Source organism: Magnolia sinica, chromosome 17, assembly GCF_029962835.1.
Source record: "Magnolia sinica isolate HGM2019 chromosome 17, MsV1, whole genome shotgun sequence".
Lineage (NCBI taxonomy): Eukaryota > Viridiplantae > Streptophyta > Magnoliopsida > Magnoliales > Magnoliaceae > Magnolia > Magnolia sinica.
Genome location: NC_080589.1, coordinates 10,391,801 through 10,456,630, shown reverse-complemented (window position 1 = coordinate 10,456,630; position 64,830 = coordinate 10,391,801). Strand labels below are relative to the sequence as shown.

The following is a 64,830-nucleotide window of genomic DNA, read 5'->3' as shown; positions in this document are numbered from 1 at the left end:
TTGTCCTGCTCAATTTCTAAGTTGTCCCGTTGAATTTCATGTTTGCCTTTTAAATTTTTAGTTTGCCCCAGTCAATTTCTAATTTGCCCCGCTCAATTTGTAGTTTACCCCGCTCAATTTCTAGTTTGCCCCACTCAATTTCATGTTTGCCCCGCTAGAATTTGAGTGGAACAAATTAGAATTTGAGCGGGGCAAACTGAAAATTGAGTGGGGTAAGCGGAAAATTGAGCGGGGCAAATGAAAAATTAACGAAAAATTAAGCGGGGCAAACTAGAAATTGAGTAGGGCAAACATGAAATTGAGCGGAGCAAACTGAAAATTCAGTGGGGCAAACTTGAAATTTAGCGGGGCAATCTACAAATTGAGCGGGACAAACATGAAATTCAGCGGGGTAAGGTATTTGGCTTTTAGGGCCTGTTTAGATATCCCGAAATAAGTTACTTTGTATACCTACAACAGTAGATAAGTAGCTTATTCGAGATAAGTAAGCTCGGTTTAAAATCAATTATAAGTAACTTTTTTACTTAAAGTTACTTAATCACTTCAGCTTAAGAAGCAGAAACCAAGATAAGCTACTTAATGCATAGGTAGTTTATATCAAGTTACTTACAATTCAAACTCCTCCGTATCAACACTATTTTTTCAAATTTTATTTCATACAAGTAAGAAGTTGGTAACATCGAAACATGAAATTGAGGAAACCCACTTGTCTTAAGGTTTGACAATGAAATAGGCTGCAATGTTCATCTGTCATGGCTCAGGTATACTGCAGCAACTAGCCACTCATGTGCATAAACATGGTATGCATTCATGCCAATCAGCCCACTCAAATTAGGACCCCTACTGTGGTATGGAGGACGGCCTTAAAAATAGCCTAAATTGTTTTTAATTAAAAAAAAAAACTAAAAACACCCTAAATTTGAAAAAAAGTGCTCCTCATATATTATCTAGAACTCTTCGATATTATCGACATGTAAACCTCGATATATCGACTCATTGTCGATAATATCGAGCCAATACAATCCCTTATACGAAACATTTTGTCGTCGATATTATCAATATATGGTCGATTATATCAATGATAAGTCATCGGTAATATCGAGTCTGGATCGATAGTATCGATAACTAATGATTTATGTCCATTGAGGTAGATGGAAAAACTCGTATCGACTTATATTGATGACACTTCGATAATATCGAACTCAACATATCTCGATATATCGACCAATGACCAATAATATCAACTTTGTCTGTAAACTGCCTAGCAAGCAATGCTGAAAATTGCATAATTTATTGATATATCGAGAGTGTCTTGATCATATCGAGATTCAATCTTCGATATATCGAGCGTTGCTCGATAATATCGACTTTGCCTTTGAAATGTCCAGTAGTCAACAATTTCATGTTTCCCCCGCTGAATTTCTAGTTTGCCTCGCTCAAATTCATTAATGCCCTGCTCAATTTCTAGTTTGCCCCGCTCAATTTCATGTTTGCCTTGCTCAAATTAGAAATTGAGCGGGGCAAACTAGAATTTGAGCGGGGCAAACTGAAAATTGAGCGAGGCAAACTAGAAATTGAGTGTGTAGGATTCAATTGTAATGTCGCAGCTTTCAAGGTAACTTGAAAGAAGCATAACTGTGGTTTGAATGCTAGTTCCTCATCATTACTTCTAGCTCCTCTCATTGAAGAACCAAATTACTTACAGCAATTATTTATGCTTAGTGTGGACACAATGCACAATAAAATGCTGCTAAGATGCTTGAGGAGGTTGGGAGGTACGGATAAATATCAACCACATTTTGATATTTGTCTTTTTTGATACATTATATATTGAACAATTTCAATCAAAATGTCGGGATTCTCAGGGACAAAGGAATCTATGTTCTGGTATGTGTCTTATTCTTTAATCGTTGGAGCTTAAGAACTATTCTTCCTAGAAATAGTTCAAGTTAACACATGAGCTATGTTTGGATGTAAAATGGAAATAGATTGAATTGCAAGCATTAGTTTAATTAAGAAGAAATGGTGAAACTAATGATGTTTTCCTTGTGTTCATAATGAAGCAGTCCTCCAATTTTCAGTTTGCCCCATTCAATTTCTAGTTTGCCCCGCTCAATTTCAAGTTTGCCCCGCTTAATTTTCAGTTTGCCCCACTGAATTTCTAGTTTGTCCCGCTTAATTTCCAGTTTGCCCTTCTCAATTTCATGTTTGCCCCACTTAATTTTCAGTTTGCCCCGCTCAATTTCTAGTTTGCCCCGCTTAATTTCTGTTATGGTGGGCCCTACACAATTTTTAACGATGAAAATCAAATTTCCCGCTGCTCTTTGTAGTGTGGTCCAGTTAATCTTTAGATATGATTCTTTTTTTTTTTTTTGATATAATGCAATTTCTAGTTTATCCCGCTCAAATTCTGATTTGTCCCGTTCAATTTCCAGTTTGACAGCGAACTGATTGAAATTGACTACGAAGAGAATGAAATGAATTTTCGACTATCGACCTGATGGAATCTTGGAAAATAACTACATTGGTTGGCTAAATTAGCTTCTCCTATCCCAAAATCATATATGGTACGTTAAGTAAGTCATTCTAATTTAAGAGATATGCTTGTTAAATAAAAGACAAATAAATGAATTAAAAGATAGAAAAATATTTTTATATACTTATAGATACATATTTACACAATTATTTATTAGAGAAAAATGTAAGGGAGAAAAAGTTCTCCCTAAAAAAAAAAAAAATCTGCCAGACTGCCACGGTATTGCCACCGTGCTTTGTTTTCTTCTATTTTTTTGCTGTGTTGCTTTTGTGAGTCCCATTATGAGGTCTGTTATATCCAAACCGTCCATTTATTTGGCGAGCTTATATTAAGGCTTGAGACGAAAAATAAGACAGATCTAACTATCAAGTGGACCACATTGTAAAAGGCAGTGGGGAATTGAACGTCTACCATTGAAACCCTTTTAGGGGTTACAGAAGTTTTGGATCATTATGAAATTTGTTTTCCTCTTCATTCAGGTCTTTGTGACCCTATGAATGAACTTAGATGGGGAAGATTTCTGACAAACATCACAGTGGGCCCCTTAAAGGTTCCTAATGGTTGACGCTCATTCAACAATGTTTCCTGTAATGTGGTATACTTGAGATTTGGATATACCTCATTTTTGGTCTCATACCATAAAATGATCTGAAAAGATATATGAATGGCATGGATAAAAATCATACATCATGGTGGGCCCATAGACTACCGATCATCCGCTATTGACTGGTGGCAGGGGAGTACCCAATCCGTTTCCGTGAAAGAAGGGGTATTTTCGTCCCGAATTTTGCTGTCCGAACGCGGAGGTCAAAGTTCGCAAGGTAAGTTTATATTACTTTAAAAAAATCCTTCGGATAAAAGGTAAGGTCCACAGTCGCAAATTTCTATAATCTGCGTTGATTTTTGTTACGGAGGAGCATTAAATGCTATTAAGTGAACCCAAGCGGACGCAGATCAGACACTGATAAGTTGAGTAGCTACACTCGCTGATGAAGTGATCTCACCAAGTTATGTTTACCCGTTACGTTGTATGTGTTGTATCCACAGCGTCCATTCATTTGGAGATATTAATTTAAAGTACCAGCTAAAGAATGAGGCAGATCCAAAGCTCTAGTGGACCCACCGTAGAAAACAGTGGGAAAATTGATGCGCACCATTGAAACTTTCCTAAGGCCCACCATAATAATTTTTTCCGAAATCCAACCTTTTCAAAAGTTCAAAAAAGATATGAAACAAGGAAAAACACGGGTATCAGCTTGATCTAAAAGTACTGTGACCTTTAGAAGTTTTCAATCGATGGGCATCACTGTCCCCACTGTTTTTTGTGCAGGGTCCACCGGAGCTTTGGATTTAACTCATTCTTTGAATCTTGCCCTAAAATGATCTCTCCAGATGGATCGAAGGCGTGGATACAAAACACGTATCATGGTGGGGCCCACATAACTTAGTGACATCACTTCAGTGGCATCCTTTCTACTCAACCTGTCAGTAGCCAATCGGCATCCGGCTAATCCGCGTCCACCAACCCCGTATTCAGGACGCGGGTTGCGTCCTACCCCCGCCCGTCTCTGGCCCCCAATGGGCAGTTTTGTGGAAGGGCCCACTGTGATCTATCAGTTTATCTACTCCTTCCATCCCTCCCATCAGATCATTTTAATATCTGTGCACAAAAATGAGGCAGATCCAATACTTAAGTGGACCACAACAAATAATAAGCTTGGTTACATTAAATGCACAAAGCATTAGGTGCCAATTATATAAAATGCAAATATTGTGGTTCATTTGAGCGTTGGATCTGCCTAATTTTTGTACATATACCTTAAAATGTTCCGATAGGAGGGATATACGGCGTGGATAAAACGATAGATCACAGTGGGTCTGCCCACAGAACTGCCCGTTCGTGGCTTAAGACGGGCGGGCGCAGGACGCGATCCGCTTCCCTATATTCATATGACAATAATAAAGAGAGAAATCATCGCCCGTCGCGTATCTTGAACACGTAATCGCTGACGTTTGCAGAGTTTTACTGGTAATGCGGACCATCAAAGCTCCATGTGGGCCTTGGATCCACCATTGGATGGAATGCGTATTGGAAATCCCAACCGTTCACTAGGTAGGGACCATAGGTTACACTGAAGGTTTCCTAGACCAAAAAGGATAAGAAAAAGAGACTATTAGGAAAGAATTCCAACGGTCCAAAACCCGACATACCCGTGTGGCTAATTGTATAAGCTTATTCCCTTGATATTTCGTATATAGCGTTTTCATAGTCTTCATTGCCTAATGAACGGCTCGGATCAGTCACAGGCATGCCATGTGATGGTGAAAGCCATGCCCCATCAATCAAAGGTTAATAATAGTATTCAATCAATCTGATACCGTAACCATGTCCGATCTACTGCGGATTCTATGAATAGAAAGGCTTGGATTGAGTTGTATGTATTCCATGTGTATAGTGTCATGATGCATGCATATGGATGGTTATGGTTGGTATCCTTCGAACGCAACATAAATAAGTTTTGTTTTACATCTAATGCATTGACCGGCGCAGGTGGGGCCCACCTTGATGTGTGTGAAAATTTCACTCCCTGCGTCAGATGCGTCGGCCCCACATTAGGCCTGCGGCCCAAAAATCAGCTTTATCGATAATTCAAGTGGGCCACCAGTAAAAGCAATGTGAAGGGGACGTCCACTGTCCAAACTGTTTCACTCGGTGTGGCACACGTGAATCATGGATAGTGCTGATTTTCTTCCATTGGGCACAAAATTTTAGGGTTGTATGTATTGTTGGATTGGATTTTATATAATCATCATCAGATAACCCTCTAAAAAATTAAAGCTGGATGTCTCTCTTTCAACAGTTTCCTTTAGTGTGTCCCAACTGAATTACATTTCAGCCTAGTGTTTTTATCTCGTACTTTATTTGGAGTGTCCCATCTAATAGTCGGAATGGATTTCCAGTCAACAAATCAGTGGCCACCTAAAAATAATGGTGAGTGTCTCTCTCCCAACTCTTTCCCAAACCATGGCCCACTTGAATCACATACCAAGCTGATTATCAGATCCTATGGTTAAAATGGGGTGATGCACTCAGTGACCGGAGTAGATTTCATTTAAACATCAAGACAGAGCCTACTTCAACCGTCCATACCTTGAGACATTTTATAACGTCTCTCGAGCACTGATAGGCAGACTTATAGACAAGTTTCTTCATATAGAGTGTGGAAGTGGGGAAGTCATATTTTTCTACGAGGTTAGGCTGGTTAGCCATCCTGTTAGACTTTTAGCCCCAAAGTCAGGTCATGTTTCGTCTCAGGTGGGCCAGCGAGGTGTGTAATGGCCTATTTTCTAAGGTTTTCAAGAAGATGAAAATTTCAAATCTAGGCCGCATGTTCCAAATTTCATGTCTGACTGGAGACATCGGTATTTTGTCTTTTGATAGTTGTCAGCATAGATAGAGATATAGATATGGAAGCAAGCAGAAGGTGGGGGTGGGGTAGGCTGTTCAAAGTGAGCCCATTTGGGATTGGATTTTCATTGGGGACAAAGGCCTTTGGGCTGCTTCTGGGCTTGATTGATGAGTCCCAATGACTAGTACTCTTTGGATAGTCTTTTTCTTCCTTTCAGGGCTCCAATGAGGCCACGTAGATAATATAGAATAAATAAAGTTCTTTGTCGAATTTAGACCGTTGACTATTTTGCATCGACCATCCACAGAATGTCCTCCAATCAGCTAGTTAGGAAAACAAATTAGGATAAAAAATTTAATTATTTATCTAAAATGTGGCCCCTAACTGGATGATTAAATTTGAGTTATTTGTATGACATATGTACAAATATCTTTACATAGGGGTATAGGGGTGAGACCCATGATATTCTGCTGGGGTATTAATATGGGTTTATTAACAAAATACACCTCTAGTCTTCCTTAATTAACTAAATCGGCAGTTTTTTCAAAACTTTTTATTTTACATCTCTAACAGCAGCAGGTCTTTCTGATGGATAAAAATGCTCCTATTCCTTGTTTTTCTTCTTTTCTTTCTTCTTTTCTGAAAAAAAGAAAAGTGCTAAAATTATGACACCAAAATTACTTTGGGTTCATTCACTTTCTTAAGCCCATACAACCCACGTTTCACATGCTAATGAGGCTCAATTGATAAGGAACCCTTGGAAGGGATATTTTTCACATTTCGCTCATGAAAGTAGGGCTTTTAAGGTAAGTTATGTGAGGGCTAAGGGATAGTTACGAATTTTGAAGAAGGGTTTCTTCTTACACGAGGGTTTGAAGAAGGGGATTTTCTTTGTGAAAGCTTGCTTCAAGACTCCAAGGTTTTTCAAGAGGTGCTCCGAGGTTTTCTTCTCAAGGTATCTAATTGGAGAAATTTTAACACTAGCATTGCAATGGTGTAGGGTATTTTTTTAAGCTTGTAGTCAATAGAGTTTTATTGTATTCTTGAAGAAAGTATTATGTTCCTTGCTTTTTTGTAATCTCTCCTCGTTATAGTGAATTTTCTTTTATCAGATTGCCTATGAATGTAGTCCAAGCGATGAACCACATATATCGTGTGTTCTATTATAGTTGTGGTTTTGAATTTATTTTTTTCCATTATTTTCATTTTATTCATTGCTTACACGATCCTCGCATATTTCATGTGCCATTGGAATCAAACGGACGTTTAATTTTTGTAGCGTATTTCTTGGATAGTGGTTTAGTTGCATCAAATGGTTGACAATGGTTTTAATCACTTCAAGTGGAATCAGAACATTTGGGTTTGTGTAGTAAATTGGAAGAGATTGCTAAGAGTAGATTTAAGGTGGAGAAATTTGATGGGCAAAATAATTTTGAGTTTTAAAAACTTAAATTTTAAGATTTATTGGTTTAACAAGGGCAACAAAAGGCATTGCTCAGTGAGGCAAAGAAGCCAAAATATATGACCGATGATGATTATAATAAGATAGATCTCAAGGCATTGACTACTACCCGCTTGTGTTTGGTAGATCATGTTTTATTCAACATAATTGGTAAGAAGACAATGCAGGGTTTATAAGAGAAGCTAGAAAGCTTGTATCAAATAAAGGCTCTCACAAACCAAAATTTTTTAAAGATGACAAACCAAATTTTCTTAAAAAGAAATTAGTTATATTGCATACGGATGAAGGATGGTACAAAAATTTTGGATCATCTAAATATATTCAACAATATTATTTATCTTTTAGAAAGCATAAGCATGAGAAGTAAAAAGGAGACAAGAAGATGACATTATTACGCACGTTACTAAAGTCTTAAGAAAGTTTGGTTATATCATTGAGTTGTACCAAAGAAGATTCACTCGGTTGGGATATAGTTTGTAGTTCATTGCTTGTCGATGAATTTCGGAAAAATGCATCTTTGGAAAGTTCAAGTTGTTTGGAAGCAGAAGCTCTAATAACAAGAGGAAGGCCGAATGATCGTGGTACCAAACTAAAGAATTCTTCAAGAAGCAAGTCTTGGGGCCAAGATGAAAAAAGTGCTTGTTGGGTATGTGGCAAGACCAGTCCTTGAAGAAAGATTGTTGGAAAAGGAAAATTAAAAAATTCCATTTCAAATAATGGAAAACTACCTTCTAAATCAAAAAATGAAGCCAATAAGTAGAGGCGTCAACAACGGGCCATCGATTGAAGACATGATATTGCTGGCAAGTTCTAACTATTTTTCTTTTCTTTTCTTTTTTAAAAAATCAAAATTGGATACTTGATAGTGGTGCCACTCATCATATGTGTCATCATCATTGGTGGTTTTGCACATATGAATCATATAATGATGGTATTGTGCCGATGAGAAATGACTTAACTAGGAAAATAGTTAGGGTTGGTTCGGTTACAATGAAGATATTTGATGGAATGATCATGGCCTCAAACAAGCATGAAGGCAATAGTATAAAAAGTTTGACTCTTTTATGCTAAGTCTTGAATATAAAAAAAGTGATTATGATCATTGCTTGCATTTCAAGTTTTTAGGTAATGAAAATTTTCTTATCTTTGATTTTGTATATGTTGATTATATGCATTTAGTAAATATGTTTTTACATTTGAGTTAATTCAGGAATGATTAGAAGTATATTCAGTTTTATTTTGTTACATTTTTCTATTTTCAATATAAATAAATAAATATATATATATATATATATATATATATATATATATATATATATTTATATATATATATATAAGCTCGATGCAAGCAAAGAAAAATCACAAAAGAATAACAAAAGACAAGAAACACAGAGATTAACGTGGTTTGGCAATTTACATATGCCCATGCAAATTTAAACGCAGCTTTCTTCTTGACCATAAAAAAAAAATTTTTATATATATATATATATATATATATATATATATATATATATATATATAAAACATTTACCCCTCCCACTCTTTCACTGTGCATGAGGTCTATCATAAAAGAATTCACACATGCTTTACATGTGTTTTCCCTTTTTTAGATAGCACAACTCAACAGAGGCCTTGCCCCGTATGTTTTCCCTTTTTTAGATAGCACAACTCAAGAGAGGCCTTGGCCCACACTTACGTGACTGGGCTTTGCATTTTAGAATGTGCTCAGAGAGAGAGAGAGAGAGAGAGAGAGAGAGAGATTTTCAATTAAGAAACGCTATATGCGTAGGTCGGGTCCTATGGTTCCCAAACTGGTCAAAGTGGGTTCAAGTCTCACCCAATCAAGGTCCTTGCACATGTCGGAGGAGGGACAATGGCACATGCACGACACTTCGTTATTCCTATCTTTTTTGTCAATTCTTAAGAATTATGTTACATAGTTAAGGAAATTATGAAACACCATTTTATAAGAAATGGGAGGAAAATGGTAATGAACATTTCCATAAAAGAATTAGAAATAACGTTTTCAAAAACAAACAACAAAAATGCACGGGTAGGATGAGAGAGAATTTTTCTATGCTGGGATGGTTTCTCTTTCATCTTCATGATCTCATTATTAATTGTAAATCTTGTGCTCTCCTTGTGTCTGATCATTTCTATTAAACAGTTGATAATTAGGAGGATGCATGGTGTGTAAAAAAAAAATTAAAAAAGTTGAAAAAGAAGAAGAGAAAATTTTGTAGAATGGACCACTAACTGAAAGCTTGCCTTCCGTACGTTTCATTTCATGCACATGTATTGGACCTCAATCCTCAATACACCAAAAAGGGCATGACGCTTGAAATGAAGGCACTTAGAAATTGTACACATCGCACATTCACTCAAATTAAAGAAACTGGGAATACACTGTGGCTAGGTCACAGACCCAAAATCAGACAAGCTGAACAATCCTAACCGCTTATTGTTAAAATAGGATCATTGGATTTTTTATTTTTTTTCTAACCATCCAAGAGACGTCCACCAATTCGATAGTAACATAATGAAATAAGCTTAATATTTAGTTCATGATACATCTAAACTGGAAACCATAAAGTTTGATAATTCAACTGGACTTGCCCATCTAAACTGCACTGTAAGTACTCGTGTATCATCCATCACACCCTACCAGAGTATCAATCAATCCTTGAAAAAACAAAAACTACTGGGTAGGATGGGTCATTCCTTGTTGGGTGGCCATCTCTATCTTCATTTCCTTTCTTTTCTTGAGCAAATTCGCATACCAATGGGCTGAAAATTTGGGCTTTCTTGAACGGGCCTTGTCGTCAAAATCCACATGACAAAGCCCATACCTCTGCATATATCCGGCGAAGAGTTCGAAAACATCTAAGAATGACCACACAATGTATCCTTTGGTATTTGATCCGTTCCTGTATGGGACCCACATTATCATAAGATACAATTTTCTTATTAATCTGGCCATGCCATGACCCTTAACGGCTAATCTGATACATAAGTTAGACGGGCCATACCTGATCGCGCTTAGCGTCGCGTTAAGGAATCCACTTATGTACTCCACCCTGGCCGTGTCATTGAATGACTCATTGAATGGCCCACCAAGACCTTATGATGTGGATAGCTTAATAAGAACTTTGGAGAAGCAAGCCCATTTACTTATGGTGATGGAAAACCAGCCCACGCCCAGCCATTCATCAGGCATGAAATTTAGCTCAACACCCAGCTTGTGAGATCAAAAAACCCTCATGGACTGATGAATCTAAGCTCGAGGTGGGCCTTTAATGTAATCCAATCTGTGACTGGGCCCATCAAGTTCATTTTGCTAGGCCCAACCCGTGTTAAAAAACAGTTTCCTCTGATTGGTTTGAGAATCATAAAGAAAATAGATTACCATTTTCTTGGATATAGATTGGTGGATTGCCATAGTCATTTTTGTAGTATTCTAGCAAGCTTTGCAGACCGGATGGAAAGGCAGGCGCGTTGATTGGTATGATCTGATTCTCAATCCCTGTTAGCAATATCCAGTGGTCGAGTCAAAACTGAAATGATTAACGGTTTAGATCTTACCCGACGGCTTGGTATATCATCTTTTGAAACTGAAACACAAAATGAGCCATTGATGAGAGCTGGGAACATAAATCACTCATTGATGAGCCATTCATGACACGTGTGCACGATCTGGCCTGTTCATCAGGTGGGCCACGTGATGAGTGCTCCTTTGCACAAAAATTCAATCACTTCATTTATTAGTGGGCCATGCTAGTAAAAAGATGCTCAGTTTGAAAATATACATCCAACGTTCCAAATTCAACCTACACGTCCGGCCCACCTGATGAACGTAGCCTATGATAATGAATGTGAAATATCACTGTTATGAGGACCATACATCGAAATGTGGCAAATATATCTTCATTGAAGTCTCGAACGTTGCTTTTCGGGCCATTAGAGTCGTCCTGTACGTAGGCAGTCAAGTAATGGTTCACACCAAGGAAGTCGATGGAGCCTTTTACCCGTTCTGATTCAGATCTTGTGAAAGATGGTATCCTTGACCCTGCAATCTTCTTCATGATCTCAGGATAGTCTCCGAACACCACCGGGTGGACGATCCTACGGTTAGATGAGTTTATCATAGGGCAGAAGTGGGCCGGCGTGCATGCATGTAAACACATTTTATGTGGGCATTTATGTATATGTGTAATTATGCATGTACACATGTATGTTTGTATGTATGTATGATGTAGAGCGGGCCGCAGACCCATTCTTGGCACAGTTGGACCGAAAAAAGCCCGAATGGACGCACGTCAGATTCAACTTAGTCTTATGTAGTGCATGGCATAACTAGGCTCTAAGTGCGTCTGGTTTAAAGGGGGAGAAATTGTCCTTCAAAGTGTATACCTTAAATAGGCCATAACTTTTGATTAGAGTATTGTCACGGGACGCATGACCTATCAATGTTTATGTAGCAGGCCATTCAGGGTCAACCAGCCTTCGTAGTCGGTTGCAATGATTTATCATGCGAGGAAAAGCTTCTTTTCTGCTTAAAATTGCAATCTTAGTTAAAACTTATTATTTTTAGTAATTTTTAATTTTGACATATATTCTTCAATTTTAGAGTTTTAGTATATGCAATCTTTGTACGAATTGTTTATAATCATGCTAAGAATCATTTGGCACAATTAATATAAGACTTTCTATATTTGGTAAAATTTATTATTTCGGGTAAATTTTATTTTAGTCCAACCAAGACTCCTAATTAAGATTTTGCTTTTCTTTATAAGTTATGTAATCGATAAGTCTAACAATTATTGAGTAATAAATTTTGAACTTTCCTTTTTATCGTAATTACAGTAAGGATTTTTCTCGATTTGATGGCATCTAACGATATGATGAGGGCAACAATCCTATAGATGGTGCTCAAAGGAATAATCTTATGACAACGGCAGTATTTGAAGCTTTCCAGCAGGAGAATTTGCAAGCCATACAGGGATTGCAAGCGATGATCAATCGTCTGATGGAGGCCATAAGATAAACCCGTAATTATGATGATAAATAACTTTAAGATGGCGTTGAGGCTCGCGGTCTCATGTTTGTGGTGCGATACCGATGGCAAATCATATATCACCACCCAAAGATGGTGGATATAACGATGAGGAGATTGATAATATGATTCTCCAGCTAAAAGTATGAAAAGGGGCTAGGCTGGATTGAGACAAAGATTTCAGAATGAAAGTTGATCTCTATAGTTTCAATAGCTAATTCCACATTGAGGACTTCCTCGATTGGCTTTTCGAAATCAAACGATTCTTTAACTATATGGAGATTCCTAAAGAGAAAAAAGTCAAGGTCATAACCTACAAGTCGAAGGATGGAGCCTCGACTTGATGAAAATAATTTCAACTTTCACGAACACGAACACGACTCATACCAAGCGACTATGACCAGGTATTATTCCAATAATACCAAAATTGTCAACAGGGTGATTGATCTATAAGGGACTACGTAGATGAATTTTATCGTCTGTCCGTGAAAAATGATCTGGTCGAGATCGAATTGTAGCAAGACACTAAATTCACCAATGGTTTACGTATGACAATCCAAGATTGGATCCAAATGAAGGTTGTTTGGACGATGAATGAAGTAGTCAAATTTTTCACTTGAGCAGAGATGCAACTGGAGTATCCCAATACACGAAACTATAATTCAAAGAAGGTAACTACTTTTAAACCTTCACAGGATGCAGCATAATCCTGGGGGAAGGAACCTGTAGGCCGGGGGAGTCATCAACCTCCAACCGTGAACCAAGATTTAGGGAGTGGCCAAGTTATACCTCAGGGGGCAATAATCACTACTGCTAGTCCAAGTATAACCCTTAACTCCTACCATCTGCCTCTATCGAACAAGTGATACCAATGGGGCCAACTTGGTCACCAATTTAATGTGTCCTCAAAGACAGATGATTAATTTGACTATTAATGATAGGGGAGCAGAAGATGGAGAGGACAATCTGAAAGTTGCTGAGGTGAACACACTGAGGATGATGAAGGAGGCGAATGGACTCACGAATATCACGGCAAGTCTTTAATCGTGAGGAAGTTGTTGTACATGCTGAAAAAGGAAGTATATTCGTAGAGATATAACATCTTTTAAATGAGGTACACCATGAACAAAAGGATCTGTGATCCTATCATAGATGGTGGGTGCAATGAGAATATTGTTTCAAATATTATGGTTGAAAAACTGCAACTGAAGACAGAAAAACATCTATCTCCATACACAATTGGATGGATTAAAAAGTTTAATGAGATAAAGGTAATTGAACGATGTCAAATTTAGTTCTCCATTGGTAAATATGATAAAGACGAAGCAATGTGTGACGTAATTGACATGGAAACTTATCATATGTTACTTAGAGGCCATAGCAGTATAATGTTAATGTTATGCATAGATGTCAATATATTATATTTACTTTTAATAAATATGGTAAAAATATTATCCTTGCTCCCATGAGAACGGAGAACCAACCTGAGATGATGGTAAACATATCATGAGTTTCTCTAAATCATACGGAATTTTGTAAAAAAAAAATTTAGGAGATGGGAGGGATATATGCACTAGTCATAAATGGGAAGAAGTAAAGCCTACGAATATTTAAGAAAAGTTAAAACCAATATTGCAGGAATTCCGAGCAATCATGCCCGATGAAGTTTCTGATGGATTGTCCGTTATGCAAGATATACAACATCATATTGACATTGTACTAAGGGCAAGTCTACCCGATCGCCTTCAATATTATATAAGTCTAAAAGAGTACAAGATCTTGCAAGAGCAAGTGGAGGAATTGATTCGTAAAGGTCTAGTAAGAGAAAGCATGAGCCCATGTGTTGTGTCACCCTTGTTGGCACCCAAGAAGAATGAGAGTTAGTGCATGTGTATCGACAACCAAGCCATAATAAAATAATTGTGAAGTATAGATTTTCTATACCACGCCTGGATAACATGTTGACATGGTGGAAAGGCTCTAAACTTAACCTAAGGAGTGGTTATCATCATATCTGTATTTGGTCGGGTGATGAGTGAAAAACAACATTTAAGACCAAGGTGGATCTATACGAGTAGTTGATCATACCATTGAACTCTCGAATGTGCCTAGTACATTTAGGAGATTGATAAATTATATTTTGAGACCATTTATTATACAAGTTGTAGTAGTTTACTTTGATGATATTCTTATTTATAGCTAGGATGAGATAGATCGTATAGAAGCATCTCAAGCAGGTGCTTTAGGTGCTTATAGTAAACAAATTGTACCTCAATCTGAAGAAGTGCGGTTTTCTAACAAATGACCTCTTTTTTGGCTTTATGGCGACATCCACGGGGATCCGTGTGGACAAAAGAAATGTGAGGGACATCAAGGAATGACCGATTCTAAAAAATATCAATGAAGTGAGAAGGTTTCATGGGTTAGTGATTTTCTATTGTCAGTTTATGAGGAACTTTAGTACCATTGTGGCCTCTATTATTGATTGTATGAAGAAAGGGCAATTTCAGTGGAAGGAGGCAAACCGAAGCTTTGCAGAGATTAAAGAGTGAAGGTCTACCACCCTGGTCATGGTGTTCCCTAACTTTAACAAACTATTCGAGGTAGAGTGTGATGCTTCTTATGTGGGTATTAGAGACGTGTTGTATCAAGATGGCAAACCTATAACATTTTACAGTGAGATGCTAAGTGAGAAGTTGAGTAAGAAGTGGTCAACATATAAGGTGGAGTTATACGCAGTTGTTTAGGCCTTACGCAATCAGATATACTATCCGATCTAGAGAGAGTTTATCCTCTATATAGTCCATCAAGTCCTCAAATATATTAGCTATCATTTTAATATCAATCATGTGTACACTAGATGAATTTTTTTCTTATAGGAATTCATGTTCGTGTTGAATCATAAAGTAAGGTAATAGAACAAGGTTACTGATGCGCATAATAGACAAGCGACTTTAGTAGTTGCTATGAGTAACAAGGTCATGGGATTCGTTTACCTCAAAGAATTATATGTAAATGACGATGGCTTCAAAGACATGTGGGCCAAATGCCAAGCGGGTCAACCAAGTGACCTGCATATCCAGGATAGTTTTCTCTTATAGGAAAATCAATTATGCATTTCACGAAGTTCACTATGTGAGCACATCATTCAGGAGTTATATGGCGGTGGTCTCACAGTCAGTTAGGGCGAGACAAGATAGCCCCTTTGGAGGAATGATACTTCTGGCCAAAATTAAAGAAGGATGTCAGGAAAGTAGTGCAGAGATGTCATATATGTCAAACATCTAAGGGGGCAGTCACAAAACACAGGCCTTTATAACCCTTTACCTATACTTGACGACCCTTGGGAGGACTTGTACATGAACATTGCGCTAGGTCTTCCGTGGACCCAGCGAGGTATGGATTCGGTATTTGTGATGGTTGATATGTTCTCCAAGATGGCCTATTTCATCTCATGCAAAAAGACTCTCGATGTGACCCATGTTGTCAATCTGTTCTTTAGAGATGTCGTGTGACTACATGGCATCTCCAAGACTATTACCTCATATCATGACACTAAGAATAGTCACTTCTAGAGGACTTTGTAGCAGTTATTTGATACCATATTGTAGTTTAGCAGTGCTTACCACCTCTAGACGAATGGACAAATAAAAGTAGTGAGTCATACACTCGGGAATATCATACATTGTATCTTTGGTGATAAGTATAAACAGTGGGATCTTGTTCTTACTTAGGCAAAATTCACCTTCAACAACATAAAAAATCAGTCCACTGGTAAGTCCCTATTCGAAATTGTGTATGGTAGAGTTCTTAAGCATAAACTTGACCTGATCTCATTATCTAAGTTACTAGAAATGAGTGTTGCTATGAAAAATATAGTGGACTAAATATCGACTATGCATGCTTATATTGATGGGGAAAAAAATTACAATGGTCGAACGCCAAATACAAGGAAGAGGCATCGACGCCAAAAGGTGTTTGAAGTGGGTGATAACGTATTGGTTCACCTATACAAGGAACGATTTCCGACTAGGACATATAACAAGTTGAGAAATAAGAAAATATGTCAATGTGTTAGGCTTATATGAATATCATGAGTTGTGTCAGGCCTATATGAGTATCATGAGCTGACTGGATAACTCAGGAACTAGTTCTTTTCAAGTGGAGGGGACTGATGTAGAGTAGGTCGCAGACCTATTCTTGGCACAATTGGACTAAAAGAAGATCAAAAGGAAGCAGTCCATTAAATTCAAACCTAATCCTATGTAGAGCATGACGTAACTGAGTTTCAGGTGTGTCCAATTCGAAGAAATTCATTCTGGATAGGGAGAAATTATTGTTCGAAGTGTGAACCGCAAATCAACTATAACTTTTGATTCGGGTATCTTTATGGGATGTACGACCATCGATCTTTATGTAATGGACCATCCAAGGTCAACGAACCTACAAAGTGGGTCATGACAGTTCGTTTCACGAGAAAACACTTCCTTCCAATTCAAATTTGCAATTTTAGAAAAAACTTACTGTTTTTAATAATTTTTTATTTTGACTTATCTTCTTCATTTTAGACTTTTAGTATATGTAATCTTCTTAGGAATTTCTTGTAATCATGTTAGGAATCATCTAACATGATTGATTTGGGACTTTCTATTTTTGATAAAATTTATTGTTTTAGGTAAATTCTATTTTGGGCAAATTAGGACTCCCAAATAGGGTTTTGTTTTTTTTCTTTATAAGTGATGTAATTAGGAAGTATGAGGATTATTGCATAATAAAAATTTAAATTTTCCTTTTATCTCGTGGATTCAAGGTTTTGCCTACTTTAGAAAGATAATGATCTTTCTCTTCAGGCCCTCCCTTGCGTTAATGTCAATGTCTGTATGCATGCATGTATCCATACATTATCTAAGTGCATGTACTTACCACCCATTGTAAAAATCAAAGGCTCTTTGGGTTGCTTTAACGTCTGCTGTGGAGTTTGTAAAAGGGATAAACCATAAACTGTATACATTCAAGCCTATGAAACCCTTTTGCTTGCCCTGCATAGTAATGTGGATTAGTCTAACCCTTTTTTGGTGAATTTAAGTTAGATGCTAACTCATTTGAGTTGACTCGGACATGGTTGAGTCTGATCCGGCTCAAGCCATGAATCACTATTGAGAATAGAGGGTGACTTGGCCATGTCACCCCATGACTCAACCAAGTCGGAACTCAGCACTAAATGAATCTTAATTTCTGCATTAGAACCCATTTGGGGCACCGTATGTTGAGGTACATGGTTGGCCTGCCACGTTGGAACCTCACTAACTTACAATTCGATGACTGTGAGACGCCTAGTCATACATACCGTATCAAGGCCCTTTCCTTTGCGGGCCGAATTGACCCTACCAATGATTTACAAAGAACTTTGCAAATGTGTTGTAAATAATCATGATTGGATAATCACATGCCATAATATTTAAGAATATTGGACCAGACTTGTATTCGTGCCAGGTGTGTTGGACCAGACCTTGGTACCTGTTATCATTGTGACATGATTTATTTTTATTTTCTATCAAAACATGTAGAGCTACTAGAAGAGTAATGATTGAACTCCTAGCTGCTCCTAGCCGCTCCTAGCTGCCAGAAGAGCAATAGTTGAATTCCTAGCCGCCATAAGTGTGTATTCACAAAAAGTAAATAGATGAAATCGTGGTCACTGAAATTTCTACAAAATCATTTATCAACCATTTGAAGTGTTGTTGATTCACATCGTTAAAGTCATCAAAGGTGCCTCCTTGGCTAAACCTATTTATCGTCTCATCGCTATTCACATTTTGTCGCCCTATGCTCGCCCCATGCTATAGTTGTAGTATTTTGTTGTGTTTAAATAAATATTTATCATACATTTCAAACTCAATATACTCTAAAAAAGATATAAGGAACATCTGTTTAAATACAAAAGAAACTACAACTTTAATATGGGACGATGAAACGACGAATGATAATAAAACAACAAATAGCTTCAGGCAAGTAAGCATTTTGATGACTTTTGGGTTGTAAACCAACAATACTTCAAATTAATGGCTGGCAAACAATCTGGTAGTAGTTTCAGTGGCCAAAATTTTACCCATTTGCTCTTTCAGGTCGTACTTTTGGTGGTTGAGAGTTTAACTATTACTCTTGGCTCTAAATACTCTCATATCAAACAAAAAAAGTCTCATCATAATAATGATAGGTAATAAAGTCCAAACCCTTATGATTGATAAAAAATAAAATTAAAAAATTAAAAAAATTAAAACAGAAAACACATCTTAATGTCTGATTTAAATAAGATATCATTGAAAGCATATAGAACTTGTTGTACTTGTAATCCAAAACCAAAGTGCTCTTACAAAGCACCTAAGCTTGTGCATTTACTGAGCATTAGAAAATAGGAGGAATGAAAATGGAGTTGGGATGGATCCACACATGGATGGAACAAACCATGATTGGCTTGGGTTGGTGTGTGGGACGGAAAGGATGGGTCGGCTTCGGTGATGAGGTAGACTAAAATTGATGCTCCTAAAGAGCATTCATGAGGAGAAAGGACAAAAAGAAGCACTGGAACTACGACTTTGGTGCACTAAGGGTGATGAGATCGGATCAATGCAGACGCTTCTACTGATTTAGGTTGATGAGTAGGAAGAAAACGATTGCAAATGTGCAATTGTTGGGATATTGTAATCAATCAACTGATACCCGATTCGATCAAACACCCACGAGGGTTTGCAGATGGTGGTAGATGCTGTGGTTGACGATGTGATGCAGGGGTTAATGTGATGAGGTCGATCACCGTCTTCGCCAATGGTAACTACAAATCCACAGAGCTTCTCTAGACTCCTTATAGAGACTTTTTGAATCCACGATTTAAAAAAAGAAGTAAATTAGAAATAAATTTTATAAAATTTGTAATTTGAGCGATGAATCTCTAACGTGTCTACTTACATCATTAATAAAGAAAAAAATAAACTAAAATTCGTAATAACCAAAATAGCCAAATTCTAAATCAAATAAAAGTATTAATTCTAATAAAACTCTTCTAAAACCTAATTTCTAAAAAATAAAAATTCCAAATAAACTTTCGTTAGAAGAGTCTAGCATAATTACAAGTTAATTTTTAAAAGTAAGAAAACCTAAAACCCTAAAAAAGGAAAAATATTAAAAATTTTGGAATTACTAAAAATAGTAAATTTTTTTCTAAAAATTCATTTTTGAGCCGAAGGTGCACATTTTCCAATGAAGCGGACAGATGTTACCCATTACGTGGGTCGGTTCACCTCAAATGGCCCATTTCAATGAAGATTGATAGGTTGTGCACCCTGTGACCATAGCTAGATCAAAAGTTACCAATCAATTCACAGTCCACCTTCTTTTGGCCCAACCATGCTAGGAATGTATCCGTGACACGTTCTGCATCACGATGGCTACAACGATGGTCATTGATATTAGATGGAGATAAAGGTGCTAGAAGATAATGGTCGTGACTCTTGCCGAACTACGGGTTCATGTGGATTTGAACGGTAGACGCGCACTAGCAAAGGGGCTACTGCCAGTGCCGATCAATGGTAAGTGAAGACGGTGATAGTTGTAAAAACAGTGGACTGCTAGTGTGGTGGAGGCGTATTGACAGTGGACTAGGAAGAGGGTCTAGATAGGGAGATGGTGGTGAACGCAAAAACAATTGTGAGTGCTTGTGCGAATGGGTTCCGAACTCGACGGGAATGTTGATAGACAGGGGCTGCGATTTGGGAGGTTGCATTGGCTATCTCTGGCTGGTTTTCCAGTAAGGTGACGTTAGTGATGATGGTGCGACGGGAGATTGTGATGATCAGTACTCTGTGACAAAAATATAGATAGTTACGGATACTCTGATACCATGTTAAGCTACATCTATTAGATTGTGAAAATACTGAAGAACTAAATTATTTCTCTAGTAACAATTAAATATATAGAGGAAATTAGACATCTCCAAAAAGTTTAGAGAGATACTAATAAATTTAAAATATAATAGAAATAAAAATTACATTAATTTATAAATATTATCTAAGTTTACCTAATATATTCTAACATTCTTCTTAAACTCAAGTTACTCCATTTAAAGCGCCTTAAGATTAAGGTGTGTTAGAATATATTAGATAGATTTAGATAGTGTTTCTGAATTATGATAATTTATATTTCTATCAAGATTTCTCTAAATCTCTTGCAAATTTATTATTTCTTTTATATATTCAATTGTTATTAGAGAAATAGTACAACATTTTAGTTTTTTTTCAACAAAGAATATGTAAAATGAATGTGTATGGAAAAATATATTTAATTGAGTTCTCAAAATAATCTAATTACAGATTTTGTACAAGTTTTGATTTTATACATGTATGGCAAGAAATCTGTAAATATCTTTTATATATTCAATTGTTATTAGAGAAATAGTACAACATTTTAGTTTTTTTTCAACAAAGAATATGTAAAATGAATGGTAGGGATCGTTTAACCAAGTTGAATGGTTATGATTGGGAGAGTAGATGACTTAGGCTCGGGCCTAAATTTCAGGCCTAAAATTATGAAAATATAGCATTTTTTTAAACTCCACAGGAACTTAGGTGTAGCCAAAGAACTCACTTGGTATTTTTCTCTATACAACGCGGCAACTTTAATTTATAAATATTATCTAAATTTACCTAATATATTCTAACATTCTTCTTAAACTCAAGTTACTCCATTTAAAGCGCCTTAAGATTAAGGTGTGTTAGAATATATTAGATAGATTTAGATAGTGTTTCTGAATTATGATAATTTATATTTCTATCAAGATTTCTCTAAATCTCTTGCAAATTTATTATTTCTTTTATATATTCAATTGTTATTAGAGAAATAGTACAACATTTTAGTTTTTTTTCAACAAATAAATAAATGTACAATGAACTATGTATGGAAAAATATATTTAATTGAGTTCTCAAAATAATCTAATTACAGATTTTGTACAAGTTTTGATTTTATACATGTATGGCAAGAAATCTGTAAATATCTTTTATATATTCAATTGTTATTAGAGAAATAGTACAATATTTAGTTTTTTTTCAACAAAGAATATGTAAAATGAATGGTAAGGATCGTATAACCAAGTTGAATGGTTATGATTGGGAGAGTAGATGACTTAGGCTCGGGCCTAAATTTCAGGACTAAAATTATGAAAATATAGCCTTTTTTTAAACTCCACAGGAACTTAGGTGTAGCCAAAGAACTCACTTGGTATTTTTCTCTATACAACGCGGCAGCTGATGCATGTGCTAGCAAGGAATGGTGGACTGCGATGTACGGTTCCACAGTAGAGTTGCCAGCTGTGCAGTTGAAGCCAAATGGATAGGAGCATCGCTGAGGTGGAAAGACGCCACTGTCGTAAGATGCAACGCCTATGATGTTGGGTTGATTTAGGGTGGTCCAGTGGGCCACCCTATCCCCAAATTCTCTAAAGCACACATCTGCATATGCTGTAAAATCCTCCCTGAATCAAATCAAACCCCATTAATATTATCACTGTTCTTGCAAGTGCCAACCCGGCACATGTCTGGGATATCTGAGCCATGCATCAGGTGAACCCCACCAAAAAGTACTTGTCAACGGTCCACATTGGACGTAATATGTGGCCTGGTATGTCTTTTGTGACGGTTAATCTACCTGTACGGAGCTTGACTGATGCAAGGATCAGATGTTCTGCACATGTGCCATGCTTGCATGTGTGGACTTAATAAAACTGTATCCAACTTACACTATCTTTGGGCTTAGCCATCCATCATATTCATCTTCAAGTATTTGAGGGAGATCCAAATGGTGGATGGTAACATGTGGTTGAATTCCTGCTTCATCCAATAGGAAATAAGTGTGTGTGGGACATCCCAGCCGTACATCAGGTGGGCCTCTCATTGTATATGGTCCAATACAAATATTAGGCCAATCAAGTCATTAGATGGGCCACATGTGTTTTCGATGAGATTAAGAAGAAGAATACCGTGGCTGATCAGTTCGTTGATGAGATTGTTGTAGTACTGGACGGCTTTCGGATTAACGGCTCCTCTCCCATCTGCATCAAGTGGGTATCAATCGCATTGGTGCATACGTCAATTTCGATGAATGGATATTAGATATATTCATTAGTTGCGATGGTATACATACGTGGGAGGAGCCTCGACCAAGAGATGGAGAATCTGTAGGCATCAAGGCCCATCTCACTCATCAGCTTCACATCTTCCTGCAAGGCTTGCAATCAAGAGATTAGAGTCTTCCACGTACATATGCAAATACACATACCATGGTTAAAAGACTCGACCTGACTCGTTCGGCCTGAATCAAGTTGTGACTAGGGCTGAAAGTTGAGCCGGTTCAACTCGACAGCTCATTTTATGGCATGATGAATTCTTAGGATGGTGAATAAACATCAAGGTAGGCCCACTGTTCCCTGCGATGTGGTTCACTCGAACCACTGTAGAAATCTCTCCGGGGACCACCACGTTATTTATATTTCATCCAATCTGTTCATCATATGCACCCCATGTCGATTAAGGGATATTCCAAAAATCAGGCCGTTACAAAACTCAGGTGGACAACACCACTCGATTTAGTTTTTGAATGATTTTAAACCGTTCCAGATGGTGTGACCCACCTAATGTTTGACATGTAGCCAATCAGTGGAGGGCCCACCTCTTTGACTGTTCTGATCACTGTACACGTGTCCAAGATCCCATGAAGCATGCATGATATCAAGTGCTCCGGATGGTCCTAATTATCCAGATTGACCTCATATGGCCCCAATAACCATCGGATGGTCCTAATTATCCAGATTGACCTCATAAAATGTGGACTACTAGTCATAACTGTACATTTTCATTGGCAGACTAGGATCATCTGATGGGGAAGATATTAGGATTTAAGCCATGATAGGGACAACAAGATCAATGGCATATGTTACAGAAAGGTGGGCCCAAACAGAACTATTACTTGTGATCTGAACCATTTATCCACTTCGCTTTGTTGACCATCCATTCACAGGCCACCAATCCAAGAATTTGGATCATCCAACCAGTGAAAGTTTTGAGCCATGCCTCAATCACAGTGCCCACTAGATGGACGGTCACGATAAACATATGCATGGCCCACGGTGGATGTACCTTATATTTGTGGTATTGGTCCGCAGTTACGTCCGCTGTGCTCTTGTCCAGCATTTTCCCTGCAAATTTTCACATATCTTGGATTTCATTTCAAAAAAAAATAAAAATAAAGGAAAAGGAAGAATTTGAAAATATGAGGCCCATGGTTCGTTGATCCAGACCATTGGTCTGTTGGACCCCACTGGATGGGGCATTTCCTTTAATTCTCCTTGTTACAACAATCCTAACCTTTCAATTTACCGCCTGCAGCGAGATCCAAACTGTTCAATTGGTATTTCCAATAACAAGTGGGCCAGGTAAAATGGTCACAACGCTTGGGCAATCCTAGCCCTTTAATTGATAGCATACAAATGAAAGCTAAAAGCTACAGCTCCCATTCAGTGAGAAAAGTTCTGTCTGTTAGACGGTTTAGATAGTCCCATCAACCAATTCTATCGTCAGTGACCAATTAACTGTGGATATCAAGGATATATGGTCCGGATCATCACACACGTGTCGCATGCATGAGAAATTGTCATAACTAATGCTCTGGCAGAAAGGTTTTACAGTACCATTTGATAATTGGGCTAGACCTGGGCTTGCCTCAGCAAAAGGCCCAATAGATAGCCCAGTCTAACGCATATGTCATCGGTGGGGCCAGACGTATATGAGTTTCCATACGTTCGAGTTGTGACAGGCCACCATGATTCTTATGTGCGATCCAAACCGTCCATCAGCTTTCTCTCCATTTTCGGCCCAGAGATCAAATTGTGCCTAATCCAAAACTCACATGGCCATACCACAATGGAGCAATAGGGAGGGGGACGCCCCACCGTAGAAACTTTTAGACGTTGTGGGGCCCAACATGCAGTGTATATGTCATCGAATCTATTTAGTCACCACATGAGGATAAAAAGCTAGGCCCCTCCATAACTCAAGTGGGCCACACCACGTGAATATAGAGGTTTTAGACGTTTTTTTTTTTTTTCCGTTATTCCCAGTGGTTTGGCCCACCTGAGTTTTGTATAACCCTGATCATTGGAATGTACGGTTAAAATTTGCTTGTCGCCTTCTATACGGTTTGGATTGGACACACAGATCACGGTGGGCTTTAAAGAAATTCGAACGTGTATGTGATCTTTCCTATCGTCGGTTTGCAAACCACTGTTTTCTGAGGGATAGGATCATCAGATCTATGCATATTTTGAAAAATTTTCCATCTATAGTGAGGCCCACTAGATTGACAGTTCCGATTGCAACATCATCTTGGCTCGTGTACTGTAGAGATTCAGACAGACCTGCATGAGTGTAAGTGTCCCAAATGCTCGGAGTCCTTCCATCCTCAGCTGCTGCACCTTCAGCCTACATCAAACACTCCAACATAAGGGCAATTTAGTCATTAAAAATAAATTACTATGACCCATTTACCCCTGTAGAGGTAGTAAGAACATTTTCCGAGAGAGAGAGAGAGAGAGAGAGAGACCTGATAAGCTGAGGTTCCAGCACCCAAAACAAAGTCTGGTGGGAAATCTTCTCTGCTAAGTTTAGGGGTATATTGGGAATAGCCAGCTTCTGACAAAGCTAGAAGAAGAAGAAGACATAGAGAAGATACACCCAACATCTGTGTATAGTCTTTGTTACACGGTCTCCTCTTACCTCGTTCATGCCTCAGACATCTCTTTTATATTCTTGAAAGGGGAGTTATTTGCTACTCTGTCTACATATACGACGCTTGATACGCAGGCACCTAGAAATGGTATACGTGGGATATAATAACTAGAATCAAACATGCCAAATTGCGAACCCAAAGTTTCTATGTTGTAATAAATAAATAAATAAATAACAGATTGATTGAACAATCCTAACCTCTGATTAGTGGTAAAGCTGGTTTGTTGGAATAAAACCATTGGATATTTTCATTTGTAACCGTCCGATGAGTGTCCACCGATCTGATGGTCAGATAAATGTCCCAATCTGATGGTCAGATAATCTAATTGTTGACGCGAGATCTAATCATGTCTAATCTGATTACATGCATTTCTATGGTCCAAAAATCAAGAAGATCCAAAATTCAAGTGTGCCCCAGAAGACGAAGAAACAATAGTTTTAAACAGCGGATAGCATTTCTGTCACCCACTTTCTTTAGGGTGGCCCACATAAGTATATGTTTTGAATGGTTTTTGTGCCCTTACCCTTCTGCAACTTGGCAAAACTAGTACTGATGGGACAAAGTGGATGTCAAAAAGGACATTATGGTGTGATATAGAGCAGGTTGTGGACAGTTTCATGGCCAAGATGGATGAGAAAAGGCCCGGACATCAAATTGCGCAAGCCGGATTTGCAAAATACCCCTGGATCGACCGTCGTTTCCCTATTTTAATTCCATTTTTACTGTAAATAGTAAGTTTTTGCTTGATTATAATTCTTCCTCCATTGGGCTTAAGGAGTTGCGCCCAACACAAAAAGAGTTTAGAATAATTAGGTGAAGCCAAATGGTACACTTACTATTTTTGGCTGAAAACCTTGTGCACTAGTAGACAACACGACCATCTATAAATAGTAAGTTTATTATTTATAGTAGCCACGATTTCTAGGAGTTTTAGGTATAGTTTGCTTCTAATTTCTCTCCCATTGCTCGGTATCTCTATTTAAAGAGTTGTGAACTTGTTAATTTCATTCATCAATCAAATTACGAATTTATTAGAATTTATTTCTATTCTTTTTGCTTTCTTTTCTCGTGGATTCGAGAAGTCTATATGAGGAGTCCAAAGGAGCTCTGTGGATTCGGAGTAGTTATCCTTGAGGAAGACGGTGATCGACCTCATCACATTCATCCATGCATCATGGAGGGCCTAAAAAAGTATCAACAATGAGGATTAAACGCCGACCACTGAAACACTCAGGCCCACTATGATATTTTTGAGAAATCCACCCTATCCACCAGTTTCCACAAATTATTTTAGGGTTGGGTCCAAAAAGAGTTAAATCCAAAACTTAGGTGGGCCCTAAAAAGAAATTATCAGTTAGTATATCTAACCCTACATTTTTCTATATTGCTCATGTTGTTTAATATTTTATGGCTCACCTAAGTCTACATTTGGATGTTTTAGAGGTCTTACCCCATCGCGACTCGGTGAAATTGATGGACCAAGTGGATATCATAAAAGACATTATGCTGGGCCTAAAAGGATATCAATAATGAGGATTGTATGCGACCACAGTGTTTTTGAGAAATCCATCTCACCCACCAGTTTCCTAAGGGCCTGTTTGATTTTTGTATATCAGGAAAATACTCTCGAAAAAGGTCATTATTACCTTTTTACTCTGTTGAAATTTCAAATGTATTTTCGTCTCGAAAATTGGTCAAAAAAAGCTTACTTAAATTTGTGGACCCCACTGTGATGTGCATTACATATCCACACCGTCCATCTGTTTTATCAGAATTTTTTAGTGCCCAAGTCTAAAATTGAGACAGATGCAACGCTCAAGCGGCCCATAACACAAGAAACAATGGCCTTAAACGTCCATTGTTGAAAGTTATTTTGTTTATTGGGCCCACATTAATGTTTATTTGTCATCTAACCTATTCATGAAGTTATAAAAACATTGATAAGGGGTAAACACAAATATCAGCTTCATCCAAAACTTCTGAGGGCCACATAAATTTTTATATGGTAAGCATCCAATTTCCATTGTTTCATGTGGTGTGGTCCACTGGAGCTTTGGATCTGCCTCATTTTTGGGTTCATGCACTAAATGAGGCTGACATATAGGATGAACGGTGTTGATATATCACGTACATCACAGTGAGCCCTACATTCATTTGGTAGCCATCCTCGATTTTAGCGCTGAAAAGTTAAGCGGTCAACATCGGCATAAGAAACGATGCGGTAATTACGTAGGTAAGTAATTATTATCCATTTATCATGTAATTACCTCTTACATGAAAAATCAAACAGGCCCTAAATCATATTAGGAGGTCAAAAAATGAGTCAAAATCCAAAACTTGAGTAGGCCCCAAAAATGTATCAACAGTGTGGTTTCCAACCCTCCCCCCTTTTTTCTTTTTTCTTACACACGCACGTAGTAGTGGGATTTCACCAACTCCTCAAAGTCTACCACTGAGGTAAGGACTTGAACCTGGGGTTTCCAACCCCCGCTTCCTTATATTGTGCGTGTTTCCAACCCATGTTGTTTACTATCTTGTTGCTCACTTGAGTGTGCATGATATATGCTTTTTAGGATCTTACCCTACCGCAACTTGGCAAAACTAATGGATGGAGTGGATGTCACAAGACATTGTGGTAGGCCCCAAAAAGGCATTAATAGTAGTCATTTGGAAACTCATTAATTCCTATGTTGTGGCCCACGTAGGTGTACTATTTGGATAATTTTTGGATAGTTACCCTTCTAAGACTTAATGAAACTGATGAATAGAGTGGATTTCACAAAAGACATTGTTGCAAGCTCTCAAAAGAGTATCAACAGATAGCATTTTTCAATCCCTACTACCTAAGCATGCAATGCAGCTAATTTTCGGCATGTTGCCCTTTCATGACTTAGTGAAGTTAATGTTGGAGTGGATGTCATAGAAGACATTCCGGTGGGCCCCAAAAAATATAAATGGTGTTATTTTTTACCTCCATTGTTTCCTATGGAGTGGCCCACCTAAGTATTTATAATAGCTAATTTTGGGGTTTATGCCCTTTTGTAACTTGGCAAATCTGATGGATGGAGTAGATGTCATAAAGAAAACATGTTGATGTGCCCTAAAAAAATGTATGAACAATGGGTTGTAATCCAAATGACACACTCTTTTTTGGGTTGTAATTTAAATGCATCAACAGTGAACTATGATATAGACATATGCGTTTATAGATCATGTTTGCATAGTCCATTATTTGTTTACAGCTATTTACCATTAATAAAATACACATTAATATATATATGTGTGTGTGTGTGTGTGTGTGTGTGTGTTTAATTCATCCTTTTGAAACACACCTTAATATACATTAAACATGACTACTCACCTTATATGAAATGTTCACCTAAACATTAAACATTCATTACTCAAGTACTTATGAAATATTTATTGTTCAGCTACATACACATTAAACAACTACTATTTCTCATTAAATACTGATCAATCCCCTGAGTTTGTTTTCTTTACATATTCATCAATCCTCCAAAACTAATTTCCACAACACATTCATCAATCCACCAATCATAAACTAGAAAAATAAAGACCCTCTAAGACTTGCACCATCAATTTGTTCTAATTATGACATTTGAGCTTTCAACATTGACTTTGGTTTATCCTAGGTGTTCGTGTGATAGGTGCACAATAAATATTTATGATAGCCAAGTAGATTTTAGTCCTACCGGGAGTAGTGGCGTGCCAAAAATATGTTCGCACAATTCAATTAGACACAAGGCCACATGTGTGATCGAGGGCATGTATTTAAGTTTCGTATGTGATTATGATGTGCGGGCATACCAGAGTCATACTCGACTCAACGTTTAATTAAACAATGGTGACCCCCATGCCGAAACTCCCCTGCATCGAAACGAATGCGTAGGATCGGATTCGGAAATTAAACTATCAAGTCAGTCATTGGTTATGATCAATGATCAAGTGATTTGCGAAAGGTAGGGGTTGATCCTCTTTGATTCCTTTTACCCTATAACTTAAGGACTTTTATTTCACCAGTAATTGCAATTAAAATTTCTCAAATGAATAAAAATGGACAAATAAATAAAAAGAATGCTAAAACAATGCCGATTTTATTAATACTTAAATGAAGCTTATTACAATAGACAAGGTATCAAAATAAACTAAAGAAACAAGTAGAACAACTAATAAATACCTGATATATTTGTAAGAGCGAATGGTCAATAGGATGTGACCAAAAAGATGTAATCGTCCACGTAAGAACTTAGTTGAACATGATCCAATAACTTAGGGTTGACATTTAAACTAATCTTTCAATATTGTAGCGGTGGCGCTGAATAATAGTAATCTATATTAATACTAGGTTATGTTATACTAGGATAAATAAAAATATAGATGTAAAACCGTGGATTTTAGATCTCCACTTTTATGTAAATGCCCTTATTAGAACCTTTAGGATCTTGTATTTATATTTGAGATCCAATTGGGGGACCTCTACCACTGATCCTGGACCTCAAATCGATCATGACCATTCATGTATCTGAATGACCCAATCAAGCCACCTCTTACAAGATCCTGAACTCGCACTCTCTTCTAATCATAGTCCTGGCGGGGTCAAATCCGCCATCAAGCTCTCTCATTCTCTTAATTCTGATTAATGTATAAACATGGCCCTGATTCGCTTGGTGTTCATCCTCTCTTGATTTTTGTTCGAATCACAACTAGATTTGCTCAAATACCAGTGTAATATTTGGATATTTAAAATCTACATAATTATTATGAAACCTCTAAATGTCTCTAATAAGATCTCACATTTTCGGATTATGTTTGACGTCTTTATCGAGCGTATCTTAGCCAAATCCATGATAGGATTATTTCCCTCGGTGGGCCTTTATAAACGTGTCGGAACGTTACCTCATTAATCGTTCAGCTAATTATGGCCACATAGCATGAAAAGTTTTGCTTGTCAAAAGATATGCATAAGAGTTTAAAATAACGGAATATGTATCACCGAAAATAAGATCAACCAAAGATATTTCAGGTGCAAGTATGATTTCTACCAACATTGAACTCATAGTGTCGATACATAGCAACATCTTATTGGTCCATATTAGTGCACCAAAAATGGATGTAACTACTAGGAACATTGATTTACCAAACAGATTCATCAAACATATTCAGCAATAAAGCTCTGCATAAATGACAATGGAATGTACGATAGCTATTTAGCATAATAAAGATTTTTCTTTTTAGTATGATGATCTCATTAATTGGTGTTAACCTGCTACGCGTATGTATATTTGGAATATGAATTTGAACAGCTACATGAACCATCAAAGTTATGATTCAACTCAACCAACCTATACTCACCGGCAATAATAATCAATTCTCTAGTTAAACATAATAATATAGTTGAATAACAGCCACAACAAACACTACATGACACAAACACTAAAACAAATTCATCACTACATGCTTGGATGGTTTGCACTAATGGTAAAGATCCACGATGTTTAACAATGCAAATAAATAGTTAAAATCCAATGCCTTAAGAATTATCTAATAAAGTCCATATTTGGAGCCAATTTAACAGACATTTTCCCAAACTAATTTTGAAACCCGAGCTATTATTATAATACAAAATGGTTTGATAACTCTAAATAAATAAACACGTCATATACACATACCATATACATCTATACAAATAGATTGGTAGATAATGTAATCCAATAGAGAGCATCAACATGGATAAATCCAGCCTTAGAGATGATTATAAAAGCTAATGAAGTATAGTTTAGCATAAACTCACATGTATATGTGTTTACGTCTGATCTAACTGTGTCAGATTCAATAACTCAGATGATGCCACATGACAGTAAAATCTCAATAAGAAAGAAAATTTCTTTCACTAGTCTAATGATTGAATGATATCAGAATTCATAAAGTCATGAGTAGCCCAAAAAGGGTAAGCCCTACTAGTTGTAGCAATGACACACGTGTCGTGCATCTCATTCATATGACAAAGCTAAGTAAGCATCATAATAGCCTTACGATCAAAGTTGGGTCTCAACCCAAACACGACCACGCCAAATGATGAGTTCAGCTAATGCACCATGGCGTTGTACATGATCTCTGTGGAAAAAAATATTTGAGGAGCGTAGTAATGACTACGCTAAGTTGGCCTAATTCCATGACGCATTATTCACATTCGTTCAAAAAATAAGACAATTATTACCAATACATGGTAGCCCAAGAGAAAATCTGATACATATAATTGGAGTAGAACGTGTGCGCAAGCAATGGTCAACCCATGATGAATAACCAGTATATGTGGTGTCGTCTGATAGGTCACAATTGTCTTTGAGTCCATACGATTATCTCCACATCCATGAATAGGAGAAGTGGGCATGAAGATCTCTACATGCAACCATCTTAAAATTCTATGAATAAGGAGTGGTGTAATCTCATTCCTCTATACTACTACATTAGATCCACCTAGATTAGGAGTAATGTAATTTCTTTTTATCTATGACAAGTGTCGGATCACAATGAATACATTTTTCTTTCCTTTTCAGTAGTGTAATTTCATTTATTTACACCCAAGTCACTAGACCAAGGAAGAATTAGATATATAGTCTCACCATTTACGCCACATACTCTGGATCATCGAGGAATATTATGGTAAGTTTTTGTTTCAATTTCAATTCAATATAATTGAGTTTATTCTACTCTCACATTATATAAATTGAATTATCTCTATTATCACTATGAGAAAAGGTCGTTTCGGTTTAAAGACAAAAAAAAAAAAAAAAAAAAAAAAAAAATTTTTTACCCCCCCCCCCCCCCCCCCCCCCCCTTCTTCTCAAATCGCTTAGGCCTATTCGGATCTATTAAATAAGTTATTTTTTAACTTATATTAAGTAATTAGATTACTTTTTTCACTTAAGTTAGTTTGATAAGCATCATGGTAAAAGTATCTTATTTGATAAAAACTACTTATCTTAATAATTACTTATTTTTAACTTTTAAACATATGACTTTTCTACTTCTCTCTCACTGACCATGTCAAAGGAGGCTCCTTTCATAGTCCATATAAAAGGAGGCTCTGCATAAAGGACTGTCCACATTGAAGGTGGAGTACACACGATGGACAGTCCACATAAAAGGTGGGCCCGACATGATGGCCCATATCCAATGTAAGTCCCAAATTATGGATGGGCCACATCAAAGGTGGGGCCCACACAATGAATGGTCCGCATCAAAGGTTGGCCCCATATGATAGATGGTGGATGTGAGGGGGACTTAACAAATTTACTTATGATATTGAAAACCAAATATGCTTTTCTACTTTTTGATTGATAAGTATCTTGGTTATGAACATAGTTATTATCTGAATAAGTAGAAACCAAGAGAAGCTATTTATGACATAAGTAATCCAAATGCTTTTTTTTTTTTAATAGGTAGCTGAATAGATGGCCAAACTACCTCAGTTATTGGTCATAAAAGATCACCCGTAACTTCTTTGTCTATTTCGATGCTTGGGTTAATAGACTTTCAGTTTGGATTAAATTGTAAAAGGCCATTAAATTTCTAATAATGATGTTTTTTGGCTTAATTATTTGATACTCTGACAGTCTAGAATGCTAATATGCAGGTACTTAAAAACTACACATAGCATATGCGGAGCCTTAGCACGTGTCACAACTCCACATCAAGTTGGTTAAACAAATCTACCTCTTATTCATTCATGGACACTTATTTGATAAAATAAGACCGTTGGATATTTTCTTTTCAACCGCCAATCAAAATTTTGTATAATCAAACATGAATATTTAAAACGAGACCTACAATTTGGTCACTTTAATTTGAATTACTTGTATGTTACGCGCCATGCTATATCTTTCAGTGCCCCTGCATATCATCATCACAATCTTCCAGAGTATCAAAGTTTTATTTTCTAATTCTAGTGTTCTGAGTAGGAATTGAAACATACTGTACTTGCAAGGGCACATACAAGATAAGTAGGTCCCACTTGATCAGTGGACCAGTTTAATTCTTTTTATATGACTTTTTTTTTTTTTTTGGGACAGAATAGCTAAAAATAAACACTCCTGGATTATAATATTTCAACTCTCTAATCTTTTAGCTCTTTCCTTTTTAAGTACAGATGATTTCCTGAATTGGTGAATAATCAAAGGGTCATAAATATTTCAATATGAGATTTTATTTTATTTTTTAGTACTATCTTGTCCACTGCAAGGCCCATCTAATAAATGGCTAGAATTCCCTCTGAAGGAAACGGATGCCTACATGTGGATTGGCAATGCTTCACACACACTACCATGCATTAGTATGGCACGTGGGCAAGAGATCTAAACCATCCATCATAATCCTCCCACTGTCTTGATGAATTGCCCAAATTAAGAACTTGTCCGTAGATTGATCAAGTGGACCACTGTTTATAAAATCACTGGTTGATTTTTCTAAGCCTCCTGTTCTAACACTGTGGCCTACTTAATCAATGAGTGTGACGACCAGATTTTCGGTCCATACTATCTTTATAATTGGACCCACCTGATGGATAACTTTAAAAATATACACGTGCTCTTACAGCACGTGTGGTGGGTACGTGAGCTTCACCAACCTGATATTTATACGAAGCTACTAAAGGGAAATATATCATTGCCCATGGCGTATCTTGACCACTTAACCGTTGACATATTGTCCCTAGGTTTTGGTAGGGTTGAACATAAACCGAGTTAGCTCAGTTAGCTTGCTCGACTAGACTCGAAAAAGCTTGACTCAACTCGGTTCGAAACTGAGTTCAAGCTCGCTCAAGCTGATTTTTTGAGCTCAAAAAAATTTCGAATCGAGTTCGAGCTTGCTCAAGCTCGACTTGACTCGGATCAAACCCCAACTCGAATCGAACTCAGATCGAAACACTTTGGTGACTCGGTTACTTTGATATTGATGTTGCTCACCAAGTGTTTGATGAAATGACTCAACGAAGTGTCGGCTGGTGGCAAGGAAGGTATGTATATGAAACAAATACCAATTTTTCTTAATTTTGATGTTATTGTTTTACATATAGTGAAAATTTGAAGCTTCTGTCCATATGTTTGTGAAAATGCTGCACAAGCGAACTCAACTCGATCTTGACTCGAACTCTGCTCGAACTAGCCCGATCCACTGACTGAACTGAGCCGACCGGGCCAGTCAGGCTCGAGGACTGAGCTGAGCCGAATTCAAGCTGAGGTCAGCTAGTGGCCGAGCCGAGTCAAGCTGTGCCAAGCTCGACTCGGTTCGACTCATGTACTAGGTTTTGGTGGAAATGGGGACCCATCGAAGCTGCCATGTGGGTCCTAGATCCACCATTGGATGGAATGCATATTGGAGATCCCAACCGTTCACTAGTTAGACCATAGTGTACGCTGAACATGCCCTAGGCCAAAAAAAAAAGGTCCATCAATTGGCATATCACACTTTTATAAGAAAAACAGACTATTAGAAAAGAATTCCAACGGTCCAAAAATCCGACATACACGTGTGACTAACTGTATTCCCTTGATTTTTTTTTATTTTATTATGGCGTGTTCATAGTCTGCATTGCCTAATGAATAGCTCGGATCGATCACATGCGTGCCTGTGATGGTGGAAGCCAGGCCCCATCAACCAACGGTTCGTAATACTCTTCAATCAATCCGATTCGGGAACCATCTCCGATCTATAGCCAGTGCTATGAATGGAAAGGCTTGGATTGAGTTGTATAGATTCCATGTGTATAGTGCCATGATGCATGCACATGGCTGGTTATGGTCAGCAGAAATATATAAACTCTTCTTCTAGGCAGTTTTTTTTTTTTTTTTTTTTTTTTTTTTTTTTTTTTTAAATACCCTCACATGGGCAAGTTTCTATCAGATTAGCTAACCTGTTAGACTTTTGGCCTAAAAATCAGGCCATTTTTCGTAACAGGTGGGCCACCTAGGAGTGAAATGGCCTATTTTTTAAGGTTTTCAACTATATGAAAAGTTCAAATCTAGGCCGCATATTCCAAATTTACACGTATGACTGCATTAAAAAGATTAATAGAATAGAATAACCTTATTTTGTCTTTTTGATAGTTGTATGCATAGATTGAGATATAGACAGATGGATGTAGATATGGAACCAGTGAGAACTTGGGGCGGTATGGGCTGGTCAAAGTGGGCCCCATTTTGGATTGGATTGTCATTGGGGACAAGGACCTTTGGGCTGGGCCTGGGCTTTATTGATGAGTTCGAATAACTAATCTAGCCGTACAATGCTTGAGTGCTTGGTTATCAGGTCCAAGCCCAACCCAGCAAGCTGGCCCAGGCTGTTGTTTGGTTTTTATTAGAGTTGGGCATCAAGTCAGACCGAGTTATGGCAGATTATGGCAGACTCAAACTCGATCCAGTTTTGAAATAGGCCTGACCCAAACTCGATACCGAGTCCAGCATGCTTGACTCGATCCAAGTCCAGTCTGGCCTGGACTGATCCAAACCGAGTCCGATCCGGTCAGAAGTACCGAGTCGAGTTGAGTTGGCACAGAGTCGGATTGAGAGATAAGGGAGGGAGAGACCGAGAGAGTGGAGAGAAGAGAGAGGAGGAGTAGGGTAATGGTGGTGGGTGGTTGTCGGGCTTGGAAGATGAGGAGGATGGGGGAGGGAGAGTGAGATTTTGGGATCGGGTCAGGGTAGGGTGCAACAGGTAAGGTTAGAGAGTCGGGTTTTGGATCGAGTCGAGTCTAACCAGATCAAGTTTCAGTTCAAGTTACTAGGTAACTCGAACTCGACTCGGTATGAGTTCGGATTGGGCGAAACCTACTCAGTTCAGACCGACTCACCCATTTGGTTCAAGTCGAGTCAGATCGGAATGAGTCGGACGAATCCAGTTAGCCAGATCAAGTCGTCCGGTGCCCATGCCCACCTCTAGTTTTTATCTTCCTTTCTGGGCTCCAACAAGGCCAGGTCTGCAGGCTGGGCCCAACTATTTACTCCTTGGATGCATGGTTTTAAGACTTGTCGGAGCCAGTTGCAACTTTTGCGAGTTGACTCGGACTCAGTGGGATCTGATCTGATTTGACAACATGAGTCACTCCCGACTCGCCACTGAGTCGGACTACTTGCGAGTCGACCTAAGTCACTGAGTCCTTTAACCATGCTTAGATGCTTCCGAGGATCATCTGGTTTTCATTGATGTTGTTTGATACTCTAGCACAGCAAGACACTTAATGCACATGCACTTAGACCTCATAAACTTCGCATACATTGACTCAAATTAATCTGAACTGGGGGACCCACTGTAGATAGCATAAAATAAATAAACTTCTTTGTTGAATTTAGACCGTCGACTATTTTACATCAACCCTTCATATAGTGTCCTCCAATCAGCTACTTGGAAATCAAATCAGTATTAAAAAAAAAAAACTTCAATTTAATCTAATCTACAATGTGGCCCCCCACTGGATGATTCAATTTGAGTTGTTTCTATGCCTCGTATACAAATATCTCGACGCATGTGTATGAACCATGATATTCTGCTAGAGTATTAATATCTTAGCCCCATCCGATGGACGGTAGCGCTACCATGACGTCAGTTTGATTTTGATATGCGATGCCCATCTTCCACCAACGCCGATGCAAGAAAGCAACGCAAGGAAAACGAAATGCGGGAAAGAAACATTCGAGACAAGCAAACGTTGAAATAGAATACCGAAGAATCCAAACGCAAGACGCAAGCAGAAAAATGCTCCGCTCCTTTCGTTCTCAACACAGACATACCATTGAAAATCACAAATCATGACAAGGTGTCTGCCAAACACTAGAAAGGACAAACAAGATTCGTTATTATAATTATCGAGACTCCATTGGGACACTTGGATGGTCTACCGACCAATCAGGACCGTCTGTTAGGACCAGCATTCATTTTTATGGTTTACCTTGTATAATTTACCCTAACCGGACCATTCCAGCATTCCAATCAATAGCCCAAAAAATGGACGGTCAAGATGACATCTATATATAAAAATAATAGTAATAATTTATTCCAATTGACAATTTGAGCCATTTATTTGTTGGCGTTTATCATGGATCACTTATTTTCTAAAGAATCACTTTTTTTAGACAATTCTGGCCATCCAACCATGGCTGGAAAAATGGACGGTTATTAAAAAGAAGGGCAAGTTTTTAATGGACCAAATCGCCCAATCACGATCATTTCTACACAATAACCCATGAAATATATGCTTGATCTAACGAACAGTCCGGATCGGTCTATCGGACTGTCCAAGTGTCCTGATAGAGTCTTTGCCAAGTACACGCGAATTTTCAATTCCAACTACTGGGATCAACAGTTCAGCTATCCACACCATTGGATATCTCCAACGTAGAAAGTTCTTTTCGGGTCATATTTCAGTTGAATATGGACTGTTGTTTTCTTTCACTTCTAGACCACGATCAATAGGTCAAGATCTTCCAATCGAGATAATTTTCCAGGCATAGTCAATCTGCGGTGGGACACAACAGGCTAACGGTCCGGATTTCCAAACCATGGTCCCTAACATCAGAATGAAAATGCATGTGTACTTTACAAAGAAGCGGACCGCATATCATGAAATCCTAACGCTAGAAAATGAGGAGTTGGAGGTGGGCCACGGGTCTTCTCAATGCTAATCTCATCCCCACCTTTGAGAAACTCCGAATACCAATGGGCAGAGAGCTTGGGGGATCTCTTCAAGTCCTTGTCATCAAAGTCCACGTGATAGAGACCAAACCGATTGTGGTACCCACCTATCAATTCAAAGAGATCCATGAACGACCAGACAAAGTAGCCTCTAGCATCTGAGCCGTTCCTGCCAAAGAAAACCCAAGTTGTAGAAGGTTGAGATGATGAAAGATCTGATGGACCTTTGTATAAAATGACAGATGATATGAAATCATACCTTACGGCATCCAGCAAGCTTCCAACAAACCCCTCTATGTATCTAACCCTGTCTGTGTCGTTCAACGTATCTTTACGCGCTTGGAAACCTAGCCATGTGTAAGATTGTGAGCTTTGTTAGGGTGAAATTCCAAAACTGTCAAAGCCAAATCGATCTCTGCCACGTGTAAAGTCATGGTTGGGTCAGATTGGGAATGATTGAGAGTGGATTTCGGACTGAGTAAACTCTGTGGGGGCCACCATGATGTATGTATCTTATCTACGCTGTCCATCCATTTTTTCGTATCATTTTAGAGGATGAGATCAAAATTGAAGCATATCCAAAGCTCAAGGAGGAATAAGTGGGAATTGAACACCTAACACTGAAAACTTGTTGGGGGCCACAGAGGTTTTGGATCAAGCTGATATTTGTGATTTCCCTTCATCCATGTATCTACGACCCTATGAGCAGGTTGGATGACAAATAAACATCACTGTAGGTGCTAGGAAGGTTTCAACAGTAGACATCATTATCCCCGCTGTTTCTTGTGGTGGTGTCCACTTAGCTTGGATGTGCTTTTGGACAAATTACCTAAAATAAGCTGGTATAACGGATGAACGGCATGGATGAGACACATACTTCACATGTGAGCCCCATGGAGTTTAGCACACTGAGTTACTCATTATGCAATCCGCTCTCTGATTGATTGGGGCCCTTAAACAATCTGCACAGGTGGACTCAGTACCAGGTCATTACTGGTTGGTTGCTCTGTGGACCCCACCATGATGTGTGTGTTTTATCCATGGCATGCATACATTTTTTTCATCTCATTTTAAGGCACTATACGAAAAAATAAGGCAGATCGAAACAATCCCTTAAGAGTAACTTCCGTTAGAAATGTAACTACTGCTTGATAGGACGAGCAAAGGGCTGGCTACTCAAGTGGGCCCAACCATGATATCTATGTGAAATCCACCCCGATCACTAGGTGTGACACCCCTACTAGGCCTAGGGCCCAAAAGTCAGCTCCCACTATGATTCAGATGGACCACACGATTGTAAACAGTTTACAAGGCAATGCCCACCCTCCAAAATGTTTCCTTAGTGTGGCCCATCGGAATTAAGTATGAGCTTGCTTTTGGGCTCAAACCTAAATTTTGGTGTGGCATTTAAGGGTTCAAGTGGATATCATATAATCGTCATAGTGGGCGCCCTATAAAAATCAAGGGTGGATGTCTCCCCCCAATTAGTTCCTTTAGTATGGCCCACTCGACAAGTGAGCCTAATTTATGACACTTCATCTACCGTTGGATTATACATCTAATGATCAAACTGGATTTCGCATACACATTACAGTGGGCCCGATCAAAACTCTAGGGCATATGTCCTTCTTAAAGATTTCCACAGATATATTTAAAAAATGAATTTTATCCGATGCCAACCCTTGATTTTTGACAAGCCCACTGTGATATACATCTACTCCAACTATTAGATGTGTAATCCCTCTGTTAGGCTTGGGGTCAAAAAATCAGGCTAACCTATGATTTCGGTGAGCCACACCAAATCAAATCAGTTGAGAGAGCCGTCCACCCTTAATTTTTACAGAGCCCACCGTGATTACATGAAATCCACTCCAACAATTAGTTGTCAAATTTAAATTTAGGCATCAGCCTAAAATTCAAGTTCATCCATGATTCATTTGCGCCACACAAAGGGAAACAGAATGGAGGGTGAGTGTTGCCTGTACATAGTTTTTAATCGTGCAGTCCACCTAAATCATGGATGGGGTTGATTTGCACCTAGTGATCAGAGTGGATTTCGCATAAACATTACAGTGGGACCACTTGAGCTGCCAACCCCTTTGCTTGCATCTCCCCACCCGAACCACCTTTAATAAATCTAATGCAAGGTACTATGATGATAATTACTTTGATTAATGAGTTAGCTTATTGAATACCCATTGTTAGTGTACATTTTAACTGCTAATTTTTCCTTATCTCACGAATATTTTGTCATAGAGCTAGAAGAAGAGGAGTTTGTTGGAGCCCTCTCTCAACATTACCTATAGTGAGGTGATCCAAACTGTTTAACTAGTGGACCTTAGTGTGGATGGACAATGTTTCAAACATATACTCATCAGAAGACCATAGCCATAGTAGATCCTACTATATGGTCAATCCTTATTGAAAAATAACTCTACCATGTGTAATGTAGCAATATGGCTCTACCATAGTCAGGTTCTTTGATGTAGGAAGTACCACAAATGCGTTCTTTGCATGATAGGACTAAAAGAAGCTCAAATGAAAGTGGAAGTAGTCCGTCAAATTCGGGCCCAGTCCTACGTAGGGCATGACGTAACTAGGCCCCAGGTGCGTCCAAGTCGAAGAAATTCATTCCGGATATGGAGAAATTGTCGTTTGAAGTGTGGATTGTAAATTAGTTGTAACTTTTGATACAGGCATCGTCATGAAATACACAACCTATCGATCTTTATGTAACGATGGTTACAAGGTCAACAAACATGCATAGAAGGTCGATCACCTCCATTTCACAGGAAAACACACGCTTCTAGTTCAAAATTGCAATTTTAGGAAAAATTTATTGTTTTTAGCAATTTTTATTTTTGTCATATATCCTTATTTTTTAGAGTTTTAGGATTTTTGTCTTTTTAGAAATTACTTATAACCATGCTAGGAATCCTTCAATAAGGTTCATCTAGACGTCTCTATTTTTGGCAAATTAGGATTTAAAAGAGTTTTGCTAGAGGTAGGAAATTATGTTTTAGAAGAGTTGTTGTTTTTGGTAAATTAAGATTTGTTTTTTCTTTATAAGTGATGTAATCAAGAAATCATAGACACATTCAAAAAAATACCTCAATTTTCTCTTATTTTCTTATGAACTTAAGAACTCTCTTTGTGAATTCAAGGTTTTAATCACTTGAGGAAGACGGTGATCTTCTTCTCATTATTCCATGCTCTTCCCTACATCAATTGGTATCAGAGGCAGCCTTTTGCTCAATTCTAACAATGGTTTGAGCAATAACTCCACGGACAATGTTCCAAGGGACAATCCTATGACAATGACAGCATTTGAAGCTTTCCAGCGAGAGAATTTGCAGGCCATGCAATGATTGCAAGCGACGATCCACCGTTTGACAAAAGGTTTAGGGCATACTCGTGTTCGTAATGATGAGCTACATGAGATTGGCGATGGAGCTCGCTATCATCATGTTCGTGGTGTGACACCGATACGAATCACAAGCCACCACTCTGATCATGAGAAAGTCTTTGTACAAGCCGAAGGAGAAGATAGATCCGTAGCAGCACAACATCTTTCAAACAAAGTGCACCATGAACCAAAAGATCTGTGATTTGATCATAGATGGTGGTAGTGTGAACATCGTATTAAAGACTATGGTGGAAAAGTTGCAATTGAAGACAGAAATGCACCTCTCTTCATAGATGATTGAATGGATTAAAGAGGTCAACAAAATAAAGGTAACTGAACAATTAGTGTCGTAGACCATTTTACATTAGCAAGTATTATAAGAACGAAATAATGTATGACATAGTTGATATGTAGACTTGTCACATGCTACTTGGTCAACCAAGGCAGTACGATGTTAATGGCACACATTGAGGCTGAAATAATATACTTGTTTTTATTAAATATTGTAGAAAGATTATCCTCACCCCTATAAGAACGGAAAACCAACCCAAAACTTCTAAAGTGGAAGGGTGGTCTCTCATAACCATACGGGATTTCGTCAAATAATCTAAGGAGACAGGAAATCAATGTATTACTTATAAAGAGGAAAGAAGTAGAACCCACGAATATTCTAAAGAAGTTGAAGTGTTGCAAGAGTTCAAAGGGATAATGGCGCCTGATGAACTTCCCAATGAGTTGCTCCCCATACGTTTTATCGAGCACTACATTGATCTTGTCCCAGGGACAAGTCTACCTAATTGTCCACATTATTGGATAAGTCTAAAAGAATGCGTTATCTTGTAGGTGAAAGTGAAGAAACTGATTTATAAGGGTCTAGTGAGGGAAAGCATGAATCTATATGTTGTGCCAACTTTGTTGACACCTAAAAAGTTACAAGAGTCTAATGCCAAATATAAGAAAGAAGGTGTTTGAAGTGTATGATAATGTGCTAATTCACCTGCGCATGGAGAGGTTTCCGACTGAAACTTATAATAAGTTGGTGAATAAGAAGATTTGTCATGTTCCGATCCTCAGGAAAATCAATGATAACGCCTATATTGTTAATCTTCCCGAGGGCATGGAGATCTCACGAGCTTTCAATGTGGCAAACCTGTATGAGTATCATGGGCTAGGTATGTTGAATAACTCGAGGACGAGTTTTTTTCAAGTGGAGATAATTGATGTAGGACATGCCACAAAGGCATTCCTTGCACAGATGGACCAAAAGAAGCCCAAACGAAAGCGGAAGTAATCTATTAGATCTGGGCGCAGTCTCATGTAGGTCATGACGTAATTGGGCCCCAGGTGCGTCCGATTTGAAGAAATTTGTTCTGGCTTCATTTCGGATTGGGAGAAATTGTCGTTTAAAGTGTGGACTGTAAATCAGCCATAAACTTTTGATCAGGCATCGTCACGAAACACAACTTATCTGTCTTTATGTAACGATGGTTCTAGGGTTAACAAACCTATATAACAGGTCACGCACCTCCATTTCGTAGAAAATGCAGGCTTCCGGTTCAAAATTGTGATTTTAGGAAAAAATTTACTATTTTTAGTCAGTTCTTTTTTTATCGTATCTCATTATTTTTGGAGTATTAAGATTTCCATCTTTTTAAAAATTGCTTGTAACCATGCTAGGAATTCTCTGGTAAAATTTATCTAGGCGTTTTTATTTTTGGCAAATTAGGCTTTTAAAGAGTTTTGCTAGAATTAGGAAATTATGCTTTAGAAGAGTCTTGCTATTTTAGGTAAATTAGGGTTTGTTTTTTTTCTTTATAAGTGATGTAATTGAGAAATTAAAAACACATTATTCAATAAAATACCCCAATTTTCTCTCTTATTTTCTTGTGGACTCGAGAACTCTCCTTGTGGATTCAAGGTTTTAATCACTTGAGGAAGACATCGATCTTTTTCTCATTACTTCATACTCCTCCCCGCGTGATTCTTCTGGCTCCACGGTACCGTCCCCCTTCTTTAGTTTTATATTTGTTAATGTACATTTTACCTGTAAGTGATGACACATGAAGATTTATGGCAAGCCAGATTCGAAGAGAATTGTCAAGAGACTAAGACTCATGCAAGGGAGTTTCGAGTTTATCATGGACTGCTTTTTTTACTATATCTTCAAATATCGACCAATGGCTTCTCTTTATTGACTTGATTACTATCAGGAAAGATGATATTTTTTTCTTGCATATGTTAGGATACATTTTATTTTCTTTGTATTTCTTTTCATTTTTGTCAGATTTGATTAGGAATATATTAGCTTTCTTTTTGAGGCCATTCCTCTTGCATAAATTTAGAATTATTCTCAATAAAAAGCTACAAGTAATTATTCAATATTTCAATTTCTCTTTTTCCTACTTCCAAGTTTTTATCAATTACCATTAAGAAAACAGTTTAAAGTAGAAGTACACTAACCATTTTCATGGATATAGATAGGTGGGTTGCCGTAAACTTGCTTGAAATACTCCAACGTTTTTCGAAGACCAGACGGAACAGTTGGGAACTGAGTCCATGTTTTGGTTAGAGAAGTTGTGAAGTTCCTATGCAAAGTAAACTTCTTTCCATAGACAATCTCTTAAGCTTACCTCACCAGGCGGTGCACCGTCTCTCCACACTGCATGAAATGTCAATAAGAGATCAGCTATAGAGCATGTTGTACACTTCCAAATAAATACATATCTCATTGTACTATGTAACATGAAAGTGGGTCCCACCAAGTAGATACTGTGGTCCAAAATTCAGGCTAGACAGAAAGACCAAAGTCCTTTTCACCCATCCAACTTTGTTCCGTACATTAGATCAAGCACACTTGATGAGTGGACTGGCTTATTTTCGATCGGGGCATTAGATCAATGAGCCCATCTGATCAATGGCTCAAGTTTTTCAGAATGTGTCCTTTTGAAGCAAAGAACTGGTCACCCACATGTGCCTGGCCCACAAGTTGCCAGCATGACATTTGTGCGGGACGTACATACCACTTAAACAATACTAGGCCCCATCATGAAGATCGTCACGTGCAAAAATCCAGCCGGTCTGTTCATCATCTGGGCCACACCATTGGAATTAATGGACAACCAACAATCTGATCTGACTCAACATGCACGTGGCCCACCCAATGAGTGGATCAACCTAATTTTCTGGGATGGAAATCTTCATGGAGGGTCCTACCATTTTCATGGTATGGATGTCCTACACAAATAGCATGTTGGTGGGAAAGATGGCAGGATATGTCAAGTTCCAAGCACCAGCAGCTCATAGGTGATCAATTCTCTTTTGAGTACACAGTAGTAAGGCTGTCATAGTGCCGAGCCAGGACCAAGCAAACTCAAAATTTTGAATAGGGCTCACCTCAACCAGTTCAAAATCCAGGCCAAAAGCTGACCCAGACCCGGCCCATTAACTGCCCTACATTAGCAAACCTTTACCATGCATTACTAACATTATAACTTTGAAAAGATTGCGTACAAGTAGCTGCGAGTCATCTCCAGAACTTTGTTGATCAGCTCAGATAAACTTGTAGCTCCACTGAGTTGACTCAGTTCAGTTGCATTCAATGCACAAAACTCAAACTTCACCAACTTGAATTTTTCTATTGACTCAAGAAAGTAGAAAGACCTATTACTATAGAGATCTGCTGCAATACATCCTGACATATTGCTATTTTTTACATTGGGTCATTTTACAATGGTACAGACCAATTATACGATGGACCTCATCGCGTAAAGGAGTGGGTCCGCATTCAAAGGAAAACAGTTAAATGATCAAAGGGTTGAAATATTTCGATATGTCAGATATATATATATATATATATATATATATATATATATATATATATATATATATATATATATATATATATATATATTCTAAATTCATTGATTTCAAGGAGTTCAATGCCTTTCGAAATGCAGTGCATTCTTTTTGCACAATAAAAAAATGGCAAATGCATGTCCACTTTAAGTAAAGCCAACACCCGTAATAACATCGTGAAAGCGTTGGAACCATACCCGAGGTGCCTGTTTGAGGTCGTACAAGGCTTTCTTTAGGCGACATACCTTATTGTCAGGGATTAAAGAGCCAGGAGGAGGTTTCAAATACACGGTTTCTTGGAGATCTCCATGAAGAAAGGCATTTTTCACATCCATCTGAGCAAGTGGCCATGAGTAAACAGAAGATACAGCCAGAAGAGTACGAACAGTTTTCATCTTGGCTACAGGAGTGAAAGTCTCATCATAATCAATTCCATATTCCTGTTTGTATCCCTGAGCGACAAGTCGAGCCTTGTATCGATCTAATGATCCATCAGACTTGAGCTTGACCGAATAGATCCATTTGCTACCAATTAGCTGTTGGTCAGCAGGTCGAGTGACAATGTCCCACGTATGATTATCATCCAATGCTGCAAGTTCTTCTGCCATAGCCTTCTTCCAACAATCATGAGTGGCTGCCTGAGAGTATGAAGTAGGAATAGAAACGGTATCCAAAGTAGCATTCATGGCAGACATAGAGCATATCAACCGATCAGGCGCTCGATGTTCACGAGCGGAATGACGGATCGAGGTAAGTTCGGGATCGACAACAGGTACAGTAGGTTCGGGTTGAGTAATAGGTGGTGGATCTGTACATGGTCGACGTGAGTAAACCTGCAACGGACGAGGGAGAGTACTTGAGGTAAACGGAATTTCTGGAAAGGCAATTAGACCGGGAGAGTTTGGAGTGTGCGGAGGAGGAAGAGATGAATGAAAAGCAATGTGTTCAAGAAAAACAACATGTCGTAAAACTCGAACACGACGAGAAACTGGATCATAACATCGAAAACTCTTCTGAGTTTCCCCAAATCCCAAGTACATACATCTGACTGATTTTGGAGATAGTTTGTTACGTTCACGTGAAGCTAGGTGAACATAACAGATACAACCAAAAACACGAAATGTGGAATATGCAGGAGGTAAGCCGGTGAGAACAGAGTAAGGAGATTTACTGTTCAGAACTTTGGTTGGCATCCGGTTAATCAAGTAGACGGAATGTAACATTGCTTCCGCCCAGAAAGAACGAGGAACACTCATAGCTGTCATCACGGTGTTGGCAGTTTCAACAATATGACGATTTTTTCTTTCAGCCACCCCGTTCTGTTGTGGAGTATCAGAACAGGTCGTTTGATGAATAATCTCATGCCCTTGAAGAAATGTACGAAAATCAGTTGAGAGATATTCCCCCTGAGTCAGAGTGGAGAGTTTGAACTGAAACCCGAAATCGAGTCTCCACCATAGAGTGAAATAACTTGAATTTTTCAAAAACCTGTAACTTCGATTGCAGAAAGTAAATCCAAGTGTAACGTGTGAAATCATCAATGAATATAGCATAATATCGTAACCCAGAGAGAGATATAATTGATGAAGGACCCCAGACATCCGTATGCATAAGTTCAAACATAGAAGATGATTTGGTAGTACTTAGGGAAAATGGAACACACTTACTTTTTGAAAGACAATAGGAAGAACAAGAATAATCCAAATCATTTTCATTAAGAGAAATATTCCCTAACATGCTAGACGAAATTAACTGAAGTAACCGATCGGAATGTGAATGACCCAGGCGAAAGTGCCATAGTTTCCACAATGTATTTGCCGAAGAAATATCTGATGAAGAAGGAGAAAAGAAACAACGAGCCGGAGTGACAGATGGATCAAAATCCAACACGTACAGACGACCATGCCGCTTACCCCTCCCAAGTACCTTCCCCGTCGCCAGATCCTGCACAAAACAACAGTTGGGAAGAAATATGACTAAGCAGTTATTTGATGTGAGTTGACCAACTGAAATTAAATTGGAGGAGATGTTAGGGACATGAAACACATCACGAAGGGTGAACTGGCGATGAGCTAAAGAAGAGAAAGTCAATGATCCAACAGACTGAATAGGTAGTCTAGTGCCATCCGCAGTAGAAATAACCTGATTGCCGGTATAGGGACGAATGTCACGAAGATGGGATATAGCACCGGTCATATGATTGGAAGCACCCGAATCGAAGAACCATGTAGAAGATGGGGATATACCTGACATACCGGCCACAGAAAGGGCCTGAACGATTTGCTGGAGCATCACAGGAGTCAACGGAGATGAAAGACCTTCAGCAGAAACAGTAAATGTAGAATCACTAACAGTTGGCTCGGAAGAAATAGTGGCAGCAGTAACAGAAAGAGCACGACCACGACCACCACGTCCACGGCCGAAAGAAAATGCATATGCACGTGTACGGCAGTCTTGAATACCATGACCAGTTCGTCGACAATAAGCGCACCATTCTTTGCATTGAGCGACAACATGACCCACCTTGTTGTAGCCGCGACAAGTTAAAGGAGAGGAGCCACGTGTTGGTGTAGTGATGGACACACAAGCACCATATCAGATGATCCCGGAGTCGAGGAAGGAAGTGATAGAACTTTCAGTCGTTGTTCCTCAGCCAATAGATCATTAATAACCGAATTCAATGAAGGAGTAGGGCTACGATTCAAGAGAGCAGCCCGACAATGCTCGAATTCCGAACGCAGTTTCATAAGAAATTGGCGAACTTGCGCACTCTCGCACATAGTTTGGAAAATCCTAAAGTCATTAGGAAATATTGGATCCATCAAGGCCATCTCAGTCCAAATTGTGACAATTTTAAAATAAAATGATTGAATATTGTCGTCACCCTGAGTAAGGTTAACGAGATCCTGTTCCAAACGATATGACCGGGCCGCATTACTTTGTTGATAAATTGTCTGAAGAAGCTCCCACATTGCCTTAGCCGTGCGATGAGGTGTGAGGCCAACAGCAATGAACCAATCAACCAAATCGAGAATCCAGGTAATAATCCATCCATTGTTCATTTCACAATCAGCCAATTTATCGGCATCCGTGGAAGTGGGAATAGTAACAGATCCATCAATTAGTCCCCACAAACCACGACCCCTGAAGAAGTTCTGAAAATGGATGGCCCATAGCGAATAGTTGGTACCATCAAAACTACACCTTAGGGCCTCTGTACGTGATGAGTTTTTATCCATTGATCGGAATTAATATAAATCACGCAAAGAGTTGCAGCAGAAGAATGTTTTAGGTGTACCGTACAGCAGGAGATACCCAAGGGGTAGCAGTATCTGGATCTGGCGGAATAGGAACAGAACAGGAGCTCTGGATCTGACGGAATTGCAACAGCAATAGTGGATCTGGATCTGGATAAGCGAGATCCGGCGACGTAGCAGCAACAGCAACAGATTTTCAACAGATCTGGATAGGAGCAACAGATCTGTATGGGGTTGCTGGAACTGAAAGAGAACGAGCAATAGAGGTAACCGGGCGACGCTGGACGAGCAGAGGGGCGACGTTGGACGAGCGGAGGGGCGATCAGACGAGAAGTGGTGGTCGAACGGGCAGGGGGTGGTCGGATCTTCAACAGGGGACGGTCGGACATGCAGGGGGTGGTCGGATCTGCAACAGGGGGCGGTCGGACGAGCAAGGAGTGGTCGGATCTGCAATAGGAGGCGGTCGGACGAGCAGAGAGTAGTCGGATCTGCAACAGGGGGCGCGGGATGAGCAACAGAGGGCGCTGGACGAGCAGAGGGATGGTCGGACGACGCAGCAGGGGTGGTCGGACGACGCAGGGGTGGTCGGATCTGACAGGTGGTGCCAGATTTGGATCAGTGAAGCTCTGATACCATGTAAACCGAGAGGAGCTGAAAGCTTTTGTGTATTTGAGACAACCCAAAGGGGTTGAATATATAGAGATTATAGCATCTATACAAGGAAAGAAATAAAATCAGAATCATCTACCTATGGAAACCAACTATATAAGGTATGCTAGCTATACAAGGCATATTTCAGTCTGTCTAACAATAAAACTAATGTGTAGCTAGAGAAAAGGAAAAAAAAGATTTTTTTTTTCTTCTTAGCAATCCACTATTTTGAACACTATGAACCACCATGAATTGACCAGCCTGAAATTTGGCCAGAAGATCTACATAATGGTCCAGTTGATGGGCGGCTTAGATTTTGCAAACCACATGCCATATTCACTTTATTTTTTCTTGATCACCAGCTAAGCAATCTTGGAATGTAATGATGCTATAGATTATTTGTGTTGCTTCTGATATACTGCTAGCAATATTTATGACAAAGGGCTGTGATTCAATGAATGGCCCCTCCTCTAAGAACCATTTATGGTCCCAGCTTTGGATGGCCACAGACAAAAAAATCCTGGATTGAAAATTCTAAATCCTTTAATAAATGGCCAACGAATAAATGGTTTAGGAAGAAAATTAGAATATATGGCAATGGTTACCATTCAACCATAGAAAGGCCAAATTTTATATCCACAGGATCTTACCATTTAGGAGATGTGGTGCCTGGGCCATCAACAGTGGGCCACATCATGTCATGGATCACTAAAACGTGGGACCTTTATCCAAATTGAAAACCCAAATGAAAGCATATAGATAATTGTGAAAGTGTAAGGGCATAAAAACACATCTAGACGCATAATACAAATAATACAAAACTAACAACCAAGAGAAATCAATAAAGGATTGTGAAAGGTTCTGATGGCTATGGCGAACCCATCGGGGTTTCGGCCAAAGTTTTGCAAAATTGAGGTCCAACTCGGGCCCAAGAAAACCCATTTATGATGTTAATGGGTGGACTTGGCCCCGAAATCAAAAACCCAATTACTAAATGGCTAGGTCTGGGCCCATTGCCACCCCCGCTAATAAGTTCACTACAAGGCCACAACAGGATATAGTTGCACAAGGTGTATAGCGAAGCGGCAACAAATTCAGGTGTGGGAGTGGAAAAGCATTCGTTTCAAAGTATTAGTAAGTATAAACATCTTGGAAGCGGGAGTGGGAGTGGGAGTGGGAGTGGGAGTGGGAGTGTGAGTCTGAAGCGTGATTTGAAGTGGGAGCGACACCTTATTAGAAGGATCGTGCAACTAAGCAATGGGCACCCGCCGAAACTGTTATAAATCCATGGTTATAACCGCTTCTTATTAAGAAAATGCTTTTTTATGATTATTATAATAGAAAATTGAATTTTGAACAAGCATATGGTATTTTAGAAAAATATTCAATTTTTTATTAAAAAGAGAATACCATATTCACTACGACATCCCATTAATGGACCATTATAAAATCATACCTACAAGTTCTGCGAACATGTCTGCTTCATGATCTCTTTCTTCAACCTTCAAACTGTTTGGCTTGTCCGAAACGGACACTGAGGAATAGTGATTTATTCCGAAGAAATCGAACGAATTCATTATTTGCTCAGATTGGTGTTTGGTGAAAGCTGGGATCTTTGAGCCTGCAATCTTCCTCATGGTTTCAGGATAGTCTCCAAAAACTAGTGGGTTGACAAACCTGCAATTAGATAACCTTGAAAAACCATGTGAAAATGCACTTTTGTTTAATGTTAGAACTGACCAGGACATGCAATGGGCCAGGATAGCCCATTGGGCTTCTTTTAGACACACCAATGACTAATAAATAGGCCGTGACAGGAGAAGTTTGAGATAATCTTGTAGAAGCAGATTCCAAGCCATGGCCTATTTTGACTTATATGGGTCATAGTTCTAAAACCCGGTGACTCAACTGAAACTCGGCTGAGTCAACTCGACTCAGCCAGAAAAGGAGTAGGGTCGCCTGACAGTCTCTGCGAGCTCAACTTGGTTCAGACTCGGAATGACTCATCTAGTCGGCTCGCCTACTTGGTCAACTCGACATGACTCAAGTCAACCTCCGGCAATAGTGTCTGGCAGTAGTCCAAGAGCTGCTATGGCAATATTGCTTTGTTTATTTTTATACTCATACTTTTAACTATATATTATAAGTAAAATCTTATTTGCAGTTTAATTATTAAATATCGATGTCAAGTTCAATTGACTCTTCGAGTTGACCTGACCCGACTGCACACCGATTCGAGTCGAGTTTTGAGTTTTTAAATGATGGTATGGTCAGTCATATGCATGCTTCTAAGACTCAGCTACTCAGACCGACTTGTTCATGACTCAGTTGAGTTCATCCAACTCACCTCCTATTCTCCATTTTGATTTGCAATGTCAAACTGGATTGGGTTCGACCAGTCCGAGTTTACTCAAACGTGTTCTACAAGACTCATCCAAGTCTAAAAACATTGGTCATAGGCCTGACTTTTCAAGCCCAAATAATCATCAATCTGGGCAGAGGCCCAACTTTCAGGCCTTAGTAGTAAGTGGGCCAATTGTTGCAGGACCCAAATATGGCCCGACCTGCCCATCCCAATTTTAGATGTTAGAGACATACCAGCCAGTGTAGAAGTCATGAGCTCTTTGAGTTGCATTGATATCCTCTATTGAGTTTGTTGAGGGAAAAAACCAGTAAACAAAGACATTCAAGCCTATAAACCCCTGTTGCTTTGCCTGCATCACCATCATTTAGTTGCATCCAAACACGCCCTGAGTCTAAAAACTTACTGTGTTTTTCCCAAACATTTCTGAACTATATATTAGACAGTGGAAAGAAAATTGCAGGCAGAATATGAGATGGTGGTCAATGACATGGCACGAGTAGCATTCATGTCATTCAATTCCAAACCATCCAATTCACTGTGCCCATTGTGGATTGGTCATGGTGAAAATCGCACTGAAGACATGATCCTAACCGTGGGGATCATTGGTCATCAATTGGACAGTTAAAAAGAAAGAAAGAAAAAAGAGGAAGTCAGTGATCCAAATACGCATAAATAATCTCTAGTATATATAACACAAATAACAACGGACAATTTTATCTGGGCAACTAGCCTTGACAAAAGCATGAACTTCAACAACGTTAGAAGAGATTTCCAATATAGGTGAGGGTATTTAGGAAATTTGCAATATGTGCATGATTATCAACAGAAAACTTAGATTTTACCTGTGCGCCATGAAGACGGCTGATCTAAACCTGTTTGTTTAACCAATTACCTCAGTAATATAAAAGAAATGTGCAATCATTACAAATTACTTTACCTATTTCCCGACAACATTTGCATCTGATTGCCAACTCCCCTATTCGGTTGATCAGTAGTAAATTTGTGATTATGACATTTTTACATTAATGTCAAATCATCATCAAAATACACTAATGTCGCTACTTAGATTCAAGATTTTTATAATAATGCCATGAAAAAAATGCAATCATTATAAATTCTTTATACGTCTACTGAGTACATCTGCATTTGACTGGTATTTTCCTTGTTCGGTTTAGCAATAGTAAATTCGTAATGATGACATTTTTCCTTTCAATTACAAGGACAAATAACAAAACAAACAGGCTATAGAGTTCTTTCTTTGTGAGAGCAGCTCACACCCTTTCTCTCCCTTTCGTGCATGTAGCTTGCACCCCACCCCCGGTGTCGCATGTGCCATACTGTTTACACCCATTTTTGGCACCCTTACGCAGATCGCCTAATCATTGTTTCCACCGTGGTTAAGAAGACAACTGGATTTCCGAATTCAGTCCTACTCAGTCGCCTCAGGGTGGGGGGCACCAACATTCAATCGAACATGGAGTCAAATACAACTCTGGCACACCCGCACTTTCTAATTGCACACGTAAACCAAATACAAGCCTTCGATCACACGTGGCCTTGTATTTGATTGAATTGCGCAAACACCATACCACCAATGTCTACTAGTTGGATAAACCCATTTATAGTAGAGCCATGATTTGGACGGTTTAGGTTGAGTTGCATGTGCCAAAATGATTGCATGCATGCATATGGATGGTCATACTCTATAAAATATCAGTATTTTTTTCTCTATCATATGATAATACCTGGTACTTTTTCTTGTATATTGTGGCCGCAGCTGTATGTGCTAGCAAAATGTTGTGAGCAGCAATGTACGGCTCCAATGTGGAATCGCCACGTGTGCAATTGTGTCCATAAGGGTAGGAGCAGCGTGCGGGTGGGAAATTCGCGGTATCGTAACCTCCAATGGCTAATACATTGGGCTCATTGATAGTGGTCCAGTATAGCACCCTGTCACCAAATTCTCTGAAGCATACTTCTGCATATGCTTTGAAATCTTTCCTACAAACCATATCATGTAAAAAATGAGAAATGCTAACATACTCACATGTGCCACCATGTTGAGTGTGTACTACATCCTAGCCACACGAAAGATAGACCTCGCCATGAAGATCAGCTGATGTGAAAATCAGGAAGATCCACTTATCCAATGGGATACAGCATGGGAAAACAATGAACGGCTGAGGGTGTGATTTAAAGTACACATCTGGCCAGGTTTATGAGTGGATGTCCTGATCTTTCCACAAGGTGATATTCACAGTGGGGTCCACATTTCGGACAGCTCAATTGTCATACATGTGACAAATTGACACGTATTTCCATGGTGGACAAAAATAGCTGTAAGTTTGTGCACTTTGCCTGCTAAATCATGGCAACTCATCTACAGTACACTAGGAATCATGCTCACCGATCCAGACCGTCCAAATTACGACCCCGTCATGGATGAACAAAGGTCAAAAAAATCACTGTCTGGGCAATGTTAACCCTACAATTTTCATCCTAATGGACTACTGAAAAGAGAAAGTCAATGGTCCAAATTCATCGAGCAAATCAAATGCTCCATCAGCTTAAGAATCAACGAATTGGATGGTCTGGATGGATCAGCACGCAGCAAGCTTACATGGATAAATTGCCACGCTTAGTAATAAGTGGAATAGACAGTAAAAACTTCCGAGGACTCACTAAGCTTTTTTTAAAAAAGTGATATGTGAAGTTATTTGATACTCTGGCAGAGTATGATGGATGATGCATTCACATTTACATACGTACATGCGGCATATATGTAACTCAAAGTAAACCATCCAAATCATGGAACCAACCATAAATAGGTTATAACTTAAGAATAATATTAATTGAATGGATGCATTCTCTTATTTATAAAAGTTTTTTCGTTGAATCTGAATCGTCGATTAGTTTTCATTTTGACCATCCATCAAATACCAACTAATCAATCAACAAAGGCACCACTTTGGTAAAAATTGTTATTTTATAAACCATCTAAAGTTAAGCAGGAGTCATGAACTAGGTCACTTTCTTTGAGATAGTGTATCAAGAGATTGAGAAAAAAGTGAATTAGAGCTTGCTCCTGATGTGTATGCACACATCCTAGAGCATGGTGAAAATATTTTTCAATAGCAATTGGTGATGGAATGCTTTATATGCACTCACCACACCTGGTCCACTTTCCATGTAGGTTTATCCTTTCCTTATAGTAAGACATTAAGAGCATTTTCAAAAGGTTTTACAACCTGCAGAAAACATGGAATTATTTTGAAATACACTAAGAGGACCCACAATCTGAACGGTTTAATTCGAGTTACGCATGCCACTATATCAGTTTTTCTCAAATGATATTACGGTCTTAGATGAAATAGAGACCTACACAATCTTTGGGCTTATCCATCCTTCATACTCATCTTCAAGTGCTTGAGGCAGATCATAGTGGACGAGGACAATATGTGGTTGAATTCCTGCAATGTGGAGCATACACCAAATTACACATTACAATATCCAAATTGGTAGTGTATACATTCGATGATCCTGCAGATTATCGTATTATTTGTTCTATAAGTGTATATTTTTCTCTATAAATAATAGGGATGTAAACCCTAACCCTAATTCCATAAAATTTACATGTTGTTCATGTTAAGGCGATGGAGCAATGATATACTCACGTACGATGTACAATTACGTGAAGCCTAGTTCCATTAGGCTTTGTCACGTGCTCTCTTGTGTGGTCAATATAAGGGGAGGACAGGTAGAGAGAAGCATCATTCTTTTGGAGTATTCCTTGGTGAGAGACGCACACACACACAGAAGCCTTGTATTTTTTTTCTCTTGTTTTAATGAAGAAGAAAGGTTTGTATTGCTACCTTATAGACATAAGTATACTGTAGAACCATGTAAATATTTGTGCCTCTGCCTTTTGGGCTTTGATTTGGTTCTTTTTCTTTTGTAGTTTTGCATTGATTGCATCAATGGTATAGTATACTGGTGTTTTTCTACAACAATTCCATGAATTTTACACAAATCAAATGGCCAAAGCTTTTACCTTCAAGAAGATATCTTCAATGGTCCACATTTCATGGGCCACCTTGAAAAATCCAGACCATCAGATGAATATTACCATCCAATCAATAACAAACAAAAGTTTTAGATCAAAGTTTCAATAATCTATGTGAATAGTTCATTTGATAGAGTTCACTTCTCCAACCCAAGACCTCAATGTTGAAATGCACCAACTCTACCATTGACCTCATTATTGTAACATGTCTTGAAGGAACCATTTTGATCAAATCATCATATCCATCCATCTGTGGCTTGGCAAACCCAAGATTGTGAGAGGCCAGTGTTGGGATCACTATTTCCAATAGCACCATGGCATCCTAAGAGTGCCAGTGTGCCCTAAGGACTACATGGGTTTGTCCCTTTGCAAAATCAAAGGCTAAAAGTGCCAAGCATAGGAAGATAAAGAGGCATGAATAATGTTATTGGAACACGTTTGTATGGTAGTTGCTAAAATTGCAGCTGGGTTGGACTGGCCCAAACCCACCTATTTTCACCAGGTTTGGACTGAGCCTGGAGTTCTATGGATTGTTCTTGGCCTGATTTTTGGGCCCAATAAATTAATCAGTTGGGTTTGACCTGGACCCACATCAAACGGAGTTGACCCGTTTATTTGTCCCCCCTAAATTAAGGGACTGACCGAGCACGCAGAAATAAGGGTGGTAATCCGCCCAATAGCCTGCTCGACCCAGCTTTGGGCCGAGCTTGACCTATCAGATTGACCGTGGGCCAAGCAGGTCTCACAGGCATGGCCTAATCAATTTTAGCCCGACCCAATCCGGGCCAGCCCAACCCGACTATATCTAAGTGTTATATCCTACAATCCATCTACAATGCATGCCATTTGTTTCATTCCTCTCAAAAATATCTATTTCTTTATGCATGCATAGCCTACATAATCAACGAAAAGATCATAACAATTCAAGTGAGAAATAGGGATTTGAATAATTTTCTAATCAGACCGGTGAGGTCAGGTTAGGCCTAGGCCCAACCCATTTTGGGCTTGGTTTGGGCCTGTTGTGCAAGGCCCATGCTAGGATTGGGCCCAGCTTGGGCTTGGTTCTCAAGTGTCAGGCCAGGCCAGGGGCCTAGCCTCGCCCGCCTGGCCCAGCCATTGCCACCTATATGCAAAAACCTCAATAAAAATGTTTACAAAGCCGAACCCAACCAGCCGCGTCCAATCAAGCCCAGGCCTAAAAATCAAGAAAAGCCACGACCGTGGTGGGCGCAACAAGAAGCCTGACTATTAGTTACAGACCTTACCATGGCTGATAAGTTCATTGATGAGGTTATTGTAATATTGCAAGCCCTTCAAATTGACGGGCCCCCTTCCATCTGTAACAAAAATGTATGTAAATTAGAACTATAGATTGGTGTAACATCTTTGATTAGAAAGTAAACAAGGGCCGTCAGATTACATGATCATACTTGGGATAAGCCTGGACCAGGAGATGGAGAATTTGTAGGCATCTAGGTGGGTCATCTTCATGAGTTGAACATCTTCCTACATGATTCCCCAGAAAGAAATTTATATGTTTGCATATATTTGTTAAAACTTCTTTGTAAACACGTCAATCCATTTTAAATATACCACGAACGCTAGACCTCCTACTCTAATACCAATTTGATGCAGGACAATTGACCACTGGCTCTAAAAGCTCGAACTGATAGAGCATGGTGAATTAATCCCTTCATCTCATAGCTCAGTCCCCAAATCCATGGGTTAAGTCCTAACCATTGATGTGACGAGAGCTAGTGGTGCTTGCTTCAAGTTTCTTCAAGATTGGAAGATACTAAACTTTCTATCAATGGCTATGAAAGAACGTTTAAAGGAGATAGTCCATATTAAACTGAAAAGAGTTAAATGATCAAAAGATTTAAATATTTTGATTTGAGAGTTTATCTTTTGGATATTCCCTGTCCACAGTAAGGCCCATCATATGAAAGGCTTGGATCATTGAAACATGATCCCAGCTTCAACAGCTACTAGCAAAACTCATTTTTAAAAGGGAAATTTATAAACAAGTATCTATTTAGTATGGTATTTACATACCAATACCTTTTTAAAGAGGTTTTCATTATTCTACCTAATTAATTCAAGTATTCTTGTTAAGCACCTTCCGTGAGATTTCACTAAAGGATTGTTCTATTAAGTCAATTAGTTTAGAGACTTGGGGACTTGGACCGACTTGTTCGACCTTGGGTAAAGTCGACCGAACGAGTCACATTAGACTCAGATGAGTCGAACCAAATTGCCCTATTGTTTTATGGTGATGAACCATTGTTTTATGTCACTTAGTAATACATTTGTAGGCCTGTAATCCAAGAGATAGAAACTTTAATTTTGGAGGCTTTCCAAGAATCCCCCCATCCATGGTAGCACCCATCAAATCAAGGGTCTAGATCACTAAACTACCGGCCCATTTGTATATAGGTGTATTTTGACATTATTATTATTCACATGCTTATGCATTATAGCCTTATAACTCCTCTTGCCTAAGGATTTACATATGAAATATAGTTCAACCACATTTAACAAGGAAAAGAATGAATATGTTTACAGGCAAATAGGATACACCTTGTATTTGTGATATTCGTCGCATGCTACATCTCCAGTGCTTTTGTCAAGCGACCTCCCTAAAATTCAAAATTTGTCCATAGGAATTTAAGAAACAATAAAAGAAGCAACTCTCATTCTAAAATCTAAATGAAGAAAATGGAAGCGATTTTTTTTAAAGATAAAATATGTTATTGAGAAAATATTGAAATTACACATAAAAGGACTATGGTATAGACTAGTAGAATGCACTAGAAGAGACGTGGTAGGAGAGATACAAAGGATTTATGGAGTCGCTACAAGAGTATCTCGGAATCTATAACAAGCTAGAGACCATAGAACCATGATGGTTTAGGATTTTTTTTTTTTTAAATGCGGTTTGACTTGAATAATCCATATGGTCTACATCCATGGATTCCGAGTAAGGGCCTCAGTTATGAAGATGGAATCTGCGAAGCACCTTCCCTACCTGTATAAATGTATGATCTCTACTTTATAGGATTTGGGATTATTGAGATTTTTAAAGGAACATGCGCGACGTCAAACTTGAACCTTACTAGTGTTAATCTTCCAATGTAGGAATTCTCTCCCCTATCTAAGATGAATGAGAGTGGAAAGCTCTCGTGTTAGCCCTAATGTAGGGTTGAGTATATGCACGTCCACAACTAGTGGACCCCACACATTTATATGCATTATGGAATGAGGAAGATGAGAGAGGGTGATCTCTCTCTCTCTCTCTCTCTCTCTCTCTCTCTCTCTCTCTCTCGATCATGCCCATAAGGAGGGGATGTCCAAGCTCTGAGTTAGGTCTCTCTCCCTATTGGGATCTATTTATAAGAAGGAATATTTAGGATTGAAGAGGTGTATAACTTACAAATACTCCACCACCCCACAGTTTTTCTTATGCCCACATTATTAGAATGTTATATAACTATCTTATCCATGCAGGCATGTATATCTAATCCAATCCACTACCATAGCCATCCACCAAAGGCCCATTGCTCATGCCAATCAAGTGGTGGACCATCAAATCTCGGCAATCTGATATCATCAAGTGCAATGGTCAATATCGGGGCTGTAAAAAGGTTGGGTTTGGGGTGAGTTTAGGCAAAACTAGACCCGCCCGTTTACTAAATGGGTCTGGGTCCAAATTTTAGACCCAAAACCTTTTACTAAATGTATGGGTCTAGATTGGGTCTGAGTCAACCTCATCGGACCCATTTATAAATGGGTCTGGGTCTGGGTCTAGTAGAGGGAGATCTACCCAGACCCATTTATAAATAGGTCGAGTTTAACGAGTCTGGTTAAGGGATAACCAGACCCACTTATAAACTTTTGTGGCCATATGAATGTTTCAACAGTGGTCGTTTAATGCCCACTATTTCCTCTGGCGTGGCCCACTTGAGTTTTTAATCCTCCTCATTTTTTGTCTCATGTCCTAAACTGAGCTAGCAAAATGGATGGACAGGGCGGATTTCTCACAAACATCATGGTGGGCCCCACTTAGCATCCCAGTGCAAGAACTTCCTGCAAAAGCCTTTCACATGCAATCCACGTACATCCTAATTCACTAATCCCACTATCTTCGGTCCTTCAATTCGGATTCCGTGGTGCCCCGTATTCTCAGTCGGACATGGGTAGATTTCTCCTTTTTCCATGTTACTTATCAAGGTATACAACCATTTTTACCGGGTTTAAAACTGGGCCCTGGACGGGTATGGATCTGAATGGGTCCCTTGCAACATAGACCAGACCCGCCCATTTACTAAATGGGTTGAATCGGGCCTAACATAAAGGAAACCAGATCCACACCCGTTTAGTAATCGGATCTGTTCTTGGACCCTGACCCATACCATTTAACAAACAGGTCAAGTCTAGGTTGGGTCTAAATGGGTCGGGTTTGGGTAGCCCATCGGGTCCGCTAACCCATTTACATCCCTAGTCAAAATAAATTGTTAAAAACATTTGTAAAGTCTTTTAAAACTATTTTTAAGTGTTGGGTCTGGCAGAAAAACCACTTAATGAACCTTCAATACTTTTGATCCATGGTATAAACAAGTCCTTAGGAAATCAATATTTGCACATGCAAGGATCAATAAGCGCTGATAGATGCACCCAACCACACCCACTTTTATTAGCCATGTAAAGCACATGGCGGGTATAACTCACTTTTAACTACAGTTAATATAGTCCGCCCTTATTCAATTCCTCATCAGATGAAGAATTGCGGGCGGGTATAACTACTAGTCGACTATTACTATAGTCCGCCCTTATTCAATTCCTCATAAGATTCGGAGAACTTGATCCTCACATGTCCTCAAGTATAAGGATTAATAAAATTCTGATGCAACCTCAAGTCAAATCAAGTCCAAGCAAATGAACCCCCAAACTAATGAATTGACATTAATCCACCAATGCAAGTGCCCAACATGTCCAAGCTGAGAACTTGTATCCATGGCATGCAACATGCTCACTCTCATGCGGGCTAGGGCGAAGGCATGCTGACTATAAATCGTGCCCAATGGGGGAAGACTTCCATCCTAACCCAAGCTAGTCCCCTCACATTGGTGACCATATCTATCATTATGCGATGACAATAAACTACAAATTTATCCGAAAACTTGTGATAGTCATGGTATAATAGGATACTAAGATCTATAAACCACAATTCTCCCTTAGTCAATGAATGTTGGCTCCAATCTCAAATTCCCATGGACAACTAACGGAAACACTCCTTTACTTAACCCATATTCATATATGTTTAAGGTACTATAACATATTAACTAATGCATGTTAATCTATCCATTTAGGACCCTTGATCATCATGATTTAGGGTTGATATCATCATAGTCACATCCACGTGGCCAGTGGATTGTGCTCATATTGTTTTTTCATGTCACAATTAATATAACGAATCCCTCCAATGCAGACCCCAAACTCTAAAGGTCTAGAATACCGAAACAATGGGCCTCACTTACACCAATAGTAAACTCCAGTAAACTATACCCATATCCTTGGGTCAAGGATCATATTCAAATGATTCATAGTAGTAGAAAAAGACCAAAAGAAAAAATTGAAATAAGTAACTTACCGGCATGAGCGAATGTGTCCCAGACACTGGGAGTCCTTCCATCCTCAGCTGCTGCCCCTTCAACCTGCTTCGATACATTACCATCAACACCTTATACTTGGAGCAAATGTGGAGTTAGCTGATCCTTGGAGAAAAGAGAAAGAACACCTTTTCCTTTCATAAGATAATCCTTAAATCCATAAGGAGAGAAAAATCTCTAAAAAAGATAAATAAAATTGAAACTATTGATGAAAAGAGATATGTATAATGCAAGTGATGGTCATTAAGCCAAAGAAGCCCCAAACTCTTAATTTGACCCAAAATAGAAACTTTCTAAAATAGTAGAAGAAATTACTATAAATGGTAAAAAGGCATGTAAGCCAACCAAAGCTTGTAAACAACTTCTCATATGACTAAAATAAAAACCTTGGATGACAATTGGACTCTTAAAACCCTAAAAATAGAGAAAATTTAACCAAAAATTAATAAGTCTTAACTTCAAATTCAAATTTGGACCCTTAAAACTTAAAAGGGTTATGCCACACTAGTCTAGTCCGGTGGCTGGATTCCACGGTTGCATCCTTAAATTGATCTAAACCGTTCATGTTCTCAATACCACCTTAGAGAAGTCATATTCATATAGTCATGCTTCTCGGTGATCTTGACCTTTGAATCTTGGACTGGAATACAAGCCATAAAATGTCCATCTTCATGCATAATCGCCCGTTCAACATATATTTTCGTACCATGACTCGAGGTAGTAGATTCCCAAACATGAACGGTTCAAATCATCGTTTACAATGCAATATGGGATTGAAAACTAGCCACCTTACCATACTGTGGTACTGGCCCACCATGCCATGGCAAAAACCAAATGAAAATTATCCGATGGTCCTCTTTCAAAAAACAAGCATAGACTAATCAAATTTTGGGACTGTTAACTTGGCCACACTAAGCTCCACAACTTAGCCGGTCTAATTTGAGTTAATGTATGCCACGTGTGCAATTTGTGAGTGCCTGTGTAGCAAGCGTCATACCCAAGCATAAAATAGCTCAGAAACGATCAAGTGCTGTCAAAGCAATAGAAGTTATGGTGCTCCTAGTTGGACACTTGGACAGTCCAATCAATTAATCCGGAGGTTCACACACATTTCATGGTATACAATATGCAAAATTACACCTCCATATTACAGCGGTCATCAGATTGATAGCCTGTAAATGGACGGTCAAGATTGTTTACAAAAGAACAAGACTAATTAACGATTTGAGCCATCTAATCATTATGGCCCATTATGGATTAATCACAGTTCTAGATAATCGCATTCATTAGAAATACCAAAAGACCTCATTCATAACTTGGTGAACGAGTGGCTACGAAAAAGCATTCCAACATATAAACGGATTAGATCATCCAATCAGTGTGGTTTTCACAAAGTAAACCATAAAAAGCCTGCTGAACCTAATAGAAGGTCCGGATTGATTGATTAGATTTTTCCAAGAATCCTGATGCAACTAGGAGCGTTATAACTTACTGTATCGTGAGAGCACTAGGTCATTTATCCTATCATATTCCAACCAAAACTAATAACCTACACGCAGACTTACAAAAACATGTGGTACCCTACCACCTTTTCCACTAGCATGCCACGTGTGTAATAAATCGGTAACATGAATAAGATAGATCCCACCATGAATACGACTCTTCATGAAAATCAGGTTTATATTCATGCTAGGTGGGTCCAACCTCTGTATTCACTCAGACCGTTGGTCCATTATTCTGAAGTTAAGGACCATTGGATCAGTGAAACAGCCTTATTTTTGTGTCAGACGAACTTCACGGTGGGACATACCATTTTCATGGGTGTGCTGAGATGCCCCTGAGAAATCCACTCCGTCCATTGGTTTCTCAACCTCTTAATAAGACACCACGACATAAATCAGGCAGATTCAAACTCATGCGGGCCAGAGAAGGGAAATGTCAGCCGTTGAAAACTTCCTGGAGCCCACCATGATGCTTATATGCCATCCCAACCGTTCATAATGTTATTAACACTACAATAAGCTGTAAGCATGAATATCATATTGATTCAAAACTTCCATGGACCCAGCAAAGTTTCCAATAGCAGGCGTTCAATCCATGTTGTTTCCTGTCATCTGGCCCACATGAGTTTTTGATCTGCTTATTTCTCGGCGTCCCAGCTTATTGTAAGGTTGAGAAACTAATGGACGGAGTGGATTTTTTAGGAGAATCTATGGGGGGCCCACGTACTTTCGAAGCACGGGAACTTCCTGTGGCCGGAGGCACAGGCATCCGCGTCAGTGAGCGGACTCGACGAGGCCCTGACAGTGGGCCCATCTATGTATGTGTTGCATATCCACGCCGTCCATCAGTTTTTCCAGTTCATTTTAGGGCACAGTTCCAAAAATAACGCAGATCTAAATCTCAAGAGGATCACACAATACGGATTGAGTGCCCACCGTCCATCCAGAAAATACCTTCCAACCTTTCATGTTTATGAAACATCCAACCCGTCCATTAGTTCTTTCCCACCATGAGGATCACCTTACAACTGCTCACCAAGTGGACCATAATTGTATTTATTTCTCAACGGCTAGATCTTTTCTATAGTGTGGCCCACTTCAAGAGTGAAAGGGGCTGATTTTTGCAGAAGGTGATCATCATGGTGGAACCAACCTATTGGAAGGGTTGGATGTCGCACCCAAATGATAAGTTGAAAACCATTCACTGGGTGGACCAACCGGTTGTACCTGAGAACTCGGCTTTAATATACACAGTCATGGATCGATCATGCCCCGAATCCTTCATCCTAGCCGTCCAATTCATTCACTTATTATACCAGCTATCTGCACTCGACTGGAAAAGACCCATGTTGGACGGCTAGAATCTTCCAATATGGAATACTGTGGGGGCATGTCCCATCCATGGCGGCTCGCATCACATGAACGGTCTGGATAACTGAATCATGGGCCCCACAAGTAGAAATTGAGAAACGGAGTACAGGATCAAGTATCCGTCGTACACGAATACATAGATGCGTACCTGATAAGCCGAGGTTCCGGCCCCAAAAACAAAGCCTGGTGGGAATTCATTTCTGCTGAGTTTAGCTTCGTTTCTGCCAAAACCAAATTCCGCTAAATTTAGCAGAAGAAACAGAGAAAAGAGTTTCATGCGACCGAGAGAGAGAGAGTCCTGCTGGAATGTGCTAGAATGTGTGAAGAAAGAGCCCAACACCCCCAGCAGGTTTGCTAGCAAGGCTAGCGCTAGAGCCTTGCTCAATCTGCTCGCCCCTTCTGCCCAATCAGTTGATGATCGAGACGGTTCATCAGGAATTAATCGTTGTCGATAGTATATATGCGGAAGGAAAAAAGACTTGGGAGACGTTGTAGTCCGTGCGGAGTGATTTGGAAACAACGGTAAAGAAAAGCATTTTCTAGTTTACCTTCTTGTGGACCGTTAATCTCTGATAAGTTAAAAGTTTTCTTCGTGGGTAGTGGGTCGTATAAATGCCAAACTTATAGATGAACGGTCTGGATCATCACTGAAAAAATAAATTGATGACGAGCGTTTAGGACACATACATCATT

At 38.9% G+C, this 64,830-nt stretch overlaps 2 protein-coding genes across 13 annotated transcripts; both read right to left on the bottom strand.

Moving 5' to 3' along the window:
- Positions 1-9,895: 9,895 nt before the first annotated feature.
- LOC131231548 (beta-glucosidase 22-like) lies at positions 9,896-25,270 on the bottom strand. Of its 2 annotated transcripts, XM_058227766.1 has the most exons (13): positions 25,108-25,270; positions 24,923-24,986; positions 23,646-23,704; positions 22,654-22,729; positions 22,490-22,561; positions 22,250-22,337; positions 21,730-21,985; positions 17,385-17,500; positions 11,310-11,530; positions 10,991-11,019; positions 10,815-10,917; positions 10,438-10,528; positions 9,898-10,335 (listed from the first exon to the last, which is right to left on the bottom strand). In XM_058227766.1, the coding sequence occupies exons 1-13, from the start codon at positions 25,243-25,245 to the stop codon at positions 10,107-10,109; spliced, it is 1,542 nt and encodes a 513-aa protein (XP_058083749.1). In that variant the 5' UTR covers positions 25,246-25,270; the 3' UTR covers positions 9,898-10,106. The 2 variants fall into 2 exon arrangements, with proteins under 2 accessions (XP_058083747.1, XP_058083749.1); XM_058227764.1 differs by having other exon boundaries at positions 9,896-10,528.
- Positions 25,271-37,693: 12,423 nt separating this feature from the next.
- Positions 37,694-64,583, bottom strand: LOC131231550 (beta-glucosidase 22-like). Of its 11 annotated transcripts, none has more exons than XM_058227771.1 (13): positions 64,286-64,566; positions 61,246-61,312; positions 58,176-58,234; positions 57,026-57,101; positions 56,861-56,932; positions 54,915-55,002; positions 53,278-53,533; positions 51,766-51,881; positions 50,624-50,844; positions 44,035-44,063; positions 43,865-43,952; positions 38,258-38,345; positions 37,694-38,167 (listed from the first exon to the last, which is right to left on the bottom strand). In XM_058227771.1, the coding sequence occupies exons 1-13, from the start codon at positions 64,412-64,414 to the stop codon at positions 37,903-37,905; spliced, it is 1,554 nt and encodes a 517-aa protein (XP_058083754.1). In that variant the 5' UTR covers positions 64,415-64,566; the 3' UTR covers positions 37,694-37,902. The 11 variants fall into 11 exon arrangements, 10 of the variants coding, with proteins under 10 accessions (XP_058083754.1, XP_058083755.1, XP_058083756.1 ...); XM_058227772.1 differs by having other exon boundaries at positions 61,246-61,309; positions 64,286-64,564; XR_009164430.1 differs by lacking the exon at positions 37,694-38,167 and adding an exon at positions 41,411-41,505 and having other exon boundaries at positions 64,286-64,583.
- Between the last annotated feature and the right edge of the window lie 247 nt (positions 64,584-64,830).

What these genes read in the sequence shown, in the direction of transcription:
- LOC131231548 (XM_058227764.1), bottom strand. Translation starts at nt 25,245, where the DNA reads ATGTTGGGTGTATCTTCTCTATGTCTTCTTCTTCTTCTAGCTTTGTCA. An exon ending in GGACACTTACACTCATGCAG is followed by an intron (nt 23,705 to 24,922) that starts GTCTGTCTGAAT and finishes GAAAATTTGCAG; the next exon opens with GGAAAATGCTGGACAAGAGC. An exon ending in ACCAATACCACAAATATAAG is followed by an intron (nt 22,730 to 23,645) that starts GTACATCCACCG and finishes CAAGCCTTGCAG; the next exon opens with GAAGATGTGAAGCTGATGAG.
- LOC131231550 (XM_058227771.1), bottom strand. Translation starts at nt 64,414, where the DNA reads ATGAAACTCTTTTCTCTGTTTCTTCTGCTAAATTTAGCGGAATTTGGT. An exon ending in CCGGAACCTCGGCTTATCAG is followed by an intron (nt 61,313 to 64,285) that starts GTACGCATCTAT and finishes AATGTATCGAAG; the next exon opens with CAGGTTGAAGGGGCAGCAGC. An exon ending in AGCTTGCTGGATGCCGTAAG is followed by an intron (nt 38,168 to 38,257) that starts GTATGATTTCAT and finishes TTTCTTTGGCAG; the next exon opens with GAACGGCTCAGATGCTAGAG.